Source organism: Grus americana, chromosome Z (assembly GCF_028858705.1).
Source record: "Grus americana isolate bGruAme1 chromosome Z, bGruAme1.mat, whole genome shotgun sequence".
In the NCBI taxonomy this organism is placed as follows: Eukaryota; Metazoa; Chordata; class Aves; order Gruiformes; family Gruidae; genus Grus; species Grus americana.
The window spans coordinates 47,101,615-47,173,703 of NC_072891.1; the positions used below are offsets into that span (position 1 = coordinate 47,101,615).

Genomic DNA, 72,089 nt, shown 5'->3' on the forward strand with positions numbered 1-72,089 from the left:
AATAAGCTGCTGCTTGCTTTTAGCAATGGTAGTTCCTTTGTCGAGATTTGTACAGTAGTTACTATTCGAATGAAAGATACTAAGTTTTGCATAATGTAATTGAATTAGCAGGATAGCTTTGCCAAAAGGTAAAAATAGCAGTAACAAGGTACAGATTATTTTCTTCTGGCAAGAGGAAAAAATAACTTGACAAACTATAATGCAGGAATTCTGTGCTTGTCAGTGGTTTGGTTATATTTTTGTTACTTAGGGATTTAATGCTGTTTTCAGAGGTTTTCCTGGTTCTAGCAAAGGCTCTGGACCTTGGAAGCTATTGTGGGAAAAAATAAAACCTAGTAACCTTTTCAATGAAGCTTCTGCTGAAGTGAAAGAAGATCATAGCCTGGAAAAGGTCTGGGCAGTGGGAGGAAGGGAAGGAACCCCAACAAACCAACATTATTTAATAGTTCACTTAAAAATAGAGATGATGTTGGTGTGGAAGACAGACAAAAAGCATGTAGAAGCATCACACCAGCACAGACGTCACCTATTCTGAGTACTGAGTAGAGGTTCAGTCCTAGCAGCATGACATTTTAGGAAGAACAGTGGAAGATGAATCTGGTAATGGCAGAACTTGGGAAGAAACACAAGTGGATCTAGAGAGAAACTCTGTTTGAAGCAGGGGTAGTGAGGAGGCTGAGCCCTTCCACGGAGTAGAAAACCAAAGAACTGTCCTGCATCTTCAGAGAATGGCATCAGAGCACTGATGGAGATAAAAGCGAGCTCATAAGAGTGAGAATTAGTCTGCTTCAGCATTTGCATAGTGTCTATCTTCCTGCTACAGGCAGCAATCACTTTGGACTTTCTTGCATTAATAATAGCTGCTGCCAAGGGTAATCTCCTGTCTGCTCCCTGCGTCCTGTCAAGGCACAAGGAGTTTGGGATTTACCGCTTTGTCCTGTTTGTGGCGCAGCTGGTCTGCAGCAACTGGCGTAGTTGGAGGAGCTGGGAGTTGGAGGTGCTAGTGATGCAGAAGTGCTTTGTATCTGCCGCTGCGTGCCGGGCCAAGGGACAAAAACCAGCAGCTGCTGCTTGGGTTGTCCAGTTTTGCCAGATTCTTTAGCAGCCTTGAGGACAGGGCCGGAGTTTGATAGGAGCTGTTTGAAGGACAGCCTTTCTAGATGCCCTTCCCCAGTCCCCCTTGTCACAGTCCAGCACTCAGGCCAGATTCTTGGAGATAATCCCATGGATGGAGGGTGTCAAGCTTAGTACCAAAATTACTTACTTGACAATGGTTGATGTCACACAGCTTTTCTGATTTAGAGTGAACACAACACAATACATCAATTGCAATACACAGTTTGATCACAGTACCAGTGTGGTTCCCATGACTGATCCCTGTGGCATCCTCACCCTCACCAATGATGAGCGTCCCCATTTGCCAGGAAAGAATAGGAGAGCCTGTGGCTTTCTGCAAAATTCTGGCAACTGCCTGAGGCTCATACGTGATGTGTTCATCTCCCCATGCTGGTCTGGCCAGTTCAGGGAGACCTTCACTCTCTGAAGAACTTCGGGAGAAACATTTACACCACCAGTTGGTCCACTCAACTGTTGATAGCCGTTTGTCTAAAACAAAGGCCTCCCTCCGGTCCCCTTTGTGTGGAGATAAAGCCCTCTTTGCAAAAGCTGTGGTCCACCACACCCTGCGTCATCCCCTGAGCTTCATAAGCCTGTCACCCTTGCCCACCTCCTCTCAGCCTTAGTCCATTTTAGGGGCTCCACCGGTCAGTCACACCCATGAGAAACCAACTCCCAAATAACAAATGGAAGAAAAAGCAAACCTGTCCTCCTCAACAAACTCGGTGAGTTAGGCTTAAAGCGTGCAGTTTAACACCAGCCTTGAATACTGTTTCAACAGCACATCCATTTTGGTGCAGCATATTTTTATCTACTATGTAGGCTATGTAGAAACTGTAATGCAAAGGAGGCTAAATAAAGCCAAATCAAACTTACTCAGAAATATTGTTAACGGATTACCCTAGCAGTGCACTCACTGCCTTGTTAAGGGATTTGACCTGGGTCAGTGTTCAGTTGTCCTCTGTAGGATTTTTTTTAGTTCTCTACCCTCCCCTGCCTAGTGCCTGTACTCCTTAAATCACTTAACGGTGTTTTCCTCTGGACATCACATGCATAAACCAATTTTTTCCCCTGCAAAACCCATTGTTCACTCTTCAGCGGGCAACTCGTTTTTCAGGAAAAGGTGGTTTAAACATTCATGTAAGTTTACGACGAACGCAGATTTTCCAACTGTAAAACCATATCCTTGGAGCAAGTGGAAGTTGCTTGTCAAACAGGCTGTGCTTGGGGGTACAAATTCTGCATTTTTCCAATGTAGGTAAGGTAAGAGTGATTAGAAGTGGTTGAGTTGGTCAGTATTTTTTTGCTGTTGTGTTTAGATTTTTTTTTTTTAAGACTAGACCACCATCACCTCTTATGTAAAAAGAAGTGTCCCTGAAAATTTTAGTTTTAATTTTTGAGAAACTTTGACTTTCATGGTAAGTATGTAGTGTTTAATATGATGCCTTTTTTGAAAAATGAGTACTATGTGATCACAGAGGAAGGAAACAAATTAACTAGAACCCTATCTGTGTTTTTTACTGGGTAACAGTATCCCAACAATTCAAATACAATTACTATTGTTTTCCAAAGTCAGTCGCCTGAAATGTAGAGCCAGAAGTTCTCTGGTTTTGAAATTAGAAAAGTATATGCTTAAAGGATTTGTGCTTTAATTAAAGGTTTTCAGGCAGCTGAGATTCTTGCATTATTTTTCAGAGCACTTACGAGTCAGTGTGGTACAGACAAGATGGTTGTCTTGAATTTTTTTAGAAAGCTGGAAATAAAAGTGAGAAAACAAACTTCTGATTATTATTTTTAATTTTACACAATTCATGTTTATATTCTCACTATTCAATATTTCATATAAAATCAAATACAGTATGCACTATTTTCAAATGAGACACAAATGCATATTGAACTTAATATTACAAGATAATACGAAGCTTTTAAAAATACCTTCAGCAAAATAAACTCCCATTCTGTCAATCCAAGTTAAAAAAATAGGATTAGAAATATACAATTTAAAAATAATCAGGATGAACAGTACTGATTAGTCAAGAAATTTTAGGTCTTGATAGTCTGTACATGAGTTTACACAAGACAAACAGTCTGCAAACCATTAATATAAAAAAACTGCAGCGCAACAAACTGGTGAACCTTTTTTTTTTTTTTTTTTTCCATTTTAATGCACGAGTCTCTACAAATCATAGTTTTAAATCAGCAGCACTTCCTCTATTGTCATACTGGGGCAAAAAGACAAGGTCTGGGTTAGCATCTGAGTTAAGTTACTGATGCTGTAATGGAAGCTAGCAATTTGACCCAAGGTAGTACAGCTTTTGAGTTTGTTGCATACTTTTGAATAAGAGATCAAGTGACAATCCATTTGTCATGTATTTGAAAGAGGAGAGATAATTTCTAAGGAAAAACTCCTAATTGATGACAGCAGAAATAACTTCCTTAAGCTGCTTTGTGGTACAACAGTGATGCAGCTGCTGCCACGCATTCCATTTTGGCACATAATACTTCAGAATTCAAAAAACCTTTAAAAACTAAGGACTCCCTCACCCGTGCCCACTCTTCATTCTTGTATTTAAGACAGCTGTGGTATGGTATAATAAAAATGCTAGACAAAGTACTAAAAAATCAGAAGAACAAACTAAGCAGTACAATTAGATGGGGCACAGTGAGGTAATGAGTTAGTTTTCCATATAAGGCTGCTTGGAAAGTTCAAATGTAAAATCCCTTTGACATATATGTGTTTCTCACGAAGATACTGAGTGGTGGAAGGGGTATCCCGAAACACATTCATGCCAAACATGCAGTTTTGGTTTAGCTAGAGTTGTTATTGTGTGTGTTTGTGCACTTGTTTTATGCAAGCGCTAATGGCTCTGCTGGTTACTTTAAAAAAGGCAAATTCCAATTTGGAAGAGGTGTGAAATAGACCAATTATTTTTGGGTTAAAAACAAAGCTGCTAAAAGAGGAAGCGTGGCTGAGAGAAGGGCAAAACCAAACAGAGCAAATACTACTAAATCTTTCTTGTTTTGACTCTCACCCTCTGACCTCCTTTCTGCCTTCCAAGATAAGAATTTTCTTCAAAAATAAACACAGATTCATATTTGCACAGTATACCTACTATTGTACTTCAGCTTTTTGGCAAGTGGCTTACTTAAAAAAAACTCTAAAACAAAAAAAAACCCCAAATACCCCAAGAAATTTTAATCACTGTATGGGGGTGAATTCTGTCCCTCTTTTTTAGGTGCTTTTTACCTAGAAGAAAATGGTGTTGAGGATTAAGATTATGAAGAAAACAAAGGATATTGGGGGTCTGAGCCTCAACAGTCCTTTGTTTTGCACCATGCAAGCCCCTTCTGTTTTCTTTGTATTCATATTGTCCAATTTTTGCTATCCAAACACGGATGCTACCTGTAAGCTTACTTACACTTCACATCCTGCTTCCCCTCCAACTCATGATGCTCTTGACACAGAATGTTTTCAAGCCAATATGTGGTTATTCATACTGGCATTCAAAAATCACCAGCCTAACAGAAAGGTTTATTTTAATTTAAAAGGATGTAGATTGAAACCAGTCACTGAATCTGCCCATTTACATTCATAAAAAGAAAATTCTCCCCCTTGCAGAGGTTACCTGTATCTTAAAAAAACCTGCAGTTATTGCATTTCAGATCTCTCCATTTCTTCTACTTTCTACTGCAGGAGTCACTAAATCAACAGATAACTGTATTGTATTTAAGGCTATGTGGTAACAGTCGTCATCTGAGGGATATGCAGCTATAAACTTCGGTTGGCAAACAAGGGTACATCACTGCAAAGTTGGCTTTGAGATTTCATCATGTGAGAAGTGGTAGGGAACAAACGCTGCCAGTGTTAGCAGACAGTCTTGTAGTGGATCAAAATTTCAGTCTCGGACAGATTCCCCTAAAAATCAGACTGCTTTTTAGCAGAGGTAAGCTGTAGTTTTTCAAGTGTTCATTAGATGTTAAAAACTACCTGCCCTGAGTTCCACTACCAAGCTCAGTTGTACAGCAAGCTTATTTTCCCTTTTTTGTGTGCTGCGCTCATTTTGTGTCTCAAAGCTAAAAAACAGTGACATCCACATATTATCAAGTGTACCAATAAAACCTGGGGAAAATTCTCACCTTTTAGATACGCTAATCTGAAGTTTCACTTAAAAGACTTAAGATAGGAAAAGAAAGAGCAATGACATTTCAATATGACAGCATGGCTTTAAATGGTAAGCTCTTTTTCCTCCCCTTTAAAATCCTACCAGATTTAAAGCAATTGCAACTAGTTAAAAGAGCCATTGGTTGTGAACAAATAAAAATCTATTACTATTGAAAATTAATTAATTGCTTAGAGTTAGTTTTTTTAAAAAATAAACAAACCACACAACCTTTGAAAATAAAGCACTCTTTGGTGGATAATAGTTATTTTGTGTACTCAATACTGTGGCTTTATAAAAAACTTCATACAAAATAATAAAGAATAGCCAATTAACAAAGGAGAGTACCAATACTAGAAGAAAAAAGCTTTTGTGGTTTATTTTCAATCTCAAGTAGAGACTTGAGCCCAGTCTGAATGGACAACACAGATTTATATATTTAAAAGCTCCCACCACCTTTTAATTGCTGGTAGTCAGCAGCTAAGTGATTGCCATCACACTTTATACACATGCATCATACATACTAGCAAGCCCTCTTTATAATAGAGAGCTTAAGTATTTACACCTGAGTCTAAATGTACACAGATTTTGTTGGTTTTGTTTGAGGAAGTGTTAGCACATAAGGAAAGTGTCTACCAGGCATATTGACAGTTCATTTTATTCTAAAAGTATGGAAGAGATTCTTCTGTTTCACTTTTGCTGAAAAATGGAAGCAAAGTAATCTTCCTCGAATTGCATCAAGTCCCCTTTAGTCACATCCCCTTCATTCCTGAATATCCTCTTCAACACTGGTTGCTTATTTGAAATTTAACGCAATACTGCTCTAGTCCTTGAGACGGATTGGATGCTGAAATAAAACATATTTGAGGAAAAAAGTTAAATACGCACTCAGTATGTACTTCAAGCAAACATTTCTGGCCAGTTAAAATGAGCAAATGATACTTCAAAGAAAGAAACAGAAGATAAAAGTCACTGCATTTAAGAACACAGCAATATTGGTTGTAAAGAAAGCACAGACTGGTCTGATCAGACAATAATGAAGAAAGGTTCCGTTCCATACAGAAAAGCAACAGAGGATTCAAAGTACCATAATTTCATTAAGCGCATTTGCTGTAAAGCATTCCTTTTCCTTCTCTCCCTCTGAGGTATCAGACTGTAGGAAAAGTAGAAAGAATAGTAAAGAAACATTAATTTTTTTAAAGCTAGATTTAGATTACAAATAGACAAGCTCTGAAACGTTGCAGGTAGTTTTCGGTGTTTGAACAAGGGTGCAGAAAGCTGCTTTATAATTCCCAGCAAAGCAAAAGCATAGGAGATTTTTAAAGTGTACTTCTTTTTGTTAGTTTTTGTGATATACCTCTCTGGTTAAAAGAAGTAAAGGAATCTATACAATAGTTTTCATATGTTTTCCCCCATACTCCCAGTTATTTTTGTGTAATAACCTGACCTGCACTCCCTTAAGCCCATCTACCTGCCAAAATTCCTTCGCCACTCAAGATTTCATTTCTAATCAACTACTTACTATATACATAATCCTAATTCTGTTGTGTGTGGTAACAAGGAAAAGGCTGTTTCATTTCTGTCTTGCTATGATTCAGTGGTTTTGGATCTGATGAATCTACCTTGTGAAAATACAAACACGAACTTCTCAGTAATTGGCAAATTTACAAGGAAGATGTCTTAACTAGAGAAACAAGGGCATCCACAGAAAAAGACTATGGATAATGCTCTAGTAATGCAATTTCTTGCAGTCAACAACAGTCTTATTTCAAACACAAGATATAATGTATTACATCCACCTGTACTTGTCTTTTGAAGGTGGCAGCTGACATAAGATGTTCCGCAAAATAAAGACAGTGAATGTTATGAATAGGATTGAAATTCCCTAAATTCTCTTTGCAAAGCCAGAATAAAGTGTTTTAGCTGTAAACGTCTGCTTTGGCTGAAAAATCATTCTGGGGGCATTCTATCATTGTGTCTCCAACAGTCTGAAGGATGAAATGGCAAATTAATTACTCAGCTCTGTGGATTAGACTGCATTAGGATGGGTCACAAATGTGATTAATCTACAGTAAGAATTGACTAAAATGACCTAAAGTGTCAATAAATTAGATGAACACAAAAATACTGCAAGATGTTTCCACTGGAACGTATCAGACAAGAAAATGAAAGAATAAGGGTACATAGTAATGTCAGAAGTTCAGAGAAGGCAAGAAGACCTTGACAAAGAGAGATGTTGGTTAGGGCATGAACTCAGTTTTGTAATAATAATTATAATACTCTACCCTGCAATCCACTTGATCTGGAATAGGTCAATCCATTGGAGCACTATGAGGTAATGCAAACTGCACAGACTTCAAGAAATTAAAATAAACTTTAAAGAGATTAAAAGACAAAGGGATGCTTAAAAAAATAAAAAGAGAGTAAGGTTTTGCCAAATGCTACAGGAAAAATAAAAGGACACCTACAAGATTAACAACAAGGTCCTGCATTCTAAGTCCATGAAATTGTGCAGTCATACCAAAATACCCTTTAGAGGGACCAGCATCCAATTAGCCTTCTCAGATGACAAGATAAAGAACTCCAGAACTGTGACATAACTATTTAGGACCAAGCATAAAGTGACTGAAATTCTTTGACCTCAAAAGTTAGAAGAAAAGAAACAGTATATGGAATGAAATATTTGGGGTAGAAGTTCTAGAAAATCCATTAAAATATGAAATAGTTTATGAAGTTTGAGATCAACCTGATCCTTGGTCCTCGGAGTCATAAATCTGGCACTATACCTAAAGGATTCCTTTCAAAATAACTGAAATCTTGTATGAACTCTACTTTAGGGATGTTGTTTCCTCCTAAGGATAGGTATTCTCATCTCACATAACACAAGCTCAACTTGGAGGTGTGTTTTCCAGGAACTGAAAATGTCCAATTACACGTGTGCATGTATACAGTGACCAAGGAGCTTAAAACTGGGAGAGGCATGAAGAATAAAAAAACCAGCAGGCAGAATCCCATCATTCTGTTTGGACCAAAACTGACATGGTGAAAATGATGCAAAATGAAGGAAAAAAACAACCAAAGAGCAAAACCCTGAGAAATACTTCAGATTTTTAATAAAACATGCATTTCAGGAAAAAGAGATTGTTTAATATATTGTTATACAAATCAAAGTGTAATTCATATAGCCACTGCTAAAAATTCTTTGACTAGATTTTACTGCAGTCTACTATTAATGACTATTTCCATTGCCTGACAGAGTGAATTCTTCATAACTTCTGTTACCTTTGAGGTAACAGGATGAGGAAGGGGAAACAAAAGCTCCGCGGGGAAAAAGCTGCACAAGAACTTGGGAATTTTCAGCAATACTTGTAAGTCAAGCTACATAACTACTTTTTATGTTATTTGCCACCTTTTGCTCTTCCCAACAAAAGCATGTCTCTTCAGCACCTGATAGACCTATTCAAAAGTTTTTCACTATAAGCACAAGACAAATTCTGGGCAATTGTAACCACTGGAAATTGTTTTAAGCTACACTCCCAGGCTCATCTTTGATAATGACCCAGAGAGCTGCCACAGAGGGGCATGAACACATGCACACACAAAGAAACAGAGTACTAGTGTGGTCATATGCCAAAAGGCACTTTCACTCTTGCATAAATCCATCCCAATTTAAAATTTCATTAAGCTTTACCAAACAGGTTCAGTTCAAATTATCAGTCATACTCTCAATACAAAATCTCATACCAGTATACACATGCATTTTACACACTTCACCTCTCCACTGCTACTGCATTTCACCTGTCCATCAAACTCCTCTTAGTTTTGACTGCATGTACTGACTCATAACTGACAATGCTGTGAACAACTTTCCCGCCTCTGTCTCCAGGTGGAGGTTTGGTAAATAAAGGCTTTTTTTGTTACCAAAATCTGTCACTTTCAGTAATTCTGACTGACATTAGGAATTACAATGTAAAATTCTCAAAGTTGAAAGACTGAGCAACATAAGCAAATGATATAAGATTTAAGGTTCCAGATATTCTCAGTACATGACATGAACCATAAAATTGTTTCTCATTTCCCATTGCTAGGAGGAGGGGTTGAACTGTGGCAAAAACTCCTGTCAGCAATGGATACGCCAGCTCAAAGTATTTTAAAGAACAGTTACTGTATCTGTAAAGAGCGTAACTCTCACCTTTTTAAACTGTTCTTTCTTGCAGCAGACCTGGTAGTTCTTTTAGTAATGTCTGTACTGTCAGAAATGCTAGGTTCAGAGGTTTTATTTTTCTGAACACTGGACTGCAGAATTACTCTGAAAAGAGTAGGAAAAAAGAAAGATTATATAACTTGAAAGTTTCTAAGAAAACCCTGAAAAGAGGATATTACAATTACAGCAGAGCTAACAAGTATCAGCTGGCTTTTCACAAATCATTCTGAAAAGCAAACTGTTCTGCCTGAAACACATCCTTCTCTTTATAACAAAACACATCCTTCTCTTTATAACATCCTTGTTAAAACTATGTTAATGCAAGTTGTTTTATTAGTATAGCAGTTTGGTTTGTTGGTTTTTGGTTGGTTTTTTCCTTTCAAAGCATGGATTAAATTAATGGTTTTGAATTTCCTGTTAGGTTTTTGGAAGACAAAAAGCTAAGAAATTGTATTTTAAATTACTGCAACAAAACAACAAAAAAAGATAAAATCTGAAGTACACAACAAAAACATACATTATTTTCCAGACTGACACAGAAAGGAATTCAGAAAAAAAACCCCAAGTAATTAAATTTGTGAAGATCAAAGCTAAATCTCCTGCAATTAACCATAAAATATTCCCTTCAAATACAATAGGCTAGGAAAATCATTGCATATGTTGGTATTTTGTGCTTACAGGGAATTATTACACCATGCTCAAAACTCAGCTTTATGTGCTGGTTGTGCTCAACCTAAACAGGCAGATAAATCCTAGTGTTGCTTACATCAGTAACAAAAGAACTCCAGACTGTGAAATGCAAACAACTATTTTTTAGCCACCAGCCAACTGGTTTGTAGGGAGACCATGTCTTCTGTATTCCTAAATACTTGTACTCAAATTATGATACTATGGAGACAAAAAGTGACAACTGGTCAATGGAGTCCACAGATATCTATTTACTGCATCATTTTAAATGTCTATTCCTTAGTCATTCCATCTGTCCAAGTTTCCAACTATAAAACTATGCATCATTTTAGAGATTCAGAGCTAAGAGTAACTTCGCTATTACTGGTTTTTTCCTCCTGCTATTATTATCCTCTAATTTTCAGTGGCTTCACTAGGTCTATCTGTGTCAGCAGATAATATTAGACTGGAAATCAAAACCTTCACTAAGTTGTATATACTGCAGACTGGTCGATTAATACTCTGAAGAAACTGTTTTCAAGGAATCCTAGGTACGAACATAAAATGTAACTTTTGGAGCAAAAGTGGACAGACGTACATGGGAGAAAATATGAATATTTTCATACTCATGTAACACATTCACCAAAACCAGAAATGCTAAGAAACCCCTATGCTTTCACTATTTTATATGGGTTAGATACCAGAATTAGAATATGCACTGGAGATAACACAATTTCATCCAAAATAAATTCTTTACAGCAGTAAAACTGATCGGCAACCTTATTTACCACATACTTATAGATTGTTTAGCAAAGAGATGACCTCAGAACCACAAAGTTCAAGTATTTTAAATTTCTACTTGAACAGATCTCTCTTAGTATTTCAGACTTGGAAAATCTTGTCACTTGATTTGCAAAGGTCCAAACCAAACAGTCTTCTCTTCCTCCGAGATAAGATACAAGACTGTAATGGCGAGTACTATCAAAGTGCAAAACAAATTCTACTGTAGACACAACACATTCAAATTCAGAGGAATCAGTTATTGAAGAGGCTGAAAACAAAAACCAGATACCTTCAACATCATATCATGCTTCTGTGGAGAACACAAATTCTTCTAACAAAAATGTTTTCCTTGGATGCCCAAGGTGAAAAGGTTCAAAACCTGGAAGTTCGCTTTGTAATTTCCATTGTGCTTGTAAACCATTTCTAACAAGTTCTAATATTAAAACTTGAAATTCTCTTTTCAGTGCCACAGTTGTCATAGAACATGAACAAATTTGGGCTACTGCACTTCCAACTAAGCTTTAAAAATTACACCAGTGGTGAAAAAACACTTGCATTGTACTTTTTATCTGTGCCACTAGCAACTTCCAGGACTGAACGGAAAGGTACAAAGCTGGATTAACCCCGTAACATTTAGTCACTGAAACATAAGCATGACCAAACCATGGCACATGCTGGTTTAATAGTGCTCATGCAGGCAGAAATACAGAAAAATCACGTTTTCTCCTTGAATATATACATACAGTATCTCTCTGTATAAATTGCATGTAATATACATATAAAAGAAAGCAACAGTTATTGGAACGTGATCTAATGGTTATAATCTTTCTCTTCTAGGTGTCCATCCCTTCCAGACACCAGAAGTTTAGAAAACAGGTCCGTATACATGGCTTAAACCCGTATGGTTATCGAATATGAACTGCAACACTATGAAGTGTTAAGATATCATCTTGCACAAACACTTAAATATTCATCTTTTCAACATAAGTCCTTACTTCCCACAGAATTCCATTTTATCTGTTCAAAAAAGAAGAAAAGAGAAGAGGTTCTAAATTGAAATGTGACTCATAAAATTGCACCTTAAAACCAAACCAACCGCATCATCCTCTTAAGATTGCTGTATCTACCAAAGGGTAGGAAGAGAAGGAGCTGGCTTACGGGATCAGCTCAGAGCCAGCTGTGAGCATGGTAGATCCTTTAACATCATCTGCTCCTCAGCAGATAGGTCATTTTTACATCTTAGCGATACACAACTTCACATGGCTACCCAAGAGTAAAGGTTAACTGAAATCCCTGTGAACAAAACATTTGCTGAATGATCAGATATGTTTAAATCAGACTAAAATTGTAGACTTCCAAGGCTGATAGCACCTCAAGGAAAACACACAAGGTCCAATTTACACCATCAACTGACACTGCGTTACAACTAAATGCTAAGAGTTCCCTTCAGGCCCAACAACTGTCGGCTTAGAGCAGTAGCAGTGTTTTCAGAGCTTTTATTAGAATGCTTCTGCATACATGTTTAAAGTAAGAGAAGAAACTATCTTTAATGTATGGAATGTTGATTTAATACAATTACACTAGCAGCCTCACTTGATAGCAGGTTTGACAGATAGGTTTTATAACGGACATGAGATGAGACCACAGTAGAGCAAATCCTCCCAAAATCCCAGCACCAAAAAAAATTCCCAAACTACATTAGAGAACGGTAAGATTGTCAGGACACCTACCTTACTACTTTGTAACTGTTCATTTAGAATAGCATGTCATGCTGTACATAACAACCAACTTCCAGAAACACCAGCAGAAAGCACATCTGATGTACACAATGGTTTTCTAACTCAATGAAATATGATTAAAAAAAAAAAAGGCAGAAATTTTCCTGAACACAGGCTACAGGATGCTATAATAGCCACACTACTAAAATAGATAATCTGTATATCCTAAGAATTTTTCACCTCCAGTTAATCTGTAATGGAAGCATCACTTGGTAGTTCTGAACCTAACATAGTCCCCAAACACCACACTAGTTTATACACTACTTTCTTATTCAAGCTAATATATTGATGTTTACACAAATCAAAACCTCCCTAAATGGAACAAAATTTGGGTGAGTAGTACCATCTTTTAAACAGTTCACAACTTCTTTTTCCACCATTTAACTCAGAGCAGGGTGGGGGGACAGGTACACCACCAGGACACAAAAGCCCTGTGCTGGTTTTGGCTGGGATAGAGCTAATTTTCTTCATCGTGGCTAGTATGGGGCTAAGTTTTAGATTTGTGCTGAAAACAGTGTTGCTAACATAGAGATGCTTTTGTTGAGCAGTGCTTGCACAGAGCCAAGGACTTTTCTGCTTCTCACACCACCCCACCAGCAAGGATGCTGGGGGTGCACAAGGAGTTGGGAAGGGACACAGCTGGGACAGCTGATCCCAACTCACCAAAGGGATATTCCATATGATATAATGTCATGCTCACCATATAAACCTGGGGGAAGAGGAAGGAAGGGGGGGGACGTTCAGAGTGATGGCGTTTGTCTTCCCAAGACACCGTTAGGCATGATGGAGCCCTGCTGCCCTGGAGATGGCTGAACACCTGCCTGCCCATGGGAAGTGGGGAATGAATTCCTTGTCTTGCTTTGCTTGCGTGTGCAGCTTTTGCTTTACTTATTAAACTGTCTTTATCTCAATCCATGAGTTTTCTCACTTTCACTCTTCACATTCTCTCCCCCATCCCACCAGGGGGAGAGTGAGCAACCAGCTGTGTGGGGCTGAGCTGCTGACTGAGGCAAAACCATGACAAGCCCAAACCCCACAACCCAAGACAAAATCCACAAAACTTGAAATGCCAGCAAGGTAATACATCTTGGAGAGAAATCAATCCTCCACACAACAAGCTTTTTAAAAAGAAAAATGATTACAGTATCCTAGAGAGGGATGAGGGGAAGAGAGGTTACATAGGAGCATGTCTTCTCTGACCTGCAATGGGCGTTTCATTCTTGTCAAGGCTACCTGCTTTATGAGGTCTGTCAAATACAATATTGCTGTCTCCTTCATCACCTCATGATTTTTAGGATAATAGGCCTGAGACCTCTACCATTGTTCCAAGTCATCAGTAGGCAACAAGTGACTGATAGTCTTCAGTCTACAGGGCTCCAGCCAACAGGACTGCCAGGCTAGCCCAGAGAGATTCATGATCCTGATTGATACTTTGATCTCTTACAACACAAGAGACACTAGCTGCATCACGGAGAGAATGTTAGTCCAGCATTTAAGAAAAGCTTAAGTGTCTTCTCTTCCCAGACATAAACCAACAGTGTATGACTCTCAATCCTGGATATGAGGCAGCAGCACCAGTAGCCAATTGCTTGCATTGTGACACATTTACCCACATCAAACAATCTTTTCTCTTTCCCTCTAGCAAGGGAATTTTTAGACATAACACAGAAACCGTAAGAGAAAGAAAGGATGATAGTTGAGTGAAATTGATCTTACAGTACAGGAAAACAAAGGACAGATTGTTTCATTTTTTTTTAACCTGTGTTTTAAGTTTAGCTTTTTAGTCTGTTTAGAAATCTGAGGTCTGACTTCTGGAAAAAACTGAGACAAGAAATACTGCTACATTCAGTGTAAAACTTTGAAAACAAGCCTCTCATTTAAGTATGTTCTTTGACAAAGTTAGGTACCAATGGAAAAAAAAGAAACAGCTAAAGTGTTCTTTATGGGTTTTTTTCCTCCAAAAGAATAGATTAAGATGACCTTCGCTAAGGCTAACAGGATAACTAAGTTGTCCACAAGTCCTCCTGTTCTCGTTAGTTATTAGGTCATTTACTTCAGCAGAAAGAGTCCCATGCTTTTTAAAAGTGCAGACAAAAAGTTGCAAGGCCAAAGGTAAGAAGGATAGACACTCTTAATCTTAATGTTCTGCCAGGAGAGAATGCCTTTTCTTTCTTACTACTCTGGTGTGAAACACTTTCTGACCTATTTTTTCCTCTGAGGGCACCAAAGGTTCAAGCATTCAACCAAAGTAATCATTTCGCTTTGAGGGTGGTGATGGTAGAGTAGTGCCAGGGAGACATGGTAGCAAGCAAAAAGTTTCTGTTCACACTTCCTGGCAGTTCTGCGCGCTGCTGTTTGTTTGGCTGAAAGATGGAAGTTGTCATTTGATGAAAACATTGCATCTTTTCAGTGGAAGTGAGGCACAGCAATCACTGCAGCCACTCTGACAAAAGCAGAATGGAGAAAAAGTGAAAACCGTACTCAAGGAACTAATGTTTTTAATGCTCTACTCAGCTCCTGAATCCAAGTAACACAAAGAAGGGATTTAACTAGTCTCGTAAAGCTCTATAAAAATAATTGAGAACAAAAGAAGATGAAACCAGATTGACTGGGTAAACAACTGAGCCTTGACCTAATACTGCAACCTGCCTCATTTTCTGTTAAGGTAAAAAGGAAAAAAGAAGTCCCATTTTACTGCCTCTTATGGCATACACTGCTATAATCTCTTACTAAAAGCAAAGACCTACTGACATTTCTAACAAATTCTAATTCCTGGCCTTTCATGTGAGTAAAATCATCCTTTGGGAAACTAAACTCCTTTGCAAGTTCATGAATTTCAAAGTAAAACTGGAGCTAACATCTTCATTTGCAATATGCAAAGCACAGGATCATATTTTAAAGCAGTACTTTTTCCTTTTTACAAATACAGTTTTGCTTATTTGCAGGAGCATGCAGAGAAGAAAGGCTTCAAAATTATAAATTATCCTAATTATAAAAGCCCTGCAAGCCAGCCATAACCATTACTCAGTTATTCCAAATAACATACAAAAAACACAACCAAGCCAGAGCAGTGAGGTTTACTCTTGCAACAAAGCCAGTAAGAAACATGACATGAAAACATGCATTTATGAGACATACTAGACAGAAAGCGTGAGCTATTGTAGAGAAATGGAATGGGACACTTACACAGTGGCTCTCTCTCAGGGGGTCCTGATGGTTACTATGTTCTTAAACCATCTAGACAGAATAGCAGGCTGGGCAGAAGGGAGCCACATACAATCCACCAGATGACAATGCTACACAGTGTAGACACCAGCATAGCTAGGACCCATCTAAAAAGGGGTTGGAGGGGGAGGAAAAGATGAACAAAAATTCAAAAGCAAAAGCTATTGGTGCACCTTAGCTTGTTTCGAGTTCTTCAAAAGCATATTGCTCTATAACATTTACCAAGCATTTTCTTACTTTCTGTGACTGTAACAATCCATGCAACCATAAATTGCCAAATGTAGTATCCACGTGTTGCTGGAATCAAAGCAAATTTTCTGAAATCCTCACTAAAGTTGTCTATTGCAAAGAAAGTCCGTATCACTCTTTTGAAAATAAGTGCATTCTGGAGCAGTACATCTCTGACCACTTGCTGCCATCTCTTACGCAGTTTCATCAGCCTGTATTCATACATCCTACTCCACAATGATATGTTTTAATACTAACATTAGATCAGAGACAGATCAGTTTGTAGGAACAAACAATTTACATAAACACCCAGATGACAGGGTATATTACCTTCCTGTGTTCAAAGTAGCAAAATCTAATTCATAATCCTTTGCCAAAGGTGCAGAATATTGCTAATTAGAACATATACAAAGTATCCATTCATCAAAGCATATAGTTTATACAACCAACTTCAATAAACATTAACAAATATTATACACAAATCCCTTGTGACTTAAACATAAGCAATGCCTCTAGCTCTCTGTAAATGTCCCAGCTTATGGTGCTCTTATTTTGCATATTTTTTTTTTCTGTGAAATAAAACTGCATAGAGAATTTAGAAGCTTCTTTTTGCTTGCTTAGATAAAATTAATCAATTTCACTGCAAGATTATTTTTAACTGTCTGAACTAAAAGGGAGAAAGACTGACACCTCTTCTACTAGGGAAGACTTCTGACTCAGGTAGGGCAGTTAAATATTCTTAGCAATATTTTGGTTTAATAATAGTACCACAAAGAATGTAAGAAGTTATACATTAATTTTTCACCAAATTATTTCAGTACAAGCTGCACTCCATACAAGTAACTCAGGGGAACAGGAGGAGGGAAATCCAATTCCCTGTGCAACAATACACACTATAAAATACAACTATAAGCTCTAGATCAATTATTTTAATTCTACAGAAGTACATACTAACTAGTTTTAATTAGAGCAGTGATGTTGCAGCATCCTTCATGAATGGTATAATTTTTTAATAGTTGATAGCCTTTCTGCATATTAAGACAATGGCTCTGAATAGATTATCATACATTCTATCTACATTCACATACGAAACTACATTTGTTCTATTCAACATGCCATAAATGAGATCTTTCACAACCTTTATTACATGACTTAAAGGTGCTTTTATGAAAAAAATACTGCGAAGTAGAAACTAAGGCACTATGTGCTTTAGAAACTAATGTGCAAGGTAGCTGGTTTTTACTGTGCTCTTTGAGGTAACTGAGATGATGTGTTTTGGTTTTGGTTTTTTTTAATGTCAGTTGGGTACAGGCTTTGCTCTCAGTCTGTTGTTTCTTAAATGACTGGCTGTGTAAATGATGAGCATGAACAAAAGAGAATCTTTTAAAACAAAAGCAGAATTAATTCATAGCAATATGTGAGGGTATCCAAAGATATATTCCTTTACCTTCAGCACATTCTTACTACATACCTCTCACTTTTTCTAAAAGTCTGATGACACTGTTTGGTCTTTAAAAAAAAAAAAAAAAAAACCCAAAAAAACCCCCAACCAAACCCGGCCAGCAGCTGGCAGCATCATCCCCTACAGAAAGACAGCACAACCAAAGCCAAGTTGCCTTTGGTTTGTGACTCTGGTGCTGTGTCATTTGCAATAACCTCACAGCCAGGGGTCACTATTCCTTTCTTAGCAATCAAATGAGATCCAGATATGTCTTGCAAATCTTGCATTCTCTTGTAGTTAATGGGAGACAGAAAGTTTTTCTTACCTACAGTTGTTACAAGCTACAACAGATGCAAAGGTGACTATGAACTTTTCTCTTACAGGTGGTGTTTCAGTACTTGTCTAAAATAAAGAGACTAGCATACCAGGTTCCCTGACAGAAATGCACTCCTTTTGAATTTATTTACCGAAATAGTGCTACTCCCTGCCTTCCAGATCTACCAGCCATTATTCCAAAGCCCACAGAATTTAGGGGAAGTTCCTCTCCACGGAAGAGGAAATGAAAGGAAGCTAAAGATTCTTCTTTCCACTCTTCTTCTTAGGCAGCTGACTTTACTTCAAAAACCAGCGTGTACCTTATTTCAGCCAATCAACCACCATCACACGAAGTCATATTCTTCCATTTTTGTACTACCACAGGAAAGACGAGGGAATGTTTGTGATTAAAAGTAAAGCATTCAGAAATACTACGGAAGCTGGTAAAGTGCAGACTACTGGAATCAAAAACATTGCAGAAAACTAGAAATTGAGTAACGCAAGTCTTTAACAAAGTTCTCCTGCCTCCTTAGTGCTCACAAAGTCTTCAGAGAAATGGTGAATCTCATGCTTGTTTTAAATGAGTAGAAGTAGCCTTGGCAACAAACTTTTGGGGGCAAAGGGAAGTATGCATAAAGAAGAGGATAAAAGTATTCCTGGCATTTATACATTCAGAAACTGACTTACGTTAGCGGAGAGGCTGCTGGAGCTTTTGCCTGCCTTCTACTTTTCAGAGCACGAAGCTTATCACCTTGTGTTACACAGTTTGCTTCATCTTCATCGCTGTACTGGATATGTGGAGGCAGGGGAGGGGTAAACCGAGATTAAAATATAGACACTTCGACATTTAAGAAATAACCTTATCATAAATCTTAAACTTAGAATTATCCCAACAGGAAGTTTGCCAGCATAAAATCAAAGGACATTCACTTGCATAAATACAATTCTGTTCTTTCCAGTTTCCAGTTTGCTGCTTTTAAACCTGTAAACCATCAAAAGGTGTCATGAATTACTTGCCTCAGAGTGTTGTCTACCTTTAAAACTTATTGTCAAATCTTTGCTTAAGTACAGTACAATCTTCACTCATGTACAGCACTTGCCTTTTCAAAACAGCAGTACTGTTTTTTAAAAGGCAGCGTCAAAAGGTATTGTAGAAGTTGCAGTTATTTAGAAACTAAAAAGAGCAAAAACCCTTTCACCCCTTCCCTTTATACACACGCTCTGAAGCAACAGACAATCCAAAACAAAATCACAGTGGTTTTGATTGCAAATAGCAAGTGCTTTTTTTGTTCTAATATTTACCTAATTACTAAAGTATGATAAGGGTGCTCCTACTTCACCTACATACTGCACTTCATTTTTCATACTTGCTGCCCATAACTTCCCACCCACATATCTCTTGATTCAAAAAGGCCAAACAGAAAAATAATCTGATTAACATAGTTTTACTATACCCACAGGTTTGTTCAGAACTTGAGAGATTCTCAGCAGCGGTTACAACTTTTACAAGAACATAATATTTGGAGCGTTACCAGTTCAATGTCCTTTTGGATGGTCCTCCTGTTTCCCGTGTCATTAATTGAAATATCATCCACTCCTGACAGAATTCTTGTTACAGCAATTTCACGGTTCTCTTTCAACTTGGCACGGAAAATATCTCCTTCTGTCCAAAGTTCTGCCTGTTTGCTATCATAACATGGAAAAAAAGCCCAAAACACAACAAATTAATACCAAAGATTATTAAGTGTACAATAAAAGGAGAAAAAGACATCTAGATCTATTTTTGAAATAATTTATAGTCAATCTACTCACTCCATCAGGAAGTGTTGTTGTGGTCCAATCACTGAACCAGGTCTATTTATTCTAATCCACGCAATAGTTTCAGCAGCTGTCATCCGATAATGCTTCATAATGTAACAGGCAATAAGTGTGCCAGTTCGTCCAAGACCAGCTGTGTAAGATAAAAGAATGGCTTCTTTTATATACTCATCTTCATCTGGAATCTGCTGTAGCTACAGACATCATTACTTGGACACATAGTTACTTGCCTAGTTTATTAAACAAACTTGTTACTGATCAAACTTGGTAAGTGGAATTCACCATTTGATTTTTTTTTTCCATATACAAGATTACTAACACATTGTTCATATGTTTTTGAATGAGGTAACCTTCCAAAGTCAGCGACTTTACAAATATCTGTAAGTCTACTTATCTTTACTTACCTATTTATCTATGAATATGTATATAGGTATGAGAATGTTCTTATGCATGGGATAAAACAGCTGGCTTTTTCCCAAAATTCTCAAAGCACCTTTTAGCAAATTGATCATAGATTGCACTGGAGAGTAAGATATGCACTTCCTTCCCAACAGTCAAGATGATATTTTTACCAATTCTTCCACTTTACAGTATAATCCTGTTAAACATGCGGCGAACAGCAGATCCAGGAACAAAAATGCAGTCTTTGCAGGTCCCAGGTAAATCGGTTAAGAAAAGGCCTTTCTCCTTCAATCACAGCATTATCAGGTTCGCTAGTGAAGCAAAGTTTGTGGAGAATAAATGTCTGATAGGCTATTAAAGATGGTGTGGGAAGGGAAATACAGTTCCTCTAGAACCACAGAAAACCATGTCTTTATACTAGCTGCACTGGGCATGCTCTGAGTATCTTTTCTTTGGCAGTCTAACTCTGGAGGAACAGATATTCACAGAATGCCCAGTACAGCTAGTACAAAGTGTTTCTGAGGGATAAAGATTTCTGTGGTTCTGGAAGAACACTTATACTTTATAAGGAATCTCCTCAAAAAGCTGCACTGGTATTTTCAAAAGTTTATGACTTGGTATATTTAACTGTGTATTTTCAGGAAGACCTATAAACCTTGCTGGGACTTTGAATTCCTGCTCAAAAGCATCCTTGGAAAGTGCTAACACTTTCTAGCAAAGAGCTGTTAACATTGGCAGGCTCACTTTCCCCAACCTCATTCTTGGAAACAGCTGGGAAGATTTTTCTGGAACTTAAAAAAAATTAGAAAATGAAGTGCAGAACAAAAGCACAGTAAGAATTTGCATGGAAAAGTTGCGGCTTGGCAGAGAAGTTAATAACTAGATATAATGAAATTACAGTGCAAAATACCTCAGGAACTGTAATTATAAGCATCACTTGTAATATAAATTGGTTTTGCACTATACCTTTGCAATGGACGGCTATAACACCTTCAGCATTTTCACAAATATTTAGAAACGTTTTAACTATTGTATCACCAGGTGTGCTTCCATCAGCAAAGAAGAGGTCAAAATGCTCAAATCCAGCATCTGTAAATCGCTTGGCATCATACAGTTTTTTGTTGAGGCGTATTATAGTGGTGACCTTATGTTTCCTGAAGTATGGGAAATAGGCCTCTGGAGCATGGTGGGGATAGCCTATTTGAAAAAAGAAGGGAAAAAAAAAAAAAAAAGAAGAGAGTAAGGCTCAAACTGCAGAAATAAACGAAGACTCAAAAACAAGAGATGAAAACACTTTCAAAATAGAACTCATGTTCAACATAAAGAAATAGACTAACCGAAAATGGAATTTTAACATAATCACCTAGGTCAGATGCAATTAAACCAAGCATTAAAGTTTTACTGCCAGGGTTCTTATAAAAGAAAAAGAGCCAAGGAAAAAACACACTGTTTGAGGAACAATTTTTAAAGCGTGTTCTTACTGATAACAATCAACTAAGAAAGCAGTGGGCTTCTGTCCCCCACCTCCTTTTTTAAGCATACCATTTTCAATTTTACTTCTTGAATGAGGTCCACTGAAGGCAATGAATTTGTTTGGTATTATCCAGTTAAAATCTCCATTTTCTGCTCTCTGTCAAGAGAAAATGCTTGGTTTATCATTATCCCTGTATTTTCAGGCTTTTCCTTATTGTTTCAAAATACATGCTAGATAGATGTGATGTACAATTTTTGCCAAAGAAAGTTATGTTAGTTGCCTGTTTTCTGTTCCATCGGGAGGATGCCAGATGCTATCAACCTCTCTTTTCTTGCCTGTGTTCTCCTCTTTCTAAATTAAGAGTTTTAGAACAACACAACTGATGTACTTCAGATGAAGGGCAACTTCCACTTTTTAATTTTTTATAGGTTCCTAAATTATGACCTTGGCATTATCTCTGTTCATAATTTAAATAATGATTTTTTAGGTTCTAAGAACATTTAATTTTCTCTTTACAGGTAACTGGCAGCTTTCCATTTCTGAGACTGCATATAGTCAAGGGTTGCAGTCTTTCACTGTCACATTCATTTCCCCTGCCCCAAAGGCTTGGAGTTTCCCATCCCTGCTTCCTTCTTGATCTCAAAGAGTTTTATTGTACCTTTGCCATGTGTTCACAGATACATACTTTAATCACTCTCCAGAATTCAGTTAGACTTGGACTTGTATGCCCTCAAGTTTCTCATCAGGACTGCTCAAGAATATACATGACCTCTAAAAGGTGGCCAAATTCCCACTCCCTGATCATCTTCCAGGGCTTTAATAATAATGGGAAAAAGTATTTATCTCAATTTTGGTTTCGGCTTTACCTCCCATGTTTGAGGCTGACTATGCTTAAATCTAAATTTTAATATTCTCTCTCTGACCACACATCTTTATTTAACAATCAAACTTTAAAGAGACAAAACAGAAATGGAACTAATTAAACAAAAAAAAATAGCACATATTATAAACCATCATCTTAGCATTAGTAACAGCAAACAAATCAGAAGATTGATACTGAACACTTACTTCATAATGCTCGTATTCATTTACATCAAACGTATTGAAATCCAGGAAACCATACTGCAAAGCCTAAAATTCAGAATACAGCTTTTAACAAAGACAACATCATTTCAACGGGGACAGTTTATCACTCTTAGGTTACTGAAAGACCCTTAATACCTATTCTACTCTTTCAGAGAGATTTCCTCATATATTTGAAAAAATACAGATCAACTCAGTCTTGGTTCAAAACAGATTTGTAAATTTTAATATAAGTGAAGTTAGACAAGCAAATCCACTCTTTTCTGTTTTCACTGAATCAGTAAAAAATTCCTGACTACAGAAGCATTCAGTCTTTTTATTACTGCTAGCAGTAAAAAAATAAAAAAGAGAAAAATAACTGGCAAAAAATATTTATTGGAATTATGAGTACATTCTGAAGTCTGCATTCAAGGAATACAAATATTTTAGTGCATGAATGCTATTCACTCTCATTACGATGCTAATATTGTCATTGATTTTAAATTGTTTGCAGACACTCACTCCTAAGCAGACACTAGCGTGGTCCCTGATGTCCTGTAATTATCCACAACCATTATATTTAATCCTGTATAAAAAATTTAAACATTTGGGTAACTGGCAGTCTACCCACTTGTTAAGTCAGGAAGCACAAACACAGATAATCCCCTATCTCCAGATATTTAAAAAACTACATTCTAATCTCCTCTTTCACTGCATAATCTTCTGTACTTTTCCTTGCTGTTCACTGGTATTAAGAAGAATAGCAATTCACCACTCTTGGCATAGAAGCAGCCAATGCCAAAACATCCAAAAAAGCTGAAAAACACAAATCTGCAAGAAGCTCGCTTAATCAGTAAAAACACCAGTATTTGGCAGAGATACCCATAATACAAAAGCCTTTAGTAGGGTGGACAGCTGCAAAACTCCCCATTTCACTACTTGTACAGACTAAATAGAATGCATATCAATTCCCCTGTCCTTCAATGCCATGTTACTTCACAACCGTATTGCTTTAAAACACTAGATTATGATAATTTGTAGTTTAAAAAAAAAGCACCTGCCTCATAATCTGTGTTCTATTTATATTACTAAAGCAAAACCTGAAGTCATTAGCACATGCTGCAAATGCCTAAAAAGTATCACTAACCAATTCAAAACCACTTTCAAAGGCTATATATATTCAGCCTAAAATGTAACACCAGGCAGGCATATAATAAACTTCTAACACAACTTTTAGGGATTAGAGGTGTGACTGACTGTCCTGAAAGATTACATAAATAAAACTCAAAATTCCCTGTTTAAAATCTTCTTTAGTTGATTATATAAGTTACTGGTCGACTTCTATGGATGCTGTATCTAGAAGTTTTGTTACAATGCATAATACATAATAAGCCAGGCAACAATCAGAAAATGTGCTACTGCACAGGTCTAACTGGATCCTAGCTTCCTAAGCTGCCGCGTTCTGTTGGGCAATTATTAGTGATCTTTTGCAATACGAAAAATACTGTTTCACTGACCTTGTTTATTGCATGAAAACAGTCCAGCAATGTCAGATGAAAACTGCAAGTACCAAAGGAAGCATCCCTATAACATATGACGACCAAAACAGTAAAATTATCTCATTTTAATTGAAGTGAAAGCAATTGAAGATATTTCTCTAAAACACCTTTAAAAATTGCTTCAAGATAATTACTATTACAGTGAAATAATTATGTCAAATGATCACTTCATTTATGCCACCTTGCATCTTACAATAACAACAAAACATAAAATAAGTTAACAGATGACTGAAGAGTAAAATTATTCCAGTTATAGTTTTGGTAAAGCTGACATGCAATTTCTGACATGAAAACTGAAACATGTATGTTTCAGATAATACAAACTCTTTGTGGCAACAGTTAATGCCTCAATTAGTATCATATTCTAACATACACTTTTAGAACATTTTCTTCTGAAGTACACTTGCAAAAAAATGAAATTGTGATACACTGCAATTTTTTTCTTCAAAGTCCATTTAAAAAAGATGCTGCACACATGCATTCTACGTATACGTAAACAGCATCTTAATAGAACTATCAAGATACACATTTGTGTAGATGTATTAAAACTTACTTTCCTTAAGATGCATAAACCAGTTAATGCTTAAAAATAAGGAGAAACTGGTTTTCATTAAAACCCCTTCTTTCAACTACAACTTTTTAAAGTCTGTTGATCCAAGAACGGCATGTTCTTAGTATGTGACCACTATGAGATTCCATAAGCACTGTAGAATAAGCATTCTACAGGAATACTAGAGTCAAGCCAAAAAATAAATTTAAACTGAATCTACATCAAAGAATATTATGTCTTGGCAGAACACTTTCTTCTGAGACCATGCAGCTCTCATCAGCAGAGAATCATTAATGTTTTAAAAAAAGTAAATAATATATTGTGTTCAAACTTCAACTGAGAAGAGGAAGAACTTCTGAAGAACCTGGATAGCTGTCTCTACAATTTGTTTGTATCCTTCTCCTCCCTAATCAATCAGTGTGAAAGGTGCGGAGGAAAAATCAGCAGGAGAAGGAAATAACAGAATCCCATTCAGGTAAAAGAGGACTGGTAAAGGTGACATTGTAGTGGGTGTCTGCTAGGCCACCTGACCAGGAAGAACAAGTGGATCAGGCCCTCTACAGACAGATAGGAGCAGCCTCACATTCTCAGGCCCAGGTCATCACGGGGAATTTCAACCACTCCAGTATCTGTTGGAGGGACAACACAGCAGGGCATAAGCAATCAAGGAGGTTCCTGCAGTGAACTGGTGACAACTTCCTCCTCCAAGTGATACAGAAACCAACGAGGAACAGTGCTCTACTGGACCTCATACTCACCAACAAGGAGGTGCTTACTGGGGATGTGAAAGTCAAAGGCAGCCTTAGCTATAGTGACTATGAGATGGTGGAGTTCAGGATCCTTAGCACAGGGAGAAGGGTGAAAAGCAAGCTGACAACCCTGCAGTTCAGGAGAGCAGACTTTGGCCTCTTCAAATATCTGCTTCGAAGAGCCTCATGGGATAAGGCCCTGGGAACAAGAGGGGCCCAAGAAAGCTGGATAATATTCAAAGATCACCTCCTTCAAGCATATGAGCAGTTCACCCCAATGAATATGAAGCAGGCAAAAATGCCAGGAGGCCTGCATGGATGAACAAGAAACTCCTGGCCAAACTCACACACAAAAAGGAAGCATACAGAGGGTGGAAGCAAGGGCAGGTATCCTGGGAGGAATATAGATACATTGTCCATGCATCCACAGATAAAGGTAGGTAAGTTAAAGCCCACATGGAATTGAATCTGGACAGGAATGTCAAAGAAAATATCAAGGGCTTCTGTAAGTACATACGCGACATAAGGAAGACTAGGGAAGATGTGGGCCCACTGCTCAATGAGACAGGTGACCTGGTTACACAGGACATCGAAAAAGCTGAGGTACTGAATGTCTTCTTTGCCTCAGTCTTTACTAGCAAGACCAACCTTCAGGAATCCCAAGTCCCAGAAACCAGGGTGAAAGGCTAGAGTAAGGAAGATGTACTCTTTGTGGAAGAGGACCACGTCAGGGAATACTTCTGCAAACTGGACATACCTAGGTCCATGGGCCTTGATGGGATGCACCCATGAGTGCTGAGGGAGCTGGCTGATGTCATTGCAAGGCCACTCTCAATAATGTCTGATCAATCATGGCAACTGGGAGAAATGCCTGAAGACTGGAGGAAAACAAATTTCACTCTCAATTTCAACATCTTCATTAATGATTTGGATGAAGGAGCAGAGAGTTCCTTCAGCAAGTTTGCTGATGACACAAAACTGGGAGGAGTGGCTGATACACCGGAGCATTGTGCTGCCATCCAGAGGAACCTTGATAGGCTGGAGAAACAGGCTGACAGGAGCCTCATGAAAGTCAACAAGAAGAAGTGTAAAGTTCTGCACCTGGGGAGGAACAATCCCTTATATTGTTACCATTATACTGTGGTGGTGACAGGGGGGAAGGAATAGAAATTCAAATCATCAAAAGCCCATCTCTAGCACGAGAGCTAGCAAACGCAAACAAGCAAGGACTGAATTAATCACCCCGTAACAATATACTTGGACAGTAAACTTGCCTCCTAAGAAGTTTCTTGGTCATTCCTTTCTGCATATTGTGGCAGCCAACGGAACGTTAGTTTAGCCTAACTTTTAGAAACTCGTTTGGAAGAAATTAAGAAGTGGTTCCTCTGCACGACGGATGGACTTTATTTGCTATGTTAAGCAGCACAGTAAATGCCACAAAGTCAAGTCTGTGGCCTGAAACAACTAGGATTACATTCCCTCAGGGTCAAGCAACCATGAACCAATGGTTTTACACATTTCCTCATTGGTAAAAGAAATACTTTAAAGTTACACTAAATCATATGAAGTTAGCCAGCATGTTTTATGCACAAAACAGTATCTACAGGTTGCTGCATACATTTGACAAGTGGGAAAAACGGAGCATGAGAAGTATTACAAGCCATTTGTGATGAATGACAGATATTTTGATACATTTAACTATTAACTACTGGCACAAAACCAGACTGCCAAGTGAGAAGCAACGTAGATCAAAAAGCTCAACAAGAGTGCATACCAAGCAGCACGGCTCCTTCACCTTCTGTCAGCACACTTCAGTACCAGCTGCTAACACCCCTGTTCAGCAGTCTGCACTTAAAGCTCAGGCAGTGAATGTGTCACATGTTAAAGCTTCAGCAAAAAAATATCCCAAATTAGTACTGCTAAATGCTACATTCCTCTTCAAAATATCATGGTACAGAAAGTTCTAACAACTTGTAATTTACCTGAAAGGAAGATATGAGATGCCTCCAGTGAATATAAGCCTGTACACGTCTTCTGGAGATTCTCTCAGGTATATTATCTATTTTAGTGGAAAAAGACAGAAAAGAAAATAAAAAGATTATTTTAAGATTGATATTAATAACTTCAAGTCAATTGTTTATTACAGAAGACATAATTAATTATCACAGACCTCAAAAGTTCTGAGAAAGAGTGGCATCAAGAACAAATGTATGCAAGTGTGCAACAATAAAACTAACATAAACAATATAAAATACTGTTCAACCTAGAGGAATGTCTATTTTCAAACAAAATTTATAGATTTGTGCACATGTTGTTCAGCCACAGGCTACAGTGAAAAAGCTCTGGATTCTTCCACATTTCTACTGCAACTCTGCTGGACCAGTTTGTAGATTTATTTTTTTTAATTAAGCTTTTAAGATTAAAATCAAAACAAAACCCCACAGAGATATCAGCAAAGCTATGAATCATCTGGTCTACAAAACAGCGTGTACACTCAGCAGAGAAGATTAAAACTGTAATTCATGAATGTTTTGATTTTCCTACAGCAGTACATTTGCAGTATTCCAAATCTTGTACTACCTCCTTTGCACTGGTGAGCCAGTATCCAGTAAGTAAATCCAGATGCCATAAAGGGAAAAAAAAAAAAGTATCTGTAGCTTCAGAAGCAAAATCCTAAGAACAGAATGAAGTAACATACTTAAAGCACTATGTATCAAACTTTCTACTGTCAAAAACACTCAGAAAAGAATTCAGAAAGACCAACTCATGAAAAATACCATATAGTCTTCCATCACGTCTGATCCCTCTTGGATAGCCTCAAACACTAATGTCTCCTTAAATAATACCACAAAACTCCTCTTTTATGCAAATCATGTCTCCCAATACCTTAAATACCATCCCCAGCATAGCCAGGAGATAACAACTGTTAAGCTGTCATTAATAGGTCAATATTCAGTAATTTCAAATTAATACTTTTTTCTTTAAAACTGCATTAACTAAGCTTTAACACAGCACAGAAACTTGTTTTTTTCATTAACATTCAGTAAAATTATTTACATCTCTTACATTAATGGCCTTTTTCCTTAGAGGTTTTTTGAAAGTAAGAATCCTAATGAGTATTAATTAAACATTGTCCAAAAATCTAAGTGTGGCCTTTTTGCTTTTCAGACACACATGTCCATGCACAGATTCTTGTGAGGTGAGAATGGGAGGTTGAACAGATGTTGCTAAAAAAATAAAACCAAAAAACAAACCCAGCATGAAACATATCTTAAACAGATAAAGAGTACTTGGCAACAGGTGCTTTCCCTCTGATACAATTACTGTGTTATTTTCTGAGCATTCTTCCCGTGCAATTAGTAAAACCAAAGCAAAAAACCATCTGTCTAGTTCAAGCGATGAAAACTGCATGTTTTGTGTGTGTGTGTGTGTGTGTGCACGTGTGTGCTGGTAATATACAGAGAGTACTACTTGTACAACAGGCAAACAGAAATGCAGGTAATGCTAGCTAATCCTCTAAGTGCATGTGGCTTAGAAAGGTCAAGGACTTCTTCCATATCTCAGCTGAGCTTTTACCAGTTTCTTAAAGAAAACATGCTTCGATGCAAACCATTTGTTTGCAAGTGTAACAGCTGCAAGCGGCAAGATTTTCCATAATGTTAAGTGTTGTATTAACATAAGTCTAAATAACATTACAGTACACTGAAACACATTAGTTCTTAAGCACAGATCCAACTTCTGAAATTACATTACCAGTGAAGTTGCTAGAAACACCATTTTAACATACATGCACGCATGTATGAACTTTCCTTAACATAGTTAGTTATATGAACACTTGCTATATACAAGGACACTTAAAAAAACCCAACCTGATTTTGACAGAAAAATCCAATGTCTACCATCATTTAGTATTTACAAAAAGCACACTGCAAGAAGATGGCATTTTTCAGCGTGGACAACCTACTAAGCAAAAATATGCAATACTTCCTGTACAACTGAAGCAATATATTTGCTGGAAAAGGAAGCTCTTTGAGTTGGATTTCTCAGAATTTTCTGAAATAAAAGAGATCCTGCAACACTTCAGCTGTGACACTACTAGACATGCAAGAAATAAAATGTGAACAGTTGCAGTGACAGTAGTTGATGAAATGGCCAGATGGTGTTCACAGCGAAAAGTGGCTTACAAAAAAAATTAGGTTAGAATGAGGATATCTGGACAGGTGCAATGGTGTGGAGTGCTTTGAAAGGGAAGAATGGCATTCAGTCTCTACACAGAATGGGAAATACCATAAACAGATACTTACTTCACAAGGAAAGTATCCTGGCAGTAACACAACACAAAAAGCTGTGACAGTCAAAGTGGAGACAGGATCAGTTTCTGTCACAGTTTAAGATGATAAGAGAGCACCCAGCTGGCAATCTTGAATGCAAGCAAGGCTGGATGGAGACCGAACATGGGTGAGCCTGGGTTCAGGTTGTGGGTGAACCAAATTCCAGACAGGGAAACAGGTAAGACTGAAGGAGTGAGGGATGGAGCAGCAAAGCCCAGGAAAGCAACCGACGTCAAGGCAGCAGCGGCCACATCTGTATTACAAAGTAGCACGCACCAGCAGAAATGCATCTGTAGACTGACAGCCAGCACCGAGGACCTGACACACTATACACTTCCAGCAGCTTTTAAACTGAACAGCCAGTCCTCGTCTGGTCCTGTGGACTGAACACCTATTACCTGTTGGGATTGCTCCTAGACTGCTCCGTAAAGTGAAACAAAATACAGTGAGCAAGGTTTAAGGAAAGACTCACTTCAAAAACATGCTCCTGACACAAACTGAAACTGTATTATATATATAAAACTATATATATAACTATAGATATCACTGTGGATAATGCTGTTTCTTACCAGGAGGAGGCCACTAAACCTTAAAGATGAACAATTTCATTGGAATGATGTGGGTGAACAAAGGACTACAGAAAGCCAGTAAATGAGAGAAAAAGTGATCAGAGAGACCTGTAGTAGACAGAAATGTGGAAAGAGAGATGGACTTTCTAAGGCAGTAAGCAGAACTGAAGTTTCAGAAAAGAATAAAAATGTTGATCTGATGAACAGCAAAACAAAGATACACTTGTAAATTCGTGAGGTATGTACTGGGGGAAGAAGAGGAAATGGGAAAAGACATAACCTCCAGAAATCAAAATGTACAACAGCTGAAACCAGTTTGTCCAGATGCTGATTAAGTTATGCTTCTGCCGTGCTTTGTAGGATGACGGAAGCTTTCACAATTAAAGTTGTTTTCTTAAGTTGAAAAAGTTTAAGTTTAAAAGACGAGTAGATGAGGCACTAAGGGACAGGTTTAGTGATGGACTTGGCAGTGGTAGGTTTATGGTTGGACTCAATGATCTTAAAGGTCTTTTCCAATCTAAATGATTCTATGTTTCTAGGATTCTAAGTTAATGCCAATAAAGCAACCACAAGAAGTACTATTAAAAAGATGAGAAATACTAAAATAAATTTCAAGCAATGATATTAATTACTATTTAGCAGAAGCGGGCATTTTCTGGGATAATTTTTGTCCATCCTTGTATATACAACTGGAGAAAACTCTATTAGAATTTTACATTGATTTCCCACAAGGCTCCCTTTCCTGCAGATCAGGCAAATATTAAAAAAAAAAAAAAAAAAAAAGCAGCAGCTTTTTAAAAAAAAACTTAAGAAAATTCAGCAGACCTGAAATAAACAATCCACAAGTACAGTTGCATTGGTTTTAGAATATTTCTACAATCATATGCAAGTGCAGATGGGTGTACATACACATCTACATACACACAAACACACATGGAAAAACTCTTGAAATCCTTTACAAATCTTTTACTGAAGCGACTTCTAGAAAAATCGTTATTCTAAGGAACTGACATCTTTCAAGCCAAAACAACATACCATTTTATCACACTTAGGTACCAACAGTTTAGAAATTTGCTTTCTTGATGCATACAAAAAAAATCCTACTGAACTTCAAAATACAGCCAGAAATTTGCAATTAGTAGTTGAACCATTAACATTGCTCTAATCATCCTTTTCATTTAGGACATCTGTTTCTAATTAAGGGACTGCAGGCAGCTCTGTGAATGGTCAAGAACCATCCAAGCGTTGAGTACTGGGAAAGGTGCACTCAAGCAACTGCTCCTGACAACATCGCTGTGTAGTCAAACAGCGACTATAGTGTTCACTGAATGAAACAGAAGGGCTTGCAGGACCCGGCAACCCAGTCTTTATTTATCAGCCTATAAAATCAGTCATAGAATGAGAGATCTTTTAGCAAGCTATGTTATTGTCTGATTCGTATTAATGTTTTTAAACCAGCCCTGTTTTTTAAACAAAAATTTCCTAGCTTAGTGTTAAGAGCCTGAAAAAGGTATTCACAGTAGGATCAAAAGTATTCCTCGTGGAAAAGGAAAGGAGGCTCCAGTTGAAAAAGACATCTTAATCTTCAATACATGGGATTGCCAAATGAAACAGTAATGCTGCATGCAAGACAAAACATGTTTGATAATAATAATCTATGACACAACTTGTTGCTTTTTCAGGAAAATTAAATAGGATATTTAAATATGCTGTACTGCTAGAAACTATATCAACTCAAGTCTGTAAATAGCAGTTTACATTCACATCTATGATGTACTTAACTGTAATCAAGTTTATTCACTGGCTCACTCTTAACTGCAAAATCTGCTTAAAGTTGCTACCTAAATCGCATTTTACCAACCATACTGACTTCAAAAGCAAGAAAATAATAAGACGATTAATTTTAAACTGCTTACAAGCAAATTTCATGCGATACAAATGTTGCAAAAATGTCACTCACCCAAAATAGTCTGAACTGCTGTAAACTGCAAATAATCACAACCCGCCCATTCTGAACAAATACAAATAACTACTGTGTGTGATGAGACTCAAACTCAAGCTCATACATTTGTGTAATTTTACTATAAAAGTTTACTATAAAATCTCCATTGGATATACTAGTCAGTTAATACATTAAATTTTCTAGCAATATTCCTTAGAAGAAAAGGTCAAATACAGCAAAATTAAAATAGAAATACATTAGAATAAAAAGCTTCCTGTATGGATTTGTGGTGTACTGAAGAAATGCACATGTGGCCAACAGCCCCTTCATTAGCAGAAACACAGTCATTAAGTGGATAAAAGTGGCAGAGAGGGAATAACTGCCTGTCTCTGGCAACTCTCTTTGTTCATCATAAACAAACCCAAGAAACCTCCAATTACCTTTTAAACAGCAGAGTGGAGGTATAGAAAACCCTATTAGCTGGGAACTGACCGGGCTGGGCACATCAGTATTTCATGACAGCTAAGAAAGCAAGCTAGTTCTACAGTGAGGGACCCCCAAAGAGCAACTCCTCTTCTCCTATGGAGACAAGCAGTCTTGTAAGAACACCACGAGGAAGAACCTGGTACAAACAGCAGGAAAAGCTGCTGTCATGAAGGCTAATTTCCCAAATACAATTCAGAGAAGGTAGCTTTTTAAAGGACACGAACACAGAGAAAGCCAAAAAGACTCGGGGCAACTTTTGCTTAAATGAAAGGCCAGTACTTTGTCCATCTCATTTCTGCCACTCGCTTGCCAAGCACAACCACCTCTCACCAAAACGTAGCTGAGGGTAAACATGGTTTACCCACCTGTAACTTCAGTGCTGCCGCAGTTACCCATTTACCACCACTAAGCCCGAACCACTAAACAAACAGGTTTGCCTGCTTTCCCACGGCTTAGCCAGAGAGAATTCTGCAAATGCCACGGTAAGAACAGAGCAGTTCAAAATCACACGGATGGGTGCTAATTGCTTCTGCAACCTCCAGCTTCTACCCAGCACCAGGCCCACAGCTAAGAAGGACACTAACAAATTGAAAAGGCAAAAAAAACAGTACTACGGATCAGAACAGATGAAGGAAACACTGCTTACCCTGAAGAAAGAAGATGAGAAAATAGACAAAGTACAGAGATGAATCCTGGAGAAGATGACCTGAATTACAGCAGTTCATGGGGCGGTACCCTCGGAGGGTCACCCTCCAAGTACATAATTAGTGCCAGGCCTGAGAAAAAAAACACTAAGTTAATGCAGCCAAGGGGAGAGGGGGGAGCTTGGGAATTGGGTGGACAGGGCACAGAGGGTACATTTTCTTTCTTAATATATAAGGAGCAATGATGGAAGAAGCAGACTTTCCTCACCCACAGCCAAGTCCTGGCGAAAATCAAGAGAAGCCACTGTAGAGATCAACTCAGAAGATCACTGCTGCTTTGGTAGAGTAGTAAGGCCTGAATAGTGCAGATAGCTTCCAAGGAAAAGGAATTTTTCTTTAAAAGGTGAAGAACAAAGGGTTCCCCCCCCCTCCCTTCTTTCCCCTCACCCCCTCCGCCCATGTAAAGTGTAAACATTCAACCCCAACACACCAAATTCTGGCTATCCTTTGTGTGGCTGAACATGCCAAATTTATGCTAATCTACACAGTATTACTGCCATTATGCAGTCTATCATCTGTAAAAATGAAACAAAATACAGAATTAAAATAGATGGAAGATGAACAATAAAGGGATTAAGATATAAATTGTTAAGATTTACTCTAAAAATTCATATTTTATTCTAAAACTGTATGTATATATAACAATGTATTTGAAAACTTTGTTCTTCACTTTTAAGGCCATGTCATATTGAAAGGCCCTGTAGCTTGAATTAGGCTGTGCTGTCACATGAAAGTACACCTGGAAGGAAGCAGCAGATGCGGGAGTGGGGAGAAGGAAGTGTGTAGCCTGGAGAGTTCAGAAACTATCTCCACTGAAGAGGAAAGAAAGACAAGTTAGATGAAGCGGGGGGGGGGGAGTAAACATTAAAACACACCAACTGTGAAGAAAAGACTGGGAACAGACTTTGCTTGTAAACCAGAACACTAGCAGCTGCCCTTACACTTCACCACAGTTAATGAAGATTTTCATAATTGCCTCAGTAGTCAAAATGAGCATATCCCCATATGAGAGAGAGAGATATATACACACACACACACACATATATTTAAACAAAGATAGCGAATGATAAATCATGGTAATATATCCCAGTTCTTTTAAGCAGATGTTTAAGCATACAAATTTAAGGTCAACAAGCCACTAAAATCACAGGCTCGGAAGCTGCTAGCATAAAAATATTGAATGTTTATGAGGACATACAAGTTCCAGAGGAGAACTAGTTATATACAGTTTATTATAGTTTAACATAGTTATGTGTTAAAATGTGACTGTGTTTGAAAAAAAAGAGAACAAAACCAGAAAGCACACACACTTACTGTGCCTGTGCTATTCCTGAAAACCTCGCAGCCTGTTATTCTTAACAAGTAACTTAAAGCACCCACATCTACAGAGCACCTTGTACCCAAACTATGCTGAAGATATCAAAGGCCTTACAACACACGCAGACAAGCACTATTTTATTGACTAACTCTGTGAAGGCTACTTTCTACTCCCATGCTCTTCCCATCTGAACTCCTCCAACCTGACGCACTGCCATGCAGTTCCTCTGCCTAAGGTAAAGTGTTGAAATGAAGCTAAAAAAACCAAAATCAAACAAGAAAACACGTTCAAGCCACAGAAAACAAACTACAGTGTCAACCTACCACTTACACTGTAAGGGATCAGAAATTAAATGATGATACTCAGTTCAAGCAGCAAAGAGCATTACCGACAGGTCACGGTCTGATTAAAATTACAGAAAAGCTCCTTAAAGTTTTGACCAATAGCTGGATGGATCCTTCTTCAAGAAAAAACAAAGCACTCTGAACTGAAGAAGCAGGTGGATGCTTAAGCCTACATATGTTTAAAATAAAGAAGGCCTCGATGTATTTCCTTTCAATCAGGACATATGCTTCTAGACATACACTTATTATGCATACTGAACAGATCCTGTACTACTGCTTGCCCCACAGAGGACAATTCAATTCTTCCTTCAGAAAGCAGAAATGTCGGACATGTATGTCTGAATACTTCAGCAGTGAGTGTTATAATTAAGCCTGCCTCTTCATGGAAGATCATCAAAGGGTGCCAGGGAAAAAAGTAAGCCTCAGGGGCACAATCTTTCTTCTGTGATGATCTTCCTTCACTGGAATCCCTCCCACATCATTTGGGGAAGAAACTGTATCCTACTTTATGGAAAAAGCAGTACCAAAACCAAAGTTTGTTGCACTGGAAAGAAAATCAGCATCCGGCTAGAGCTACCCCAACATCTAGGACTTGCAATTACGCAGGACAGACACCTCCCCCACACTCAAGGAGGGGAGTAATACACAGTGCTCCACTTTGCCATGGATCTTTAAGGGAAACTGGTTAAATATTCAACCTGTACAATGCAGTAACCTAAGCACAGGTCTCTGAACTCTGAAAATCACTGATGATTTTGACTAGCCATATGCCTGCAACCACCTCTCCCATGTGCATTGGCTAGTCAGTCATGATCTCGTGTCATACTTCAGCTGGATCTGTGTTAGCATCCTTTCTGTACTCCCACCCCCTTCACTGCAGTACTCTGAAGCAAAAACTGTCTACTCCTCTGTCCAACAGCCTCCATTATTAACTACCCTGCTTTGAACTGTCATAGTCCGTACATATTAATCTTATAGCTTTATTCAAGTCTGCCCAAGCATTCCGCTTCAACTCTATATTGTTATTGCAACGTAGCAGGACTACTGCATGATCAGAAATAAGATTTGTGTTAGGTTTTTTGCTTACTTTTACATAGTCAAGCACAGTATTTTTGTATCAGATTGTTTTGCCATTAGTTAATTTTCCATACCATGGATTCTGCTCAAAATGTCAGCTGCTGTGCTGCACAATACTACTACACATATTCAGAACAAAAGCTTAGGGAAAAACAAAACCCACTTCCTTCCAAATAAAGCCAGTCCCTTCTGGCCTTCTGGGCCTCCATTATGATCGAGTCACTAGGAAGAAGTAGTTTTCCTAAAAGCTGCAGCTGTCTTGACAACATAATGCCTTAACTACAAACAAGTTTAGTAACTCATGTTGCCAATTTCCATGTGGTTTAATAATGCAAAGGTCAACAGCAATATTCCTAAGCCTCTGTGTTTCAAATACCAAGAGTGACACACTTTGAAATCTAGTTCTTAATTTGTAGTAAGTACTGCAGAAAATAGACAACAGAGAAACCCTGGGAAGCAGGAAATGGACCTCCTGCATGATGTAGAGAGGCAGCAAGCAGACTGCCAGCATCACAGAAAGTACTGTACAGCCTTGCAGCTAATAAATAGGAATGACCTAAGGCTACATGAACTCTGACCCCTCAAATCTCCAACATCAAAGAACGCATAGGTTCTCGCTTCATTTTATTACTCAGTAAACAAGAGAAATGGTTACAATCAGGGTGTGTTACAAGTTGAAGCAGAATACAAATATGGTACATCACATCTTTCATTCTGAAGCATTCAGCATTTTATCCCTTGACTACACTTTTGTGTACCAAACACTGATTCTTTAGATGCAGTTGTGATGTAAAGTCAGTTATTTTCCCCTTTGCAGTCAGGGACCCGACTCACTACATTTTCAGCCAACTTCTATATTCTCAGGCTTTTTACCAGCTCTAAGCTTACCACACAATCTCACTCCTTCTCCTAGGTTAACTGAAGAGATGACCTTACAAAGAAGCAGCTCGGAAAGATAAGGTATATTTTCTGCCCCTCTACTCCATTCTTGTGAGACCCCACCTGGAGTACTGCATCCAGCTCTGGGGGCCCCAGTACAAGAAAGACATGGAGCTGTTGGAGCGAGTCCAGAGGAGGCCACAAAGCTGATCAGAGGGCTGGAGCACCTCTCCTGTGAGGACAGGCTGAGAGAGTTGGGGTTGTTCAGCCTGGAGAAGAGAAGGCTCCGGGGAGATCTAACTGTGGCCTTCCAGTACCTAAACGGGGCCTACAAAAAAGCTGGAGAGGGACTGTTTACAAGGGCATGTAGTGACAGGACAAGGGGTAATGGGTTTAAGCTGAAGGATAGATTAGGCATAAGGAAGAAATTCTTTCCTATGAGGGTGGTGAGGCACTGGAACAGGTTGCCCAGAAAAGCTGTGGATGCCCCCTCCCTGGAAGTGTTCAAGGCCAGGTTGGATGGGGCTTTGGGCAACCTGGTCTAGTGGAGGGTGTCCCTGCCCATGGCAGGGGGGTTGGAACTAGATGAGCTTTAAGGTCCCTTCCAACCCAAACCATTCTATGATTCTACGATTCTATTTAAACGTGCATGTAATGGGAAATTATATACTATACTTCGTGCAAGATAATATTTCACTGTTTTAAAAAAGAAAAAAGAGAGTATGTGTGGGTGGGGGAAAGAAAATACATCAAGAAGCAGTCATTTTTTCTACATGAAAATACTCATAAAGATTTTCTTTTTTCAGTGGTGCTCTTAGGAGCACAGACTGCAGTAGAGAGGAAAAAAACCCAAAACCATACAACTCCATCCATATACTTGCTAGACTTTAAAAACTGTCTTAGTACGTGGTACTTTACTATAAAATAGATGAGTAGGAAGATTGTTCAAGAAAAAATAATTTTTATCTTGCTGTTTTAAAAATTGAGTATGAAAAAATGAACACATTTAGCAAGCTGATGTAATGTAAAAATTTAAATACTTACTGCGTAGGCGCCTATGAGGAATGCAGCATTTGCTTGTTTTTTCTGATCAAAGCCAGTATAATGAATTATTTTCTTCCTTATCAATGACAATGACTGTATCAAGAAATGAACAAGATTACGATTTTGCATTTTTGACTTTTCATGCCTTCTTTTACAAAATCAGAGGAATGCAAGGGTCTGTTCACCTGCTTTCAGCCACCTGTATTCAGAGGACCAAGTATACTGTAGACTAGTCCCTCAAAAGCTTTGGAAGACTCTATTGCATCCCAACTTAGATTGTTCCAGTATTTTTCCCAGTATCCACCCTAAATCATTTTTTATATAAATTACAGTAATCTTTTTCTCTTTGAATGCATTTATTATTTCTGACTTCAAGCCCTATGTAACAGATATACATTTATGAGAAGTAAATACAAAGTGGCATTCTCAAAAGCATCACAGGTCCCCACTATACAGGACAGGCTGTGGACAGGCTGAAGAGGGTCCAGAGGAGGGCCACCAGGATGATCAAAGGACTGGGAAGCCTGCCATATTAGGAAAGGCTGAGAGAATTGGGTTTGTTCAGCCTTGAGAAAAGAAGGAGGAGACCTCATCACCATGTTCCAGTACTTAAAGGGTGGCTACAAAGAGACGGAGAGTCCCCTTTTACAGGGAGTCACATGGAAAAGATGAGGGGTGGTAGGTACAAGTCACTCCTGGGGAGATTCCAACTGGACACAAGAGGAAAGTTTTTCACAATGAGAACAATCAGCCATCGGAATAATCTCCCCAGGGAAGTGGTGGATTCCCCAACGTTGGACACTTTTCAGATTCAGCTGGACAGGGTCCTGGGCCATCTTGTCTAGACTGTGCTTTCGTCTAGACAGAGCTTTTGCCAAGAAAGGTTGGACCAAATGATCCTTGAGGTCCCTTCCAACCTGGTATTCTATGATTCTATGTTAAAGTTGCCATAGTTCTGAAAACAAAGTAGACTTTTTTTATTCTTAAAGAAAAGCTGACTCTAGATAAATCAACTAGTAATTGTGTCTAAGGATCAGAACCACTGGAAATATATGCTTAGATTAAAATATTTTGAAAGTATTTCTAAAGTTTATCATAAATAACTTCTACAAATTTCATCTAGGCTTGGCATACAGTTTCTCCATTTATCGTAGAAAGGGGGTGGAATGGCACTGCCAATAGAAAGGACACTTACATCTGTGGTGGCAGCAAAAACCATCCCTTAACTGGCCCTTGAAACAAATTTTGATGTGCTTGAAACCGCATACTTTGATTGACAAGCTATCATAAAATGTCACTATTTAAATAGCAAAGTTACTTGCTCAGTTACTATTCAACACATTCAAGACAAATAAACCTCAGATCACTGCAGACGTATGTTCTCAGCAATCCTCACATGCTTCTCCAATATCAAACCCAAGACATACAAAGGGATTACAATACAGACTTGTGTTGCTTCAGAGCATCCTGGAAACAAAAATCAGAGAATCTTGTCTCTGGCAAACCTGTTCGTAGCGCCATGGGGACAAAGCAAGTCTGAATTATGCAAACTAATACCAGTGACAGGCATGAAGGAAAACAAAAATCTCTGTTAAACTACAGTGTTCTGCATACTTCCCAATTTTCACAGTTCAGTGGCAGTTTCAAGATCTAAGCAGTTTTGAAAAGGCAAACTGCTACTCACATTAACGCTAATAATTTTTTTACCTGCCTAACAGGTTTTATACTCCAACATCTGTTAGAGGTCAGCTAACGTGAAGTCATTCATGTTAATTAATATAGGAACTTTCTGTTTTAAAGACACTATGCTCTATCAAGACCCAATCCTGTAAATTACTGCACCCCCCCCCTCAGGGAAGATAATATGCAGTAGGAGCATGGCAGTTTCCTTCAGGACAATGCCATAAATGCTATCAAAGATCAAATGTTGCTTCTTACCAAAGTGATGTCAGGACCAGAAAAGAAGCCCAAGTCAAACAAAAAAAATCTCAAAATCGTGTTGCATTGCACCCTCAAGCTCACTCAATACTGGCAGATTGCCAAGAAGTCTGAATTCCAGGAAGGGCGCTTTTCATTTAAAGAAGTCTGTACTCATTTAGCAACTGATCTTTTAGGACCTTAACAGTAGCAACTGCCACAGTGGTGCATCTTCTGGATCTTAAAACTGGGTTTCCTCTCCTCCCTAAATTCATCTTGATAACATTTAGCATTTATATTCTAAACTTAGCCGGATTAGGAACCCAGGAAAGCACCTGAACAACAACAAAAAACTTTTGGTCCATTTGGTTTTGTTCTTTAAAAAGTCAAGAATATTAAAAAAAAAAAAAGTGTTACCTTTAATTTCTTATTTAGCTTGCAGCAGTATCTGTAGACCATTGCCAGATTGAGTGGTCCAAAGTCTGCATAGAAGCTGGTAGGAGAAAGGGGAAAAATTGTACATGACCTCTGTAAATGCATTTTTTTTTCAATCAGATGCAGAAAGCAAGGAGTAATAATATATACATGATATATGTACATCATTCTAAAAACAAGAGTGCCTTCTTACGTACATATTATTTTGCTGGAAGAAACAGTTTTGTCACTAAAATTTTTTCTTTGCTTTCCACACACCACCACTCAAAAATTAACTCAAAAATACTCAAAGTTTGAAAAATTCTCACTATTTTATCACTGTGACACCAGTTTAGAAACTCTCTTTTAAGAGCAACCCAAAAGCTTTACTTTAAAAGAAGGCAATTAATATTGCTAAGAAAAGTGAACACAGAGAATAAAGATTGATTAGTACTTTCAAAAACAGCAGGCACGCCCTTGGTCAAAAATATTTAAAGAATTAGCAGCATTCCAGATCACATACAAAGGCATACACTGTTCACTACAGGGGAAATAATATATCCATTGTCAGCTCATAAAGGCTTGAATTGATTTTTCCAGTTTTTTCTCTTATTCTAGGAAATTTGGACATTCCACTTAATAGCTGAGCAACCAAAGACATCCCCTTCAGCTCAGCAGTCCAGTGTGCACTTCTGAATATATATTGTTGCATCATGTTCCTGTGTCTTCTAACAAGACTGGGTACCATGAAAACTTCTGCTTTGAAAAGATTTCTAAGAAATCCTGATGGGAAGCCAAGTAACCATCTAAGATGTATAAATCAACACAGCAGATAAGCCTGAGAGGACCAAACTGGTATAATTAGTTCTATAATGGGAACGGTGTGTTTCCCTCAGCTACATTTAAAAACAGAATGTCAATTAGACTGGTTCCTCATTGCTGTTATTCTGGCCAATTTATTTCTGAAAAAAAAAAAAAAAAAGGGAAAATAAGTTTGTACTTACTTCTCATATACAAGTTCATCATCTATGCAGAAATAATGGGTATTTGCAGCTCCACTCTTTGGTTTTTGGCAGAGAATTGCAAAATAAAGGCGATCTGAAATACAAGAAAATTTAAAGCTTTTATAAACATCACACTTTTCTGCTGGAAGTCTGAAGTATTACCTGTCAATAGAACAACTTTAAATGCTTTAAAATGAAACAAATCTTCTAAGTATTGCCAAACCAGATATTATTATTTCTCTAGTGTTAAGCAACAAGGCACACAAAGGCTGAGGCTTTTTGCCCAGCAGTGTTCCCGTAATGTGCAGCTTTTTAGCGTTCTTTCCCACATAAAGTGTACCCAGGAAAGCTACCTGTTTCATGACTTTACAATATCACAGGAGCCCAACTTGCACCCACAGAGAGAGCAGATACCCACCTCCTTTTGGCAACAGACCCCACCTGTTGCACTCTGAATACCAACACACATGCACACCCCCAACTAAGCCACAAATCCCTCAGCATCTCATAGCACCTACATTAAACAGCGAAGCGCACTCGTGCTGGAACACAGGCACTTCCCATCTTTCCGTAAAACGATGATTTTGATGGTAGTGGTGTGCAATTAAATCCCACAGGTGACAGATGCCAGAGGGATGCGAGGGGTCGAGGCAGCAACCCACGGCTGCCCGCAGGAGCACCAGCTGAGCCACCACCCGGACATCCCCATCCGCATCCCCACTGCCCCTTCGAAGTCTGTGTGCATGCAGGCAGAAGGCACCTTGTGCTTGTCCTGGCTTCCTTTGTTAAGCTGAGGGGAAAAAAATGCCAGTGGTATTCACACAGATATAAATTATTTTTTATGGCCAGGGGAGCTGTAGCCCCAGTGAACTTTAAACACTGACTGTGCTGCTGCTGTAAATTGCTGTGTTTGCGGTAATTGGTCAATAAAAATTGAGGCCTTGCAGCACCACAGCAATACTTTTCTTCCTCCTGCTGAAAAAAATACCATTATAAAATACACGGATTAAAATTCAAATCTAACAGGAAAGATTTTATTTTTTGCAAACTAGTTGCCTGGAACAGATACATTGCTTAAATATCAAAACAGATCATCTACCTATAAACATGTAATTTCAAAGCATAACTTCTGATAAAGACAAACTGTATCTCCTTTTCCAGAGAGCAGGCAAAAAAAAATCACTTTATGCTTCAAAACAAAATCCTTCATGAAATCATTACTTGTATCTTGAAAATAACGTAAAATATGTCATGAAAGGAGTCCCCATGTCTATAGCTCAACACTCACATGCTCAGTGCTCACCCATCTACAGCAGTATCTCAGGGGGTGGAGGCAGACACCACCACCAAAAAGCGTATATTTGGTAAATGCACATTTCAGTGGAACAGCAGCCTGATGTGAATGATTTGGCTTAAACATTTACAGCTCAGGTGCAACCAGTGGGATGTACAGTAACTCCTGAGCAAGTCAGGCACCTACTTCCCTACTCTCACAGCAAAAGCAAGGCACCAGACTTGCTTATTTAATTTCTAATACTCCCATCTTGTTGGCACAGCAGCTGCAGTACTAGCTGGGAAGTGCATTATCTGCTTACGAACTTCTGTACCTCCCAGCATTTACCAAAGCATCTCCTGAAAACAAGCCAAAGGGTAAAATTTACAGTAATGCTGTGCATTTTTAACAAGGGATTAAACTGACCCACAAAGGGAAATATGTGTGGTGAAGCAAGTGCACTGATACCCCAACTGGATGCAAAATATGCTATGGGGAAAACTGTGTCACAGAAAACTATACCCTCTAACAGTCCAGGGAAAGCGTTTAGACCAACGCTTTGGGGGTGGAGGGAGCCCGCACAACTCCCCTGCCCCTGTCCCCACCACTGTGTTACTCCCTGTGCTGCGTCAAGGTGGATTTGTGTGAATCAGAAACTGTAACAGGTATCCTAGCACAGTATTAAAAAAAAAAAAAAAAAAAAGCTGCCTTGCTGGTTTACTTCCCGCTGCCCTGAGAATGAGAGCAAACGTGTGTGTGGGAGGACTGAGAGCTAAGGAGGAAGGCAGAAAGGAGAACTGAGAGGATATGATATCTAGGGATTGTGTTTAAACTGGCATTGCTAGATTGAAAACGCGTCACGCCACAGCCCCAAGGTATAATTTCACACCACTTCTAAACTGATTTAATGGCTAGCTGCCACCAGGTTCATTACAAAGAAAAGTTTTCTTCTGAGTTAGCTCATTGAACCAGCCCAATAGGGGTTAACAGTGGGAATACACAGCCAGAATTTCTCCCTCGATGGCATCTGTCCTTTAGATCCAGTCTAATTATTGACTTAGACTGAGCTCTCCATGTACACGAACAACATCCGCATCCAAGTCTGGGCAGAATGGCTGTAGTACTCAAACTGACATGCTACCTTCTTGCACACCAGCTTCTTGACATGAACTTTACACCACTTTTGAAAATATAAAAGCACTACGCAGAGAGTAATCCAAAATCCTCAAATACAAAAGGAGGATCAAAATTAAAAATAAAAAAATAAAAATTTGCACAGGTCAAAGACCTAAAATAATTTAGCATTTTGCTCCTAAGCACGATTTGGACTAACAGAATCACTTGCTTCCTCAGCATTCCTGCTTTTTCTGAAAATCATCTGCAGCTGTTGCAAAAATGTCCAAGAAAAATAAGAATTCCTATCTTGAGTGAACAGTGTGTACTGGGCCCTTTGAATTGCTGTTGGCATTAAACTCTGCACTGGTATCTCTGGATCGTGTTAATTATTGCTATTCCTAAAACACCTGAAAGAACCTTGAGTTTAATGAATTTACAGAACTACCTCACAGTAAGAGCAGTGTGTGTCAAATGCCAATATCCTGACAAGCTGTCCATTCCTGTGCACTGCTAACAATTGCTCCCTGTTACGTAAACAGCAGGCTCCATCTTTTTAACATGTTTCCTATAGGGAGATTTTAGAAATTAGCTACCCAGAGAAATCCTTTCCCATAAGCGTATTTAACTTTCTACTGGCCTACCAGTCTGATATCAGATAAATGCTGTATTACTCACCATGTCTGTTTTTACCTGGTTTTTTTGCAAACACATTCCCAGTTCTGTTTATAGTAGCCAGGGATTAGTGTGTTGATTTTTCAATAGGAGTAACACAGTCTGAGAAAGGAGAATTCCTTCATTAAGGATCTGATAGCAGGATGAGCACTCGTACATAAAATACACCAGAGCACTGATGAATTTATTTCACTAGGACTCTACAAAGGTTTGGACTGCAGGAGCAAGGCTTCGATTTTATTATTTTTATGTTTCCTTTGCTAATTTTAGCTTGCTAGTATTCCATTTACATATCGCGTGCCTGAGCACTTCCAGATTCCTGCAAATTTCTGATAAAAGGTCATCCTAAAACTATCAAACTAGAGCAGACCTTTCTAATCGTCAGAAGAATGAGAGGGTAGGGCTCGCTGCCTTACAGGCTGCGTCTGCACAGCAATTAGGAGATATGACTGCAGTATGTTAGACATACTTCAATTACATTTAATTTTGTTAGCCTCATATAACAAAACAGTTACAGAAACATGGATGTCACTGTACGCAATTAATTTGAGTAAGCATGCAATGTACAAAAAAAATGAGCCTGCATCCCACTAATCAAGGACTATGTTACCACAGCTTTGCTACCGCTGGTACTTAACTAGCGAGATTAAAGCTAGCACAAGCATGTCTACACAAGCTATAATAATCACGCATCTGATTGCAGTGTGCGTACAGAGGGAAAAGCATTTTGCTTGTTTTTCAGATCTACAGTGTTATGTGGAAATAGATGTGTAGAAAGCTGAGCGCTACCACCTCAAAATCATGTTAATGTGAATATAGAGATGGCAAAATAAACTTCCCTTTACTCTCAATAAGCCTGATGCCGCTCGGGATCTGCTGCACAGGCCTTGGGGAAAGAAATTTCAGTAATTCAAGAGACAACTAAATACCAAACAGGCACTCGCTGCAGGACAAGTCTGCATATGATCAGCAAAGATTATTTCATAAAAAGAGAAATTCTACGGCTCTATTGTTAAACAGATGCCTTAGATGAGAAATTCAGAGGAGACTGACAGTACAACAAAAACCAACATTAGTCTGTTTTGAATTACCAGGAATGTAACCACAGAGTTATTTACTATTGTAAGAGGAGTGTATTTCTAAATTCAAAGCTGGTACAAGGTATTTTGTTGTGTTGATTTAAAAGACTTAAAAATATCAGGAAGACACATGAGAAAACATAAAAGACAAATTCTGTTGCAATGTCAAGACAAAAAGCAAAATTGTATGAGATTTTCTTTTTAGTCATTCTATCCCTGAAAAGATTCATTCACTCATCACTATGATATTTCACATTTAAGTGATGATAGAGTTGGCAGTTAAAACAGCCTACCCTCTGATAAAGAAAATGAAAGCACACTAAAAAGCCAAAGAAACTTTTTATTTAACAGAAAACCATGGAAAAAACTATTTTCAGGGCCACATCACAATTGATCAACAACACTCTGTTACTTTACTCAAATAGAATCTTTGCACTCTGCTACTCCTGTCTGATACACAGGACTACTTTACATGTATTCATACACTCTCAGTGCTGGATTAGATACTAAAAGCCTCAAATTCATAAAATCTTAGCTTTCAGAAAGACTCACCAGTAAGTGAGGTCATATTGATAAAAGAGTAAATATAACTTTTGTATTGAGATAATTGTATAATGAAAACTAATTGAAAGTGTTGACAGTCAAAATGTTGGAAAGCTTAATGATAGTTGGCAGAAGTGTCCTTAGCACTAAAAAAAAAAAAACCCCAAACTTTTCTACATAATACACAAGGTTTATAATGACAAGCCACCAATACTGGAAAAACAAAAGACAACTCAATAGTTTGAAAAAAAATCGAACACGAAACCAAAAAAACCCAACCCACCTATCACTAAACATAGTAAACGAAATGCTATTTCATAAAAAACTCCAAGTAACAGTGTAAGTAAAATGATTCTCAATAAAGGAAAAAAAAAAGGCATATACGGTACAGCTTAGAGCATCCTTTAAGATGTTAGTTCCTCACTGTAAACAAACTGAATACACATTTATCAGGAGGACAAACAAATGTCAAGAAATGCCCCATGGTGTTGTATCACTTAAAATTTAGTTCCATGGATAGTAGTTGTAGTTACTTCATTTTAGACTTAACTACTGAAAAGAGGTGAGAGAGAAACACACACCTTTTGCCTGAGGTTTATGCATTATAATTCCACATTTTTTTAAAAATATTATTTATAAAATCAGAGCAATGACAAAGAAAAGCAGCTGAGGAAAGGACATCAACAGCTTTCACAGAATTGTTATATTTTCTTTAGATCATATAAATTACTTTTTTCAGAGATCAGAAGGATATGGGAATATGCTTCTAATAAACAGAAGAAATGCATTCAGTTCCAGCAAATTGAATTCATACCAGCAAGCCTCATGCATTAGTTGACAAAGAGAAAACGGTAAAGCTTACCATGCAGCTTAACAGACCAAAACAAACAATTTTTTACAAGAACAGCTTTCCTGAACTAGTCTTAATAGTAAACAAAAATATTTAGATGATTCTGATTAAAAATTATTCTGACATAATGGCTGATGCATACAATTCGTTAGGAAGGAAAAAAAAAGTGCAATGATTACTGGAAGTATTTTGAGTATAAAATCCATGCCAATAATGGATTACAAACTTTGTTGTTTATGAATATAACATCACGCAAGCAAAGATCCATAAATCTTTACAGCTATTTGGGTTTGTTTTCTGCCTCTGTCTTTTAGCAAAGATGAAAATGAGGGTAGCCTGCAATGTTCTTAATGAGTTTGGCACCATATCTGTAGGCAGATAAACTAATGCAGATCTCTCAGCCTTTACAGAGGCTAAAATGTGTCCATTTGCAAGAATAAGGCCTTATGCTTTAAGTCCAGAACTATTAATTCATTTCTCATAACTGGATTACGAGAAGGCAGAACTGACAGTTCAAATCTTGAAATAACTTTTACAACAGCTGAATAGAAAAGTAAGTCTGTGGTCTTTTTATTTTAAGGTTTCTCTTTAAAAAAAAAAAAGTATGACATACCAGCATAATAAAAATTAGACCATAATTGTTCCATTATTAGAAGCTTGTAAACAGCAGCCACTGTGCGCAGTAAAAAAAGATCAAGACAAAATAAAATATTATTAAATATAATAATCTACTGCATTTTAATCAAGTTTGTTATACTCTATACTGCTGCGCATGGTGAAATCCCACTGAAAAAACACAAGTCAAAGCCTAGGTGCTCTACTGTATTATTTAAATGGGTGAACATTTCTTTGGAGGAGAAAACACAGTAATTTAAGGGGCCTGTTGATGCCAGATGTGTATGCTCAGATCCAAGCAACTGCTGCATGAGAATGGTTAGACAGACGTGTTTGCTGGAGATCTGAGCTGGACGGGGCTGCATGGTATTCTAGGCAGTGAAATTACTTTGATATCAAAAAGTCATCACCTGCCAAATGAGGGGTTTCTACATTTAACCTTAAAACTACACCATCATCATTTCCTGTATAAATGGTTGCAGTTACAGAAAAACACACATATGGAGTTATTGTAGCATTACAGCTCTGCATGTAAGTACACCATCATGCTTCTCTGCGTAGATTAGGCCTAAAATGCTCTATTTTAAGCTGGACTATCTAGGATTTTATTCCCTGACAGTATTAGAGCTTTTTAAAAAGAGGAATCTGGTATGCTTTGGGAGTTTACATTCTTCCTACATCGCTATGCCCAATTTTCAAAACAAAACCTTATGGTTTTCTAAACATACTGTTATCTAGGAGACACACCAGATAATTTAGGAAACCCCGTTTCTTGGCACAGGTGAGACTGGTGCCTTTTGTCCACGTTTGCTCTCTGCATTTTTGCTTGCTCTATCTACAGACAATTTCACACATCCTTCAGAAAGAACTGGTAAGTGAGGTTTATTTCTTGTTTTTTAAGAGAAGTTGTAAATACTATCACTCTCGGATTCGGACACAGCACATAAAAAGTAGGGGGTTTTTTTCTTTCTTTTAGGCGAACTAAACTCAAGCATGTCTTTTAGCTGGGGAACTCAAACCTAAATCCAGAATTATTTCGGCTGTGATCCAATATGCTTCTCCACAGAGGCAGGTTTCTGTGCCAAAACAAAGCACGGCTCAAATCACAGGGCTACAAAAAGCACGGAGGAGCAAACCTGCCTGCAGAAGCCGTCGGCACTCGAGTGTCAAGAAGAGGTGCGACGCTTGTCCATTATTTTACCCATTAGCCATCAAGCACAACATTAAGAAAAAGATATATATCCCAAACATATAGAGAAATGTTGGGTTTGTTCCCATGCTTTCCTGGTTCAAATATATCCTTCCTTCACTCTCCTACAAGCAGAAATAGACAGCACAAGGCAATTGCTCGGTACGGCCAGAGTTATTAAAAAAACACGATTATTTATTCTTCTGGAAGAAAGGTTGGACTAGCGATGCATTTTTTAAAAATACTTCGCTGTGTGAAACGCCAGAGACACGCAAGAAACGACCCATCGCACAGATGGCAAAGACGGCCGCCGCCGGCCGAGCGCCCCGGGGTCCCGGCCGGGACAGCGGCGACCCAGCGCTGAGGGGAAGTTTTCCTTCCCCGCGGCCGCAGCGCCCACCGCCGCGGGGCGGGACGGGACGGGTGGGGACGGGACACGACGGGACACACAGCCCCGCGCCCCAGCAGCCCGGCCCCGACTTGCGCCTCAACTCTCCCGCCGCGCCGCCACCCCGCCCGCCCCCGCCCCGCCGGCACGCCCCTCTCACCGGCGATCCTCAGGCAGATCTCCGGACCGACGGGGGGCGGCTGCCGCCGTTCCGTCTCGCCCCCGGCTGCCCGCGACGCCGCGCCTCGAGTTCTCTTCAGAGCCGGCGACGCCGGGGCTGCGCGGCGCCGGGCCTCGGCCCAGCTCTTCCGTTTCATGGCGGAGGCGGGCGCGCCGCTACGGTGGGTGCGAGGCGGCCCGCCTCATCCCCGCCGCGCCGCTCCCCGCGGGGCTGGGGCCGCCGGAGGGGAGGGACGCCGCGACGACGGCGGCGGCTGACGCGTCTCCCCGGACACCGCCCCCTCCCACCGTCCCATGCACCTACGGCCCCCCCCCGCCCCGAGCCGGCGGCAGCTCGCGGCCACCTCCCGGCACTCCCGCCCCCCCCCCCCCGCCTCCTCTGATTGGGTCAGCACGGTGTGGCGTCACCAGCGCGGAGCGGTGGGGACGGTGATGTCATAGTGGCCGCTGTAACAGGTGGGCTGGGGAAGCGCGGCCGGGCATAGCCCGGCCATCGCCGCTGCTTCGAGCCTGCTGGCGGGGCTCTTGGCACGTCGCCCCTGCCTCGCCCGCCGCGGTGCGGGCTGCTGACGTGGCGCCGGACTTCTTCAGAGAGAGAGGTGGTGGTGGTGGTGCCCGCGTGACCGAAACGCGGCTCTTGGGGGTGCGAGGGCCCCGGCTGCGGTGTGGGTCTGCTCCCACGGACGAGCCGGCAACAGTTGCGCTAGCATGAAGTCGCCGCTTTTGGAAATGAGTCCGTTCGGTTTCGTTTCTTGAGGCTTCGCAGTTTTCCAGGTAGTGGGGTCTGAGTCTGCTGCTCAGACACAACGATGCTTCAAAACACACCATTGTTTTAAGTAGGTGTTGAAGTAAGTAAAGCTGGTAGTTAAAGCAGCTCCCTCCTCACCTCTAATTGGCCATGATAAAAGCCCTTACTGAAGTATTCTGCCATCTGCTGAATATGAGGTCAGTGATTATCTCCCACTGGTTTCCACCTTTCACTACATAACTTTTTTTTTAATACTTTTTCTAAATAACACCACAGATGTAAAATTCTGCTGACACTTTGAAAACCATTTCTCCCATGAATGACTGTGACCATCATTGTTCCAACTCATTATGCACGTGGGAATCATTGCCTCGCAGGGTGGCAATGAACTCAAGTCAAGCTGTGGCCAGATGCAACAGTCCATCTCCACGCAACAAATGCAGGGCCAATGCCCTAACTAGGATTGTTTTTCTACTGAATCCTCCTCTCTGTCTTCTTCCCTCTTTTTATTGGTCTGCATTTTGTGAATCCTTCTGAAGAAGTGGTTTTGCTGGGATAACACGGAGGTGGTGGCGTGGTTCCTGTCATTGACATCGCGAGGGTGGATGACTTCAACCTGCAGAGCTGTCAAACCACAACTTCATTCATTCCAATCCCTTTTAAAGAGTCTACAGTTCATTTAGCTATGGTTAGCTTTATTTAATGTATTTAAAATGCAGCAATAGAATTATTCCTATTGTATATGATTTTAATTCTACTGAAAGCAAAACAAGCAGAAAAACAGCTAGCCAAACACTTCCTTTAAAAGCACCAAGAATACGAAAGTGAGGTGATTGCAAAACAAAAGTGGAACTAGAGCCAGCGTCTTTGAGAATGATGATCAGGTGAATGAAGCAGTGTGGAAGCACTACAAATAAACGATATCATTTTTTCTCTTTGAAAATAATTGAAGTTTTCTGTGTGCCTTGTCTTTGTTTTCCAAACATAAGACCAGTTTTCTAGCTTGCTTGCTGCTGTGGTTTAAGTAACATAGAGGCAGCTGCATTCCAGAGTTTCTGACATGCTCAAAAATAATGGTGAGCTGGAGGAGCCCTGGAGGGAGGGGGCAGCTCCTTATTTATGAATGTAGGGGCAGTGGTCATGAAAAGCAGACTTTACTCCCCTGTGAGCCCCAGCTGCTGGTCCCAGTCCCAGAGGCCAACCCTGAAAGCACGCGGGCTCGGAGCCTGCACATGACTACTTTTAGCTCTGTGCCGAGTGCTGTGCAGTCAAAGCAGGGAATCGAACACAGCATTTTTACATTAATAATAGCCTCCTTCTAAACGCACCGTATCAAAATGTGTATGTAATTAATAAGGTGCTAAAGCATAATACCTTTAATGGCATTACAATGCTCACTATCATTATGTTTCTTAAGCAAGCCTTTTATTTTTCGTCAAGGAACACTGCATTTAATTTCACATGCTCTTAATGGTGTAAAGCTCTCCAGAGCTTGCTCTAGGCCTGCCAGTGACCTTAATGGATGCAGGGACAAACCTCTTCACAGAATACCATTTTACAATAGCATTAGTGTTAAAGCTTAAAAGGTGAGATATGTATGAATAGAAGCGTTTTACAGTGAAAGCCAACGATCAGAAACTGCAGAGGAAGATACACTCCTCCGAAATCTCAGGCAATCTTATTTTAAAATTGCTAAAAAGAAGTGGCCCATGGATGAAAGAGGGCACGTCGACTTTAATGAAAGCAATAAATTCTGAACATAAACATTTCAAGAAAAATGGATAATACAAAATCTGACAGAACTGCAAACCAAAATGCTGTTGTCCTTAGCTCAGTTGTCTAGGACAGAAATAAGGACATTTTTTCAGAGACCTTTTGCTCTGATAGAAAGTACACACATACAAGGGATAACATTATCCTGCAAATCTTCATAGGAAAACAAGTAATTGACTATGGCCTACTCCTAAACTGACAATCTGATGAGAGGTAATGTTTAAAACAGACCCCTCCCTTGTCTCACAGACCCACCTTTTCATATGATGCAAAAGAACTGCGGACAACATATGATACATTTAAAATATTTATTTAAAACTATAAAATGTGTTTCTTAATGTCTGCCAGTGCCAGATGCAAACGTAGGCATAAGTTCAAGTCCCAGTGTTTGAAACTGTGATTTTTCAAAGCGTGTTTTAATACACGATTGTCACATGATGCTGGAAGCTTCAAAACGTCACTTGGAAGTATTGGATTGAAAGCCAGTGTGATCTGCTGAAGGCAAGAATCCCAAGTTCTTCCTGAGCAAACCCAATTTTTTTAGTGTGTCTTGAAAAAAAGATTTTTAAAATATATTAGCGGGATTGTTTGATGAGGAAATAATAAGCTACAGGATTTTTTGCAGTAAGCCTCAGTTGTGTTTTAGTTTCTGGTATGTTATACGCAATGGAAATAGCAGTTTCATGCCCATCTTCAGTGCCAGGCAGTTTATTCTGTGCTCTGATTTTCTAGATAGGGTTTCAGATGTCCCATAAAGACACAGCAGTACTGATGCTGGTGGGAATTTGCTGGAGAATTGTTCTGGGAGAGCACAAATAAAAAAATGTATATACTGTGTCAGTGTCATATGTCAATAATCTGGGGTTTGTTTGTGAAATTTACTGTTTTAACTCCTGCCAGCTGCAAAACTGTGTTAATGGGAACATGATCCAGCCTGTTTTTATCAAGGTGCAAAAAGTGGACTTCATTACCTGAAACAGAATGAGAATAAACATGTAAATGGCTGAGGAAAATATTTATTTATTCAAAGACATAAGTAAATCAAAGAAGCATTCTGATTTCCTACTAGTTCTTGTACAAAAGTGTACTAACTCTATAGATTGCACAATACACTACATTTTAAATGACTTTAAGTTATAGAAACAAGGAACATTGAGGCATCTAATTGAATTAAATCTGCTGTGGTGTAATGTTTCCTAATGATTTGACGAGATAACTTTGTCATGTTGCAGCCCCCCCCCCCTTCATGCATTATTCCTCTACTAAAATTGCCTAGAATTAAATGTGAAAGCAGAATGTAGGTGAACACCATGATGTCAAACCCCACCCCAAACTTCAAGGCAGATGTTCCATCAGCACTCCTATCGATTTCTGCAGGACTGTGATCAGCTTTGTGCCACCTCTGTGGGAGGTGGGACTGCACAATGACACTTCCTCAGGTTCCTTCAGCCGGGAAAATCGCACAGTTCAACAAGACTGTCTCCTTGGGATCCACAGCGACAGCAGCTGAGATGGCAGCGTTAAAGCAAACAGCTGAAAGAAGACTGTAACTTTCACACCAAAGAAAGGAGCTCACCTGGGCCTAAAATCAAAGCTCCTCCCTGCTGAGCAGGATCTCCTTGGAAATCAAAAGCCGGGCCAGTCATTGCTCTCCACATACTCCTAATGCTTCCCAGGAGCGTGCTTGATTTCACATGAGGGCTCCGCACTAAACAAAATGGCAAAATACTTATTATCTAGAAATACAAAAGTATACAAGGAGAGCAATGAAATCAAACAGCTGCTATGAATAGTTTACAGTTTCCTGATTAGCAGTGTTTTGACAAAATACAGCCTACCAAAGACGGTCTAGTGGGCAACACCCTTCCTATCTACGTTACGACCATACTATTTTATTAGAGCATTCTTGTTTTGTTCTGTTTAAGTCCAAAAAAGGTGAGAAAATTATTCTTACCTGATATGTTATTGCCTTCACCTCTTTTCATGCCAAGTGTTTTATAAATTTCCCTTTGGGGATCTACATACATTTCGTGTGTATACCCAGTTAAACTGCAAAAGGGCTGCAAAATATATGCATACAAAAAAAGTAATGTTTTTAAGGTTAAGACAGTAATTAGTTAGGATCTACCAACAGTGGAAAAAATACTGACACCCTGCTGCCCCCACCCCCTGATTTGGAAACCTGTGGATTTGTCATGTTAAATTAAAGGCCAAAAATTTTTAGCCCCAAAGCTTTTACTAAAACAAACCTTCCAGTGAAGTCAAGAAAAGATGTTTCCTTAGCAAGCCCCAGTGGTTTTTAAACTGAAAGTTTTAGTTATTTGCTTTATTCATGCACTGCTATTAGAATTGCTTCATGAAAAAGAATACTGTGGTTGCAAATGACCATCTTTTCACCCGGAGTGAAACCCCTCAATGCAGACTGTTAAGACACAATAGAGGATACAATGTATTTAATGACTCTTTACCTTGATGTGATGATGAGATGACTGTCCAATAACTATAAGCCTCACATTTGCTTCCTAGAACAGAACATGGGTATTGAAACTGTAAAGAGGAACTTGGTGTTTCCGCATGGCTGCAAAGCATTAGCAGAATCTGGTGTCGTGAGTTAATGATCACAGTGCACTGAGTTAAAATAATTTGAAATTAACTTCATTTACATATTGGGAGCCTGCACCTTTGTCTATTGCCCACAGTTAGTAGCTACATTAATTTATAAAGTAAAAAAATATTTTTAAAGATAACTTTTAAGTTACAGATATGTACACTTTAATTTTTCTGTAGCATTGCTAGCATCATCTTTTCAATAATTGCAACCTGCTATGATTTCGGAAATTCAAAATTTCCACTCAGCTGCAGCTGCATCTAAAGAAGCAGCATGCATATATTGGTGCACCTACACCTGCAATTTACAAATACCAAACTTGCACCTGCTGCTGTCTTTTGCAGGTGCAACATTAGGCCTGAGTCTAAAATAGAGGCCAAAGCTTAAGTTCATTTAGATGCCAGTAAAACAGATAATAAAACATAATGTTGGTTTAATATTAGGGTATAATATTTGCCTGTCCCATATAGAATCATTTTGCTTGTTATGAAAAGAAACCCTCCTACAAACAGAATACTCACACTAAGAAAAGCATGGATGGTTTTGATTCTCTGTATAAATTTATCTGAGCAGCCAAATTAAGAAAATGTCATTGAGAGTAATGCTGATCGAGCAGTTTAGAGAAATCTGTCCAGAGAAAGGGAGCTGCCAAAGAAATTGCCCCTTTTCGTCCCCAAGTTCCTAGTCCATCTAAGGCTTGCTGTTAGGAAAGAGCTGAGTCTCTGTCATCAGCCATACTGCTGTTGGGAATAAAATATGGCAGAATTTCAACCAGCAGCCTGGAAGAGACAGATTGACCTTCCAGATTTAGCAGGGGATCATTGTCTTTCTGTGGTATCTCCTGCCACCCAACAAATACCCATCCATAGCAACCCTTGCCCACTCCATTTCTCCTTTCTGTCACTATGTCACTCCTGTTTGTGCAGCTGCCTGGAGAACGGGTCACACAACTGATGCAGCTTACAAATAACCACAGAAAAAGAGACTATTTTTAATCCAGATCAATTTTCTGATTTTGTTCCATGCGCAACCATCAGTCAGCTGTACCGGCATAACGGAAAGGGCAGTAGTTAAGTTTGTGGTCAGGAGAAGACAGCTGCCCCGGGCACTACTAATACCAAAAGATATGCCTGTCAGATGTTGTCTAACCGTTCAGAACGCAGCAGAAAAAACAGCACCAAGCTAACAGGGCAGGGAGAAATAATGCTGCTGCAGCAGAGCATGTAGGGCAATAAATCCTTTCCTGTGTCTCCTAGGCAGATGCATTATGGCTATTGTAGCAAACAATGAAAATGCTAACTTTCTTCTGAGCCTTTTTTGATTCCTAGAAGCTTTAAGCCTCATGCAAGCCTGCAGCGGGACACCAAAAATCTGTTCGACTACAGCAACCCCATGTAGACATTAAGGGCAGTGTACTTACTTGTAAAAACGCCTTGGGGACTTTAGCCAGGTCTTCTACATACTCCTTACAAGTGTAGCATAAAAAATTCTGCAACATAGCCAGTTGGACGTGTCAGAAACAAACATAATTGCATAGCAATGAAGCATCAGATTCTGAGTTCAGGCATAAATCATTTTGCTCAGGAACTGGGAATGGGAAAGATTAAAGTTCTTTGCAGTCACCAAATTTGGATTAGGATCCTGGTTTAATCCAAGCCTGAACAAGACACTGGGCTTGGGGCCCTGCTAATATTTCTATCTCTGGATATTTTAGGAATGCGAGAGCTGGCTTCCCAGCTGGGAAATCAGGGAACACCACACCCGTTTCCCTAAACACACGGCTGAAGAATTATTGCCTTTCAGGTAAATACCCCATCATTTTACCCAAGAACGGCGGTTCTCAAGAGGCAGAACTGATCCGCGTTACGTTTTCCTTTCCTCGCTGCCCCAGCCCAGCTTGTGCAAAGTCCCCGCTCCCCCTCCCCCGCCCCTTCCGCAGCCGAGCTGGGGCTCCTCGCAAGGCGCCTCTCTGGGCTCCGGGCCGGCGGGCCAACCCTCCCGGGCAGCCGCTCCCTCCTCACCCGCACGAACAGCACGATCGCTTTTTGCTCCCCGTACAGGGCCTTGAAGGGGATGCACCTCCCGTCCGCGTCCACCACCAGGCAGCGGGCGGCCTCCCGCAGCTCCCCCGCCTCCGGCCGCTGCCCGCAGCCCCGCGCGCTGCCGACCTGCTGCGTGACGGGGGGCGCGGGCGGCCCGGCCATGGCCCGCTCCCCCTCCGCCACCTCCGCCTCGGCCTGCCCGGCCGCGGAAGGGGCAGGAAGAGAAAGGCGGGGCCGGAGAGGAAAGCTCGGGGGTTCTGTGACCGCGAGGAAGTGGCGGGGCTGGGCGGGAAGGCACCGGCTCCTTCCCGTTCCTGGAAGAGAGCCGGGGTCGGCGGCGCAGCGCTCCGCGGCTCGGGCGTAAGGAGGAGTCGGTGAGCGTAGGGCCCTCGGTAAAAAGAGAGAGAAATCCGCTGCCGCGCGCCGGTGGCAGCCAGCAGGCAATTTGTGCCTAGAAAACATAACGAAATCAAACCGAGCCTCCCAGAAATCATGTGCCAAGAGAAACGGTGACATTATTATACAGTCTCAAGGTCAGGGTTTGCTCTGCAGGGTGCCACAGCGTTTCAGAGGACTGTGAGCGAGCTAGAAAATTATGTTTTCAAGGAACCGTCGAGCTGCTGTATCAGAAGAAAACCCAAAAAACCCACCAAACCAAAACCCCCAAACAGACGCCGTTTCCTTATTCATGTAAAAGCAGAACTTGGTGGGATATTGTCAGCTGAATAGCACAGGATGCTGAGCAGTGCAAATGCTCGTGCGAGTGTGTCGAGTGCATGCACAAATAAGTGAACGGAACAGATCATCTTAAAAGAAGAATAACTCTAGGCAGTTGAGTTATCTTCGTTGCTTGGACTGTTGTGTTAGCTGACAGCTTAGGGGGAGGAGAGGACTTTCCTTTTCTTAGTGGGCAGAGGAAAAGAAGTATCAGAGGGAACAGGACCGGGGGGATCTCCAGAAGTTACTCTCCTTTATCAAGCTCTCTGATCATGTTAGTTCTTGGCAAACTGTCCCAGTGTCTATAATGTTAATGTTATTCAAACTTATCCCCTGTATTTTGGGTTAAGCCCATTGCTTTTATATTACCAGGAGTGAGCACATAGAACAGGTTAATCCCCTTACTGCATCGACTTTTCAACTCAATCTTCTGTTTCCTAGACTAAATAATCCCTTTCTTTTTCTTTTTTTACAATTCTTTCTTCTCATAGGTCATAGTTTCTAGAATTTCTAGAATACATTTTGTAGTTTCCTCTGGACTTTCTAGATGGTTTCAGTCATTCCTGAAGTTCAGTGCCTAAAACTAGACACAGTATTTTAGCCAAGTGTTAGGTTTTCTTCACATCTTAGGTCTGTACATCCACTTAAACATGCTGTCATTGTGGTTGTGCTTTTTGTGACAGCACAGTTTTATTGACTCCTGTTCAACCTGAGAACCACTATCACTCTACCATTTCTTTTACAGTACTCCACGAAAGAAATTCTAACGTCACAACGTCTGAAAAGTCAAATTAGCTGTATGTAAGACATTTACACAGGATGATGCAACACAGTTGGCCCTCCAGTTGGGATACCTCCCTAGTCTGTTTTAAAACTTGCCAAAAAGACCTTCAAAGCACGTAAGGTGCTTTGTGCCATGTTAACAGCAAAGACAAGTCACCTCTGCATTATGAATAACAACATGAGGGAAAGTGATTCCTGGCTGATAGTTCCTTACAAGTTTCCAGCACGTAACACACAGGTAACACCGTCCACCCACTAGTATAGCTTTGTTATTTCAGTAATGAAAGTTTATTTCATTATATGGATCCAGCTTATGACTTTGCCAGGTTAACTGTGATCATAATAATAATATTTTGCTGAGCTAGCAAATCAGTCTTTGAATGGTAGCAAAGCACTTCTTGTGTATTTGTCTATGACAGTATACTTCAGTCTTGCCCTCACAATGACTTTGATTTAAAAGGCAATGAGCTCAAATTGGTAAAGAATTTCTGAAAATTGTGAAACCTACATTCTGCCAGCTAAGAATTTGGGCAGTGTTAATTCCCTGTTGTTGTTGTTATCAGGCTGCTTTGTTCACCTAACAGTTACCTTTATATTATGGGGTCAGACATATTTCTTCAACTAGCAGTGCATGAACCAAACCTGGGCTGTGCAGCACTGCTCTGTGGCCCTTCAGCAGCAATGATGGGAACGGCCTGCCTACCCTTGACTACTGCAGGATGTAGCAAAGCAGGGAGAACTGGCCACTTCTGATATGCTTTGCTCTTCATCTTGAGGCCGAAGTGGGCAGGCTGGGTGCATAACCGTGCTGTGTTACAGCTACAGTAAAACCTCCCGGGTAGCACTGAGCGCGTTGGGCAGGGCACTGGGGAGCTTGATCATCAGTACAGCTTGGACCAGGGCTCTTGCCATTGCAGCTGAAAATCAGAGCCTGCAGCAGTCGTACCACTACAGGGGATCTGCTGCCACAGCGGGAGCACAGATAGGGATGAGCCTGCTGATGAGAAGAGTTGGGCAGAGTGGTGTCATGAACCTAAAGGACACTGTCCCAGCTCAGACTGTATACATGACCTTGCACCTAGAATCCAGAGAGCTTGATTTGAAATGAAATCTTTGAGGAGCCCAGCCTGCCTGGGAGAGCTGGTAAACATTCCTACTAAGCCACTCAAGACTGCCTCTGCTGCAGACCTCGCTAATTTATGCTATTTGGCCTCCTTAAACTAGCTGAAGAAGCATATCCTTAACACCTGGTTTCAGCAGTATACAATTGAGGAATAGCAACTTTCTTCCAAGGATATTCACCAAAGCATTCCCTAAAGCCCCTCAAACAGCGTATTTCTGATTTTTCATGGAGAGTCTTAAGTATTACTAGAATACAAATATAAATTGCTGTCACCTCCAGTTTTATGGAGAAAGAACAGAGGTGGTTGAGCATTGGCATGTCCTCTGAAAGAGGAAACACTGAAAATTAGCAGTCACTTTTGAAAGCTGAAGCTTTCATTTATGTGTGCTTAACAAAAACCTTTCATTTATGTATGCTTAACAAAAATACAGATAAAAGTTCCACTGACTTAGATGGGAAGAAAGACTCCATATCTGCTGATATTCTGGACAGTACTGACTGTCTAAGAGTGCAGTCTACTAAAACCATAAAATTCTTCAGTGTGAGGTGTGGTTAGGGAAACTTCCTCTTCTTTCCCTTCTCTTTTCTTTATAGTTCTTAAATATAGAAATGTTGATAACTTAAAAAACAGCCATCAGAGTGGTGTTTTTTCCAGGAGAATCAATTAGTACATTGGCATTGTTAATCACGATGTAACATTCAAGATGCAAGTCACTTCACTGCAGTGCAATTTACAGTTGTAAAGAGAAACTTAGCTAATATTTAATTAACCAAAGGTTGGGTTACTTTATGCTGTGGATAGCAAATTCAGATTCCTACCATTTCAAGAGGAAAAAAATAATTACACACAGATGTGGAATAATTTATTTGTTCTGTATTGACTAGTGAAACAAAATACCAGCTGTAATTATGCAACCTGAATTCCTTTCTTTACAACAGCTGAACAAAATATCCGACAAGAGAGGTATGACCTATATCAATAGCATAAACACTGTCTACAGTATGTGGTGTGTATTTGTAAAGCAACATGTCATTATCAATTTACTGCAAGATGTATTGTTTATTTAGCACAAGTATATTTGTTATTCTTGTTTATCTAAGTATTATTTAGCTAGAAATAACATGGTTATTGCTTATCAGCTAAAAAATAAATTAGTGTTTACAGTTCCAGAATAAAAACATCATGCTAAATGCTAGCTAAGAATTAGTTGTTTTTAAACTGTTGTAATTAAAAAGCAGTAAAATGTGTACTGTCCTGTAGATAAGAGGATTTTTTCCTTTATGGCTGTCCTTCATTGTTTCCTTAGTGTCAGGATATACCCTGGGGTACACTAGACTTCTTGGCATAGGCCCATGGGACTGATTCTTCTGATCAGCGAGGGGAATCATTTGCAGCCTTGACATTGTTGTTGCAAATGCTGGCTTCATCTCCTTTTTTTCTACCTGGTGTGTGCTCTCTATCTCCTGATGTGGTTTCTCTTTAGTTTTACTTTCTGGTTTTTTTGCTGAGGGAGGAGATATTACAGTTTCAAAACTTGCCTAAGTCTTGCACTTTGCTTTTTCATGCCTTTTAAAAATTATTCAAGATGATTTACAGGGCTAAGGACTTTGTAAGTCTGTTTGCAGCATCAGTATGTGTTGCATACTGATTAACTTTTTTCACAACACAAATAATGTGAATGTAATTGAAAATCTACTCTAATAGTGTAGTGATCATACTGACATATGGAGAGAAAAATTTTCTGTTTGGGATATTTAGGTTTGTAATACAAACCCTACAGAGAGAGCAGTAATTACAAACTTTACTACACAACAAAATGTAAAAATATTAAGTGAAATTCCCACAGTTTGTTTAATACAGCCTCAAGGCACAAAGAGAGCCTTTAATGCATTTAGTAAGAGCTCTCTGTATTTGATCTATTTCTGTTTTGCAGCTACCTACTCTGTGCTGCAAATGAAAAACAAGAGATGACCATCTATATGTCAAGAATAGTAATTTTCATGTGAAGATGCTGTTTAGTTGCTCTAAGTGCCACTTGTTTGAATCTTTCTTTAAAGAACTAAGAGGAAGCAAGTCTCTCACCTGAAGAAATCAGTACTTAAACAGATGAGACACAGTCAAAAAGCATATGCTACAATCCCAACTGGCCAAACAGACTCGTCTTCTATCTTGTTAGCAATAAGACTCTTAGAATGTAAGCTAATTATCTTTAGTGTTTAAATTATAGTGTAAACTAGATCAGAGGATTAAGAGATGAAGAATATGAAGAAAAGTGGAGGTGATCTCATGGAGTGTTCATGTCAAATTAAGCCTTGTTATTTAAGACTCTTGCATTGGTGTCTTACAAGGTAAACAAAAACTTTCTTGAAACCTTTAGATACTGTTCCTTTTTTTACCTCCAGCAGAACAATCTAAAACTTTTTTTTTTCCCCCCACAGTATTCTACTGGTTTTTGCCTATGCAGGAAAAGCATACTGTAAGAAGGTTGTAGTTCCCAGCTTCTATTTCTGTTTTCTGTGTTCATAGAGAGCTGGGTGTGTACTTAGCTGTGGATTCAGTTCAGATGGCTCTTTTACATACGGCAATGTTGACATTTAGCTACAGTTAGGAATTCCCTTCTCGAGGCCAGTGGATGGGATAATATATTTGCCGGAGGCTAATAACTTGAGCTAATTATAGCACACACTTGAAACATCTCATTTATTTCCTGGTATATAATTAAGAGTAGCATCACTTTAACATCAGAAATATCTCTTGAGCCTCTTTGCTAGAGGGATCAATTAGGAGCACAGGCCAATTCACATATAGAGGTAGATTTGATTTTTTTTGCAAGCACTTAAACTTGACTGAGTGCTCATATCCTGAGGACTACAAATCCACGGCCCGTGTCCACTCTCCTCCCTTTCAAAATGGCTAAAATGTGTTGCCTAATTATCTCTTATTATTGTGTGTCTGACTGAGACGATGTCTCTGCCACACTCGGGTGAAATAAGCCACAGGTTTCATTTAGTAAGGCCTTTTCTGAAGAAATTATTTAAATAAGAAAAAGGCGTCCAAAGGTGAAGCGTCTAATGGCCATTATGTGAATCTTCTGTCAGGAACTTCAGAGATCACGACTTTGCAGCTGCCTCTCCTAAGACGGCCTTTAAAATCCTCTCCAGTGGAAATAATGTGTTTGGTTTGTTAACGACGAAAACTTCCACCACAGCCAGTAAAACTCATGCCAGAGCTGAGGCGGAGGGGCCAGCCCTGAAAGCCTCTTGGCTCTGGAGTTTGTGTGGATGTCAGCGTGAATCCTGCACTTGGTGCTGTGAGAGCTGATCCTTGGCCTAGGGCTCAGGATTCTGGCCCCTGCTGTATCTTCCAGTGTTTAAACAAGAAAGCTGTTTTTCTTCCTGCTGTCTGCATCATAATTATGTTATTTGCTTCAACAAAGATGTCAGTCTGCTTCAGAAGATTTTTACTTCTCAGTGAAACTATTTATTCTTTCCTTATTTTTCAATTGCTATTTTCAATTCTTTTTGTACATACATTTCTAATGCACTCATTTGTTTATGCATAAAGCCAGCAGTAACAATGAAGAATGGAAGAAAAGGGGATGATACAAATACATTAAATATACTTTAGTTACAAGCAACCATAAATAAAAATGTATTAATATTTCAGCTACAGCACAACTTCTCTAACTGAAATATCTGTAAATGTAAACAAAAAGTGTTATCTTTCTTTGCAGATTGGTGAAAGGTTATTTAAATTAATTCCAATTTATGTACTGTTTTTCCATTACACCGTCGTCTTTCATGCTATAAGTTAGCATGTGCAACATCCTTCTGTCTGCAACCAAAGATTTTGCACATAAGAGCTGAAGAATAAAGTACACACACACAAAAAATTAACAAAAGAAAAGAATGGTAAAGGAATGAAAAATGGCTGATTACATTCTCCTCAAAAGTTTGGGGTTTTTTTGCATTTTCCTCATTGTTCCTCTATAACATGTTTGCAACTTAGTTTCCTTGATGCTGATTTTCATGCATCAACAATTTGTTAAAAGCAGTTTCTGCCATTTCTGCATAGTACATGAGTCAGATGATTATTTTTTCAGCCTGAATTGACTTGCTCTTGTGCTCTCTCCAGAAAGAGTGATCAATGGCCACTGTTTAAAAATTCTTATTAGGCACTTTAACATTCAAGCTGTGGCCCTGCCACAGTTTCTCAGGTCCTGATGTAGAACTCCAGTGACTTCAATACAGGTTTGATCATACAAATAAATTAGCTAGGTATCGTAACAGTCAATCTGTAAATCATGTTTGTTTCTATGCTGCTGCTACCATTAATTCCACAAAGGGAATTTCTTTAAAGAAGCAATAGTTGTTGTTTGGAAATACCAGATGAGTGAAGAAATCTGTCTGACAGTCCAAGTGGGATCAGCACAGCATCTGGAATTGCCATGCCAGCAGGAATCACTTCTTGCTAATCTAATTTGTGTGTCCCTTTCTAAGCGGTTATAACTACTGCTGCTTCTTTTAAATGGAAATACCATAAGACAGAAAAAAAATAATCAGAATTGTTTGGGTGATCGTTGTGGATCCCATCCTACTTCCCTTCTACTGCTTAGTAGACTACTAATAGCTAAGGCATATGAGTCTAAGCAGGGATTATGTATGTATGTATGTGTGTATTTATTTATGTAGTCAAATGTACAAAATAGCTTTTGATTGGCTTAGTCTGTGGGCATATTTATTCTACTCTAAAAGTCTCTTTTTCAGGAAGTATGGTCCACTTGGGAGGTGGATGTGTAATTATTTTTTTCTCTGTAATCCATTTTTCACATGGGCGGGGTGTGTGTGTAGATACTTTGGAATGCTTTTTCTGTGGCCTGTGCCTCTGTGTCCTTATGGCAGTGACTTTTGAATAAAAGCTTTAATAAGATAGTTTTAAAAATCATACTTCTAATTATTTTTCCTTGTATATCTGTGCAGCTATATTCTAACTAGATCATTGTAATTCAGCCTCTGTTTCCAACAACGTAATAAGGAGTTTGTTCATACATGAAAGTTAATACTGATTAAAGTAGATGTAAATTTAATTTCTGTAGCTATTGCTGAGTAACTCCCCTTGTGGATGTGCTTATTTGAACTCTGCTTATCTGACATAACTTTCAAATAATGAGACTAAATCAGAATAATTCTGCAGGAAAAGGCATGTAAAAACATGAAGTTGTTCAGAATATCTATACCTCATACTGTGGACAAGCTGTGAGAAGTCTTTTAGTGTGGTACTATTTTAGCTTTCTAGGTGATAAAAATTTCTGGTCTTTTATTGTTATCGTTGATGTCACTTAGATATTTTATTGCATTTGAAATTGAACTAAGAGGACTGCTTTCTTTGAAGAAAATTGACAGTAATCTTCTAGAGTAAGTTATTTACTGGATTCCAGTTCCAGAAAAACACATGAAGAACAGGAAGTCAACAGTTGGCGTGCTATGCCCAATGATGGACAGACAAGTCTTTGCACAAAGAGGGTGATACTGTCTGTCTGCAGTTTTCCACACACATTTAAGTATTATAATCCAAAAAAAAAAAAGAGGTCATACATTCCTTAAGTTCTAAAGAGTTCGAGTCCTAGTAAGAGTTTTCCCACGAAAAGGGGAAAAGCTGTCTTTTGTGGGTGTAAAAATCCCATTTTTTTGGGTGCACCATCTCCTTCTGTGCATTGTTGAGGCATTTGTGGGATCTAGACAGTGGTTTACTTCTAACCGTAGTGTGCTACAAAATTTGGTCCTACGTTTTTGCAGGATATACTAGAACTTGCACTGAAAGGCTTGTAAAAGATGGAGGGAATGAGAAAGTAGTATATCATGAGTACAGAAGTCTCTGTTAGTAGTTCTCCTGACTATTTGAATGACAACTGTCAACCTGAAATCACAAAAATTTCACTAAAAAAGTTACTAGTTCTGCTTCTGTAACCATCAGAAGCTTGAAAATAGGACTCACATAACTTAAAATTAAAATTCAGCTTAAAAACATCCCCAAATGTGCCAACCTGGAAAAGATTCTGGATCAAGACCTACCTTTACCTGAAGCTGGCAGTATTGAAGTTACCACTGGCTACTTCTTTCTAATGCTTCCTGTAAATGCTGCATTGTTTAACCTATCCCCTTTCAAATTAACAGCGCGTGACCTGTGCTTGAAGGGGGTAATGTGATTGTACCACTCTTCTCAAGTGCGAGTGAAATAAAAGCACTTTTCCCATTGAATCTGTGGCATGACCTTGTGTTTTCCTCTCCAAACAGTTGTCAACATACGGGGTTCTAAAAGTATGCACAAATAATCCACAGCAGTTTAAGACAAGAGGCAAAGAAGCGTACAGTATCTAAACAAAAATGCTGTGGAAATTTAGGTTGACAGAATGCAATTGCAAAAATGTGATTTAGTCAGAACTCTAGGGATAACCTTGTTCACAGTGCAGTGGAGATCTCTGAGGATTGTAAATACTTCAGATATAGGTTTAATACTGCATCTTAAAGTCAGTGCTTCCAACAATTCAGCCTGACACTATGCTGGCATATTATTTAATATCACCTCAGGGGTAAGGATACTACCTATGGAGTCATTAGTGTTAATGCCTGCTATCTACCTAAAACCTGGTGCTATTTGGCAGTTATTTGTTACCTTAAATAGAAGAAACCATACAGCATACATTTTATATAAGTTACACTTAACAATTTTTCAGATTTAATAGTCTTTCAGAGGATTAGTTTATATAGCAGCACTTAGAGGAAACAAGAATTTCTGAAACTCTACTGCCAGAAATGAGACAAATCCATTATCTCTGGGTGTACAGGAAGAGCTGGTGGGGATCCACCTCTCACGTACCCCTCACATGAATACGTCTCAGTTGCAGGTCCTGTGAGTCTCTTCCTTCACTGAACCTTGTAAGTGCATCCTGAGCCGGTGGGATTCCACTGCGGACCGGCTGAGGTGGTGCCATAAGCTAAACAGCCACAATCTGGGGGACTGGGGTTGGGGTTGTACATACAATGTTTCCTTTCTGCCAATCTTTTCTTCTTACTTGCTTTCCTCTGCTCCAATGTGGTTTATGCCTGAGTCACAGTCCCTTTGGGGGAGTTCCTGGCCTGGCATATACTCTCCATGAGCCACAGTCCCTTTAGGAATATCCCTGTCCTGGTGGCGATCATCCATGGGCTGTAGCCCCTCAGGGGTGTCCCTGCCCTAGTGTGTGTCACTCGTGGGCCACAGTCCCTTCCGGGCATCCCCACTGTGGGCTCCAGTCCCTTCAGAGGTGCTCCTCCTCTGGCATGGAGCATCTCTGAAAAGCACATCTCCATCTGTGCCCTCAGCGATGTCCCCATCCATGTCTGCTCTGTTTCTCCTCTCCTAGCAGCTGCCACTCTTTTTTAAACACATCTGAACAGAGGCAGCATGTGGTTGGTTGAAGTTCTGGTATGTGATATGGGCTGCACACTGGTTTCAGAGCCAGCTGGAAGCAGCTGTGACTGCACGAGGCAACTAATGGATTCCTCCCTGCGGGGCACCCTTGCAGCCCCTGGCTACAGAAAACCTGATATTCGTGCCCAATAACAGCTGAGTGCAGTCTCTCGGCATAGCGTGCTGTGCCCTCGTAAGATAAACTCTTACTGAGTGGGCTCCCAAAACGTCCCAAGGTCGTTCAGGGTCTACCTAAATAGCAAATGTTTTGCTGCCTTTTGGTTCGTTTATCCTGTGGTTGTGTGGTGTTACTTGATACCTATGAAATACTTAAAACTGAAATAGAAATCAATTGCACTTCTTGTTTGTTAGTAGCAAAGTCTCTTTTGAAAATGGCTACTCATCAAGGATGTCATTGTCCACTGGACGTAACAGTTGAAACCTGAGGAGCAAAAATTAAAGCAAACGGAATTGAAAGTGAGGCTATTCAGAAATTAAATGTGTTAATGTTTTGTCACAACACTGACTTTCTTTGAAGGTATCTGCCTTCAATTACCAAAGATGAGTCTCGCAAAGCTCTGAGTTAGTATGAAGACTGAGGATATGCTTTCTTTCATGTCTAGTTTGCTGGGCAAAAATTGTTAATTCTTTATCACAAGAAACTACTGACAACAATCCATCCCCGTGATCATGAGCTCAGCAAAGATTGCTGTAGTAATTTACATCTGACGCTTGTGGTAGGCACTAGCTTTACCTGGTGTAAATGCTGCAGTTAATTTTGCATTAAAAATACACTACCAGCAGGTTGCTATAGCCCCCAGGATCCTCCAGTCTCTTATTTGACTTCTAGTATCCATTCAAGAGCCCTTAATCTATTTTTATTCATTTGCAGCTTGATGCAAAAGCCATGCTCTCAGGAACCATGTAGTTAGAAAGCTCTGGACAGATGGGGAAGGTTCTTGGAGGAGGTCACCTGACTGCGGAGGGAGCTAATGGATGAAATAAAAATTAGTTTAAACTGCAATTTGCAATGCTTACCTGCTAGGAAAATATTTTCTGTGTTACTGCAGACAGAATTATATTAATAAAAAGGTCAGGAATGAAAGAAATCAGCAAATAAATGAGAATTTGGACATACTTGGCTTAAATGTCCACTAGGGACACAGAGAGCAGGGTGCCCTGTGAAGGGGAATTGAATGTCCTAAAGACTTGAAAATGTGTAGAAATTGTGGTAATGACTGCCTTACAGGAAACAGAAATAAACATAATTGTACTCATTTTAATTGTTAATTAGACACAGAAATTTAAAAGGAAAATGGGATTATTTTTTTTCCTGAATGCTGATCACAGTTCGTCAATAGGAGCAGATTTTTTACTGTTGAGGGAGTCTGAAGACATCTGGGTCCCAATAATCATTAACTTTGAGAAACAATTGGTCTCAACAAAATGACAATGCTGCTGCATTTGTGTTTCTGTTCTTCTTGGCTGGTATGATTTGTTTTCTGACTAGCTTCTGTGATAGCAGTACGGGAGGGGGACAAGTCTGTTCCATGTCAGACTTGGTTGTAACTCCTGTTGAGGCCCTTTTATTGTTTGTGAGCTCCTAAAATATATTGTGTACGTGTTTAGTAGTCTCCACAGAATGTGGGTAAGGTTTCTTTTAGATGGGATCTTTTAAAATACTTAACCTGATTTCCAAATTGAATGCTATTTTGAATATGAATAAATGAAAATTCATTTGAAAAGGAAAGGTGCTGGAGTGAAAAAAAAAAACCCAAAACAATCAAGGTGGGCTAAGGAGGATTGTCTTTATAAGCACCTTTGAGAACAACTTCATTTTAACAGCCTTTTGAATGCAGAGGAGCATGTTCAAGAAATCAGCAGAATGCACCTTTACAGATTAACCACTTGGTGTCCTGAAAGCATAGCCCAGCGTTGCTCAGATGTTGTGATGTCAATCAGGCTGTCACTAACATTGTGTAGGCTTATTTTTAAGATGTGGCTTCAGCAAAAGGCTGGATCTTCTGGGGTTTTTTATTCTCAATTTTCTTTTCTCTTTTCCAATATTTAGATTTTCATGATAAATTTTCTTTCCCCCCCCCCTCTCATCTTTATTTTGCTCTTTAGCTGCATATTTTGGTTTGCTAAAATGCTGATAAAACCAAATCATGCTGGAATGTGTTTGGTGTGAGTTTTGTGCAAGAAACACAAGCCTTTCTTGGGATATTTTCTGTGCTCGGAATTTATCCCCAGAATTGCAGCTTGAAAGAATGAATCTTTAAAAGAGGCTCTTTGGCCTTAAAGTTATTTATACAGGGGAGTAAAGAAGTAGGTTATGCATCTACTCAAAAATTAACAAAACTCCCTACTGTTTTAATTAGGTAAAAGGATGCTATAAACTGAGCAAAGAACATCAAGGACAGCTAGATAACAATCTGACGTTGTTTTTAAGGATTTGAATGACCTTGTGTGTGTGTGTTGGGTTTGGTTTTGGTTTTGGTTTTGGTTTTTTTTCTGTATTACATTGTTTCTAACCATTGCGCAAGCATCCAGCAGGATACTGAACAGCCTGTCTCCGTCCCTCCCACCTTAGGAACATTTTGCCAAGCCAGAGCAGCAACAGTTTTTGCTCTCTCTGTCCTAGGAAAAGCACAGTTCATATTGCAGCCAGTTTCCCTGCCACTGCAGAAGAAGAAGAAAGTAAGGAAGAGGTCTGATCAGCCAAGTCGAGAATGTAATATAAAAATGTGGAGTGGTATACACATTTCTAGCCAAGAACTTCCTCTGGAGAAATACAGTGTGCTCTATTTCATGTATCTCAAGTTAAACCACAGAGTTATATCTAATATCATGGTGTTAAGGTATTTTAGAGCATCTAAAATCTAGGACTGTCCCCAAGTTTAAGAAGACAAAAGTATTACAGCTTCTTAAAGGTCCTGGCTTCTCCTTCAGGCAGAGCAGAACTTACTCTGAGACAAGTTCATCTGGATACTCAGTTGTTGTCTACTTGCTTAGTTAATTGTATTTCACGTGCTGATGTTTTTGTGCAATATATTTGTCAGAGAACCCACAGTTCAGTTTTGTGCAACAAAAATGAAATTTATGTTGTGACTGCCTCTTCAAGGAAACATTCCTCAGAACAGATATTTGCCCAATAATGACCTTGGGATTTACTGAAGTGATGATTTGGGGAAGACGCCCTCTGAGAGCATAGAGACACAAAACCAGAACAGAGTAGATCCTATTAACTGTAGTTTACCATAGCCTAAGATGAATACTAACTGAATGCTGGTTCTTTCAAGCCACCAGCAACCCCGTCAGAAAAACAATTTAAAAAGACTCCAACCCACTTTTGAGTTGATAAGTGGAAGCTGTAGTGAACTCCAGAAAGTTAAGTCCTCTGACTCTACTGCTGATTGATGCATTAGCTGTGGTATTTTTCAGAAAATGGAAGGGAAAATTGAGATATGCTAATGAGGATTGTATGTTGTTGTGTATACAGCCTTTGTAGTTATGTAAATAATTGGCTGTCACGTCACCTGATTGCTGTATTCTAGCAAAAGCTTCCTGATACTTTAGTGCTGTAACACTTTGAAATCTAATGCAAACATATTTAGAATGCAAGTATGAGGTTACAAAGAATTGTGGCTTACAGGGAATTTCCATCTACCACACTTTTAATGAAACTTCCTATCCATTTCCTTTACGATTCAATTGATCACCCACCCTTTGACATGGTATTCTGGTACTTGGCAGCTTTTCCTTTTTCCTAAATCAAAATTGGCCTGTGGGTATCTTAACCATTTGGATGTGGAAATCTCATTTTCCGTCCTCCAAGGCTATCAAAAATAGTCCAATTTGGAAAAAAATGTCTTGTGTCCTTGAAATAAAGAAGAAAGAAAAGGAGTATGTAAAGCTACAGGATAATCTTGCACTAATATATGCCATATCCCTGTCACTGCCCCGACTCTTCACACATCCGCTCTGAATTAGTTTAAATAGTCATTAGCATTCCACACAGTGCAGCGTATAATAGGGATTGCAGTGCTGATTCTAGGCGAATGGCAATGTGAACTTCAGGGGGTTGTTTAATATTCATTGTACACACTTCGAAAAAAGACAGAACATGTTTTTCAAACTTCACTGCACATCTGTGCATCGTTGCATGTGTATCGTGGGCCCTAGTGGCCACTGAACAAGCTGGGCCAAATCTGCCCTCAGCTGCACTGTTAAAAATCTGGGTAAATTCCATTCTTTCAAAAACAGAGATACCCTATTTACACCACTGTACCAGAAGGCAGATCTGGCCCACTGTTTCTGGCTGCTGTGATCGGCTGATGGTCTGTGCTTAATGATATTACAGGCCTATAGGGGTATCTGTACAACAGTCTCAATTCAATTTGCTGATTTTAAATAAACGCGTCGCGCTGAGACTCTTCTTAGGAAGAAATAAAAAAAAGAAAAAAGAATGAATACCAGCCTCCCCTGATTTCAAAAAGGATCTTTTGGTAGAGCCTCCTGGTCCCTAATCTTCCGTGTTCTTCTACATGCACCTGCTCCCCCAAGAGCTTCACTCGTCCCCGGGGTCAAAGCCTTAGATCCTCTTGGATTTTCTTGGCTGTAATGCTGGGTTTCTAGGTAAAAGTTTTGCATGCTAGTTTATCAATGTACTTAAAGTACTTAATCTTAGACACTGTAAGATCATCTCTTGCTGTGTATATTCTGCTGTACTTCCTTGCTGAGTGCTAGAACCAAGCCCAGTTCTCACGTGGCAGAACACACCACTGCATACAGATGTATGTCAGGTAGTCTGACAAATTTATTTTGTTTTTTATTTATCCTGAGTTATGTGGTTCTGGTTGCTCTTTTCTAATTTGCTTGGTTTATGTTACATACCATTAATATGATTCTTCCTGTAGCTACAGAAGTTTCAGAGTTCACTTTGTATTGAGCGGTATTCGAAGGAAACTGAGATGCGCAAGAATGTTTGTGGGATAAGTGATTTTTGTTTGTTCCCATATGTCTATTGTCAGTAGAAATAATTCTAATAAAGCATGTATGAGCTAAGATTCTTTATGTCATGGTCCTTGGTATTTAGAAACAGAACATCTCTGAACTGACTGTAAATACGGAGAAAACTTTTATGCCAGCTATCATCGATAACTAGTTCACTGTATAAGTATAATGTATGATGGTTATAAGAGATGCTTTGTGAATATGGCAAGGATGTATTATTTTTAGATACAGCTTTTGGAATTAGGGGAATATATTGAATCACCTTTATGCAGTGCCTGGAAAAATAATCTAAGATATTTTTCTAACCTCTGCTACCACAGTTTATAAAAATTGACATTTATAACACTTCATTCTGAATCACTGAC

General features: G+C 39.3%; 2 protein-coding genes across 7 annotated transcripts; both read right to left on the reverse strand.

Moving 5' to 3' along the window:
* Positions 1-2,895: 2,895 nt before the first annotated feature.
* Positions 2,896-49,787, reverse strand: CDC14B (cell division cycle 14B). 6 transcript variants are annotated; one of them, XR_008574649.1, is made up of 15 exons: positions 49,445-49,785; positions 41,560-41,653; positions 40,559-40,634; positions 38,225-38,317; positions 27,513-27,589; positions 24,190-24,256; positions 22,679-22,741; positions 21,679-21,766; positions 21,103-21,333; positions 19,729-19,867; positions 19,449-19,602; positions 18,604-18,704; positions 15,894-16,039; positions 6,364-6,429; positions 2,896-6,123 (listed from the first exon to the last, which is right to left on the reverse strand). XR_008574649.1 is itself a non-coding variant. In XM_054809671.1 (14 exons), the coding sequence occupies exons 1-14, from the start codon at positions 49,599-49,601 to the stop codon at positions 6,084-6,086; spliced, it is 1,473 nt and encodes a 490-aa protein (XP_054665646.1). In that variant the 5' UTR covers positions 49,602-49,787; the 3' UTR covers positions 2,896-6,083. The 6 variants fall into 6 exon arrangements, 4 of the variants coding, with proteins under 4 accessions (XP_054665646.1, XP_054665645.1, XP_054665647.1 ...); XR_008574648.1 differs by lacking the exon at positions 6,364-6,429 and adding an exon at positions 9,469-9,585 and having other exon boundaries at positions 6,111-6,123; positions 49,445-49,784; XM_054809671.1 differs by lacking the exons at positions 6,364-6,429; positions 15,894-16,039 and adding an exon at positions 9,469-9,585 and having other exon boundaries at positions 24,190-24,232; positions 49,445-49,787.
* Positions 49,788-52,285: 2,498 nt separating this feature from the next.
* PRXL2C (peroxiredoxin like 2C) lies at positions 52,286-56,901 on the reverse strand. Its single transcript, XM_054810942.1, has 6 exons — positions 56,615-56,901; positions 56,014-56,082; positions 54,454-54,507; positions 53,940-54,045; positions 53,562-53,693; positions 52,286-52,956 (listed from the first exon to the last, which is right to left on the reverse strand). The coding sequence occupies exons 1-6, from the start codon at positions 56,795-56,797 to the stop codon at positions 52,829-52,831; spliced, it is 672 nt and encodes a 223-aa protein (XP_054666917.1). The 5' UTR covers positions 56,798-56,901; the 3' UTR covers positions 52,286-52,828.
* Positions 56,902-72,089: the final 15,188 nt, after the last annotated feature.

Bases quoted from the DNA above. Each gene is read 5' to 3' on its own strand.
- CDC14B (XM_054809670.1), bottom strand. From the start codon at position 49,601: ATGAAACGGAAGAGCTGGGCCGAGGCCCGGCGCCGCGCAGCCCCGGCG. The intron at 38,318-40,558 runs GTAACACTTTTT...TTCTTGATACAG, and splicing joins AGCTAAATAAGAAATTAAAG to TCATTGTCATTGATAAGGAA. The intron at 9,586-18,603 runs GTAAGTCAGTTT...TACTCTTTTCAG, and splicing joins CCAGCAGCCTCTCCGCTAAC to AGTAATTCTGCAGTCCAGTG.
- PRXL2C (XM_054810942.1), bottom strand. From the start codon at position 56,797: ATGGCCGGGCCGCCCGCGCCCCCCGTCACGCAGCAGGTCGGCAGCGCG. The intron at 53,694-53,939 runs GTAAGAATAATT...CATTTTGTTTAG, and splicing joins TGAAGGCAATAACATATCAG to TGCGGAGCCCTCATGTGAAA. The intron at 52,957-53,561 runs GTGAGCTCCTTT...ATTCTGTTTCAG, and splicing joins AGCTTTGATTTTAGGCCCAG to GTAATGAAGTCCACTTTTTG.